The following is a 72,089-nucleotide window of genomic DNA, read 5'->3' as shown; positions in this document are numbered from 1 at the left end:
CACAAGTCTAAGATTAACATATGTAAACCAATATAAAGGTGTAGGTTATTCATGAATATTTTGCTGTCATTTTAGGTAAGGAGTAAAAATATCTCAATATAGGTAGCAAGATAGGATCAATAAGTGCTTTCTTTTTACAAGCTCTTGTATTCGTTTGGCATTTTTTAAATGGTCCATCCTAAAACCAACAATCATAACCATCATCACCGTTGATTGGTGATACTCATTATTACAAAATAGCAGCTGAAAGTATCTGTTCGCCATATAAATTAAAGAACAGTGAAAATTAAAGAATTTATAAAACGTATTGTTCCCAAGTGCAAACTAAAAAAAAAAAAATCTCAATATTGTTTGGGACAGAGCCCCGATTAAAGTTTGGTCAATACTTTTAGAACTTTTACTTTCACCACCAGATCACTGTGACTTGCTAATGCTTTGATTTTCTTAACACATACCCCAGATTCTTTGAATAAGAAAAAAAGTGAACTTCTGCTGAACTCTTTTCTGGAGTATGCAAACCCTTCATTTTTTATGTTGTCATTTATATTCTCAAACAGGGTTAAAATATTGAGAAGAATCTCTCTGTCCCATTCTTTATTAAAGAGGGAAATCAATTCTGGTGGTACTTTACAACTGACCAGCTCTTGTGTCATGGCTGGATTTTCAGTAAAGTTTATAATTAGTTTCATAATCTGAATCTTGGTGAAGTAATTTCCCAGGAATAATAAAGCAAAAAAGTCTGGAAAAGAATAGGAAAGTAAGTGTTGATAATGATTAGTTACAGTCATGTTGGTTAACAGTCTTAGTCCAGCCATCTGCACAGCTGAGTCCAAGCGACAAATCATGGTGTCGTCACACACTTGACTGATATATGCCTTAATCTTGCCCTGATTTTCAGCATTCACACTCAAGTTATTAAGGGCATTGTAAGCCTTTTCTCTAATAATAGGGTCTTTCGTTTTTATCATTTTTGCAATAATTGGGAGACCACCCAATTCACGAATGGCATTTTGGTTAAATGAGTATGCTGCATTGTTACCGAGAGTGACCAAGGCTACTTCTTGAATAAAAGGATCATTTGTTCTTTCCAGGATGTTGAGGACCTTTTGAAGGTCTGTAGCACCTAGAATATCGTCAATTTTATAAGGAAAGTTGAACTTGCCCCTGCGAACAGGCCATGATGTAGCTGGAGTCCTAGTGCTCTTAGTTCGAGCCCTTCCCTTGGACTTTCCACTTACCCTGTTCCCAGACCTAGTCCCACTCCTGGTGGGGTGGCAACTTCCACCCCTGCCTCCTGGGCAGGGTAAACTCGATGCAAGAGTCCTGGTCCCAGAGATGATACCCAACCTAGTCCCTTTGCCTGCCTTTGCACTTGCCTGTTCCTTCAGGGTGCTGAAAAGTGCCTTGGCCTTGGCCTCTAGGCCACCATCTCTCTGAGCCCCTGGGTGAGCTTCCTCCTTTCCCACTGGGCCACTCTTGAGTTCCACATCCACCTCATCCTTGGCCTTTGAGTCACCCTGAAGTCTAGCTCTGGCCTCTACCCCAGTATTAGCTCTTTTCTCAGTCTCCACCTCAATCTCTGTAATATCACTCGATTCCTCATCTTCGTCGTCATCGTCGTAGTCCCAGACTTTCTCGCTGTCATCTCTCCCCCAAGTCAATCTATATACGCAGTAGCAAGCGCCAGCTCCAATCACCACACCAGCAGCCACACAGCCAGCTTCCCGAGTACGACCCATCCTGTGGCGAATGTCAGAGGGGAAATCTGTGAGCTGATATCTTAACCCACACAGCGGGCTTGCTATGGCTCAAAGTACTCCTAAATCGGTGTGGAGTCTTTAGCTAGAGCTGGCAGTCTGTGCAGCAGATGCAGATACAGCAGCACCTAGGAAAGAAGGAAATATTTGAGGCTTCAGTCTCCTCCTTTGTGTCTTTGTATGCATACAGGCTAAACTAAGGGCCAACAAAGGGACAGGGACTTGCCAGGGACTCAGGGCTAGATCACTGATCCTTTTTCCCCATAAGGAAGTAAATTTTGAAAAATTTTCCCACCTCTAGATTCTCCAGCCTCATGTTCAACCACTTCATCCCAGTTTGTTCAATATAAAGTATCTAATCAGTTCCCTACCTCCTTTGCCCCTCCAGATGTCCTTGGGGCAGTGGTACCCTCACTTGTACCTTCACAGGTCCAGCCAGACAGTTTCTTCGTTATCTTGCTTGTCTAGAAGTGCACTGTGTTCTGCAAACTTGCATACAAAAGGGGTGGGAAGGGAACTGCTAAGAGCTCAGAGGACAGATGACGTGACCCGGGACTGCACACAGATCCCTCTCCCCAATCCCTGGCCCTCATCCTCATTCTCAGAGACCAGTATTTCCCACCTAGAGTATACTTCTCTCCTCACAGTGCTGCGGCTTTGAAATTCATTAGCTCCCTCCCCCTCCTCTTTAGATCTCCTGCAATCCTCCACCTCACCCGCACCCCCTGAAAATCACTTTCTGCGAAGGTGGTGCCACACCCTCTTCTCTGTAACGAAATCCTCGGTGGTGGAGGAAGGGTTTCTAGAAGTCAGACGGGTAAAATACACAATGGTTTGAAATTTTATCCTTCCGTTTACCAACCCTACTGCCTCAGAGGTATCGGGACACTCCTCCCCGACCCATTGTATCAACTTGCACTGCTGCCGAGGAATTTCCTTCATCCCTCCTCTCGGTTTCCGCCTCCACCAAACCTAAGGGCTGACAACTGGGACTGAATGCGTGATAAATGGACCGATACCAAGGACTGTATCCAAAGTAGTAATTTGAAGAAAGGTTCCCTACCCCCAACCCAACACTCTTGTGACACCCTCCCCTTCTCAGCCTCTTCTTTTCCCCTTCTTGAACTAGCAGAGAGCTCTCTTTTGCAAGCTCTGAAATGGTGGAGAGAGGAGGGAAGGAGAGGGATGCAGAGAGGGCCCACGGACCCACTCGAGCTTGCAGTCTCCACCATTCTCCATTCCAGGGGCCCCCAAACAGTGCCAAAAACCTCATTCTGACCCACTTGTTTCTGGACAATGTTCTTCTTGCTCTTGGGTCGGACTGGCCTTCAGGTGCAAGATCCACAGACACAGACTGGCGACTGGACAGAGGCGGATGGATGCGCGGACAGAACAGCACTTCAGAGAATCTCAATACCAGCTTTCAGAATTCAAGGTCCTGGTAGTCAAATGGATTTTATCTTTAGTTTTCTTGTCCTACCCCCTACTTCTCAGGACCACGCGGACAGCAGCCCTCTTCTCGCACAGCGTCCATCCATTCACGCCCTCCCCCCAGTCCACCTCTCTGCCCCCGGCGACGAACGGCCATTTTCCCAGCAAAAACCACACCTCTTTGGAACAACTGAGAAGAGGAGAGGCGCGTGGGGTGGGGGTAGATGGGTGGAGGAAGTATGGAAAACGGGCGGAAAGAAACACGAAGAGATCTCTTTAATTCCCCTCCCGACGCATTTACACCACCCTCCCAAAGACAATCATTTTTCTGGTGGGCTCTGTCACAACCTTTTTCCTACATAAAATAACAGGGAGATATAATGGGCTTAAGTGAAGACAAGGACCTTAACCATCCCTGCCCTTCTCGTGGGCCACGGGTAATCCCCCCCCCCTTTATGCTGACATGCGGAGATTCAGAGCAGACTCTTTGTTCCTTTGTTCAGAGTGGTTCAGCGCCTTATTGAGAGACATGCAGAATGACAGATGGTCAGACAGACGCACAGCCCCAAGATCCTGGATTGGTAGGATGGCCCAGGATATAAAACATAAATCCTAATAAACTGCTCTTCCCGGTTCAAGGCTCTGGACGCCAAAGGTTTCTTTCTCCCTTCCTACTCTGAGGTCTTCCCTGTAATACAGCACCCAACACCCACCATTTTCGTTCTTGGAACGGCAGGAGACAGTGCAAGGGTGTTGAGAAAGCAGACCTTGTCCCTTTTCGGTCTCCACCCTCCTCAACCCGCACCACAGGGATCCCCCAGGCAGCGCCCAGCGACACAGACTTGCTGGGATCGGGGCAGTTACCTCCTCCTCCTTCCTTGGCCACAGGCCCGCCCGCCATTGGGGCAATAGGCGGATGGCAACCGGACCAGAGGAAGACCAAGATTAGACGGACGTCTGCAGACGTTGGCTTCTGCTCACGTGAGAGTCACGTCACCCGTGAGCTCAAGACCCCAATTACCACTCCCACCAGCAGTGCGGCAGGAGGTGCCCACCCCTTTCCTTCCCTGACCACATCAAGTTCTGCCACTCATTTTCTTCTGCCAATCCCAGAAACCCGGGATAGCTTCTCCTTGCGGTTGGAATTTGCCTTTCTTTAGTTAACAGGGAGAGACTGCATCTGCTCCCTTATGCAGTGGTCTTTTTTTCCTCTTTGAGGAATATTGTTTTCCCTTGTCCCTGCCTAACCAACCCTCCCTTCACTACTCATCCCCAGTCAGGAAGGTCCAGCATTTCTCCTGCACTCCTATACAAAATGGAAGAAAAATCTGAGAAAAGGAAATGGGGAGTGGGCGTGTCTTACTTCCTTAAACTTTACTGTTCATTTTTTTAAAAATCAGTAAAGCATTACTTTTTTATATTGAGGAAATAAAATGATGCTATTTTCATTTGAGTGGAGAAGAAATTTAGTGGGAGAGGAAAACCCAAAAGGTCTCATTATTTTCATTACATATATTTATAACACAAGGAAACTGTTTCTGTCAGTTATAGCCAAACAGGAACCTTTACAACTTCTTATCCTGTTTTAAAATTTATAACTGGAATTTTCATGTGATTTATTAATTAGTCCACAAAGAGATAAGGAGTCTTCTAATCTTGGCCATTTTATGCAAATGACCTATTACTTTTTCTACTTTTGGATCAACTTACAACTTGATAAAACAAAAGCAACACAATGCTGTCTTGTTTGATTTTAAAAAGACATGTATATATGTCCCAAAGTCTTGGTTGCCCGCTATGTGAACCTCATGTGATATGATGGTTGTTTTGAACACCTGCCCCTGGATTAGATTCAAGTCTACTAAGAATGAGGCAGGTGAGGATAAGAAGGATGCAGAAATGATCCCTCCCTCTCTGCCTTGTCAAGAAGTGAGGGAGGCAAGTGCTATCTCCTGATCCCTTCCCATATTCCTGAGCCTCTCATCCCCTGCAGTCAGGCATCTGACTCCGATAATCAGTCTAAAGGTATACACACACAGGTGACCAAGGTGGTCAATGCCACCTTTATCAAGTGGCCAACCTGGGTAAATGGCTCTGGCTTCTTTCCTCCCTCTCTCCCCTAAACTCCCACAGAACTAACTCATGGATGTATAGAAGGTATTGCTGTTCCCATTTGCTCCTGCAGCTCTGGGTTTCCCTGAAACCTGGAGAAGTGATCTCTGGGGAAAGTACCCAAGCCTGCTGGCTCTGCCCTCATTCATGGTGCCAGAGTTAAGTTGCTCCTAACACTGTCTGTTGCTACAACCTGGCCTGAGAGATGCAGACTGCTGGGCCTCTTACTTCTGGCCTCCTCACTGCAGGGAGAACCTAGTCTTGTCGTAAGGTCATGGCTTGCAGCCTACACCCAATTTGGTACTAGGACCCATATTGATAAACCTAGAGTAGGCATTCTTTATTCATTATTTTTTAGAGAGAAGAAAGAGAGAGAGAGAGAGAGAGAGAGAGAGAAGGGAGGAAGAGCAGGAAGCATCAACTCCCATATGTGCTTTGACCAGTCAAGCACATGGTTTTGAACCAGCAACCTCAGTGCTCCAGGTTGACACTTTATCCTCTGCTCCACCACAGGTCAGGCTAGAGTAGGCATTCTTAACTGACAACCTCTGTGATCATTTTATCAAAATTATACAAGTACATATGTTAATTTTAGTGGGGGAAGGATCATAGGTCTCACAGATTCTCAGAGGCATCTATTACTTAAAAATGAATTAAGAACTACTCTACTAGAGGAAAAAAAACAAGTATATTCCCTCAATAGAAATCTCTCAAATCTCAGTCTCTTTCTCTCTCTTCACACTACTTACTTTTTTAAATGTGCAAACAATGCAGAAATGTATAAAGTAGAATGTGAAAGTGTGTCAAGTTCCAAGTTGAACAATTTGCAGAACAAAATGGTTCATATTTACTGAAAAAGTGCAATGAATATGCACTTTAACTTGAGAACTGACATCTTGAAAAGTTGGGGTTTTCTATCTCTGTTGACATTATGACCTTCAATAAATTTTGTTTCTTCAGGTATGTCATACTTATCACTTGTTAAGCTTATTCTTAGGTATTTTACTGTTTTGTTGCTTTTGGGAATGACATTTAGTTTATGATTGTATTTCCTACCACGTTATTGTTTGTCTCAGAAAAAATATTTATGATATATTTAATTTAGTGACTTTTATTAATTTTTCTAATAGTTTTTCAGATAACTTTGGTTTTCCAAGGTGTGCATACATAATTATATGCAAATGATTATTTTTATTTTTTTCAATATTTATATCTTTTATTCTTTCATATTCTGGATGTAGTCCATTGACCAGAACCTCCAGGATTATTCTGAATAATAATGGCTATTGAGGGCCTCCTGATCTTGTTCTTGAAGTAAATAGAAACACCCTTAATATTTCACCTATTAGTGTGATGTTCGTTTTTTTGTTTCTGACATGTTCATCTTTGTGTAATAGAGGGGCTAAAAGCTGTACTTTTATAACCCTTCACATAATATTGAGAAAAATTCAGTTGTCCACACTATAATATTAGGAGAGGGAGGGGACAAAGGAGAGTTGCCATAAGTGTTACGCTTATTGTGAATATATTGGTGAGTAAAAACAGACACTGACTCTGCTCTCATAGTGGAAACAATACCTTAAAGCAGGGGTCGGGAACCTTTTGGCTGAGAGAGCCATAAACGCCACATATTTTAAAATGTAATCTCGTGAGAGCCATACAACGACCCGTGTACATTACGCATTATCCAATAAAAAATTTGGTGTTGTCCTGGAGGACAGCTGTGATTGGCTCCAGCCACCCGCAACCATGAACATGAGTGGTAGGAAATGAATGAATTGTAATACATGAGAATGTTTTATATTTTTAACGTTATTATTTTTTTTAATTAAAGATTTGTCTGCAAGCCAGATGCAGCCATCAAAAGAGCCACACCTGGCTCTCGAACCATAGGTTCCCAACCCCTGCCTTAAAGGAATAATTATACATACATACAAACCAGGAAGATACTTTGAAGGAAGGGAACATTTAATATATTTAGTAAAAGAAGTGGTTCAGTCTAGAGATCAAGGAAGGCTTCCTTGAGGGGGAACTAGGAGTGAGATTTTGAGGTGAGATGGAAGAAAGCAGATGTAAACCAGAAAAACAAGGGACAAAAAATAAAAATATCTTAAATTCTTTACCCTTCTGATAACCACCATGATAACCCATCTACCTCAATCTTAGGATAAATACTGTGAAAACCAGTACTAATTCTTCAATGGACTCTTTCTAGGTGTTGCTGTTGTTTTATATATACCAACAAAAATACATATGTGTATACATTATATGTACACATATATCTTTTTAAAGTAATTTGGGAGCCTACTATGGGTACCAATCTGCAAACTATTTTTTTAACCTAATATATACTGCTCATAAAAATTAGGGGATATTTCAAAATGAATATGAAGCTATAAAATATCCTCTAATTTTTTAGAGCAGTATATTATGTACATCTTTTTATCAGATACAATACTAGTCTGTAGTGTGGATTTATTATAAAAATTTAACTAATGCTATTAATGACTGATATTTAGCCTCCTTTAATCTTAATCTTTGTCTATTACAAAAATATTGCAGTTAAGACTTTTATACAGATATATTTTAGCAATTATGTCATTATTTCCTTAGGATAAATTCCTACAAGTGAGATTGCTGGACTGAAGTGGATGTTCACTTTATCCATGCTGCAAATTTTACCTCTGAAATTCATTTATTTATGTTGTGCTTCAAAACCTGAAGAATTCTTGAATTATAAGTGATACAAAGCATCATCTTATAGGTTTGTTAATCATTTGTATTTCTGTTTCTATGAATTTCTTTTTCACCAAGTTTTTAAAATATTTTTGTTATTAATATATAAGAACTTTCTCTAAATTAAGGAAATGACCTCTGTGATTATAATAATTGTTATAAATATTTTCTCAGTTTATACTTTTCTTTGGACTTCTGCTATATAGACATTTTTAATTTTGATGATATAAAATTGATCTACTCTTTTTTAAAATTTGTTAAATTATTCATTTTAGAGAGAGAGAAAAGGGGGAGGGGGAGGAAGCATCAACTCCCATATGTGCCTTGACCAGGCAAGCCCAGGGTTTTGAACCAGCGACCTCAGCATTCCAGGTCAGTGTTTTATCCACTGTGCCACCACAGGTTAGGCTACCAATTTTTTTACATGGTTCGGGTTTTGTATACTGCTTAGAAAAGCCTGTATTTTCATCCAATATTTATGAAATATTATTTTTCATAAATAAATTTTGTTTTCAAATAAATTTTTGATCCATATGGAGTGTGTGTGTGTGATTGTCTTTATTATCAGAAAAGCACCAGCAGTTCTACCTACTATTGCTTTTGTACCATATGTATAAATGTCAACATAATGAACATAAGCAAATAACGTCTCAGTGTTATTATGAATATATTTTCCAGCTTTATTGAGCACATAGAATTATTTTTTCTAAATAGTTAGAACATTGTCCTAATGTCAACGATCAAATAATCTCCCCCTTTTTTTACAGAGAGAGAGAGAGAGTCAGAGAGAGGGATAGATAGGGACAGACAGACAGGAACGGAGAGAGAGGAGAAGCATCAATCATCAGATTTTGTTGCGACACCTTAGCTGTTCATTGATTGCTTTCTCGTGTGTGCCTTGACAGGGGGGGGGGACTACAGCCAACTGAGTAACCCATTGCTCTAGTTCCTCCACATCCCAGTCCGACGCTCTATCCACTGTGCCACCGCCTGGTCAGGCTCAAATAATCCCTTTTTAATTAAGTGTTTAAAATGCCAATTTTGCCTGGCCTGTGGTGGCACAGTAGATAGTGTTGACCTTGAACTTGGCACTGGTTTGAAACCCTGGGCTTGCTCGGTCAAGGCACATACGATAAGCAAGCAATGAACAACTAAAGTGAAGCAACTGTGAGTTGATACTACTCACTCTCCCATTCTTCTTCTCTTTGTAGAGTCAAATATTGATAAAAAATCTTTTTATTTTTTAAGATTTTGATTCAGCCCTGGCCGGTTGGCTCAGTGGTAGAGCGTCAGCCTGGCGTGCAGGAGTCCCAGGCTCGATTCCCGGCCAGGGCACACAGGAGAAGTGCCCATCTGCTTCTCCACCCCTCCCCCTCTCCTTCTTCTCTGTCTCTCTCTTCCCCTCCCACAGCCTAGGCTCCATTGGAGCAAAGTTGGCCCGGGCAGGCGCTGAAGATGGCTCTATGGCCTCTGCCTCAGGCGCTAGAGTGGCTCTGGTCGCAACAGAGCAATGCCCCGATGGGCAGAGCATCGCCCCCTGGTGGGCGTGCCGGGTGGATCCCGGTCGGGCGCATGCGGGAGTCTGACTGCCTCCCTGTTTCTGGCTTCGGAAAAATACAAAAAAAAAGATTTTGATTCATTTTAGAAAGGGAAGAGAGAGAATGAGAGAGAAAAGGTCAGAGGGAGGAGCAGAAAGCATCAGCTCTCGTATGTGCCTTGACCAGGCAAGCCCAGGGTTTCGAACCAGCAACCTCAGGGTGCCAGGTTGACATTTTATCAACTGCACCACCACAGGAAATAAAATCTTTTTAAAAATAAGTAAAATGGCAACCTTTATCATTAGCTAAATATCCACACATATTTAAATCTAATTTTTGATTCTTTATTATATTCCATCAATCTGTTTTTTATTTCCTTTTATGTACCAAATTATTCTAATTATAATATCTTCTTAATAGGTTTTAATATCTGGGAGAGAAAGTCTTCTCTACTTACTCCCCTTTTCCATAATTTCACAATATGTGTTTATTTAGAAATAAAAATATTATTTTATTAATTCCCTCTAAAATTCCTGTTTTTATTTCAATTTAGATTACAATTAATTATAAGTTAATTGAGGGGTAGGTAGTATTTTTACGAGAATATCTTACCACCTCACACCCATTAAAATGGTTTTTATCAAAAAGATTGCAGCCTGACCAGGCAGTGGCGCAGTGGATGGAGCATCGGACTGGGATGTGGAGAATGCAGGTTCGAGACCCCGAGGTCGCCAGCTTGAGCACGGGCTCATCTGGTTTGAACAAGGCTTACCAGCTTGAGCCCAAGGTCGCTGGTTCGAGCAAGGGGTCACTCAGTCTGCTGTAGCCCCCCCCCCCCCCCCGGATCAAGGCACATATGAGAAATCAATTGATGAACAACTAGGGAGCCTCAACGAACAATTGATGTTTCTCATCTCTCTCCCTTCCTGTCTGTCTGTCCCTATCTGTTCCTCTCTCTGACTCTCTCTGTCTCTGTGGAAAAAAAAAGACTGCAAATGCCCTGCTGGATAGCTCAGTTGGTTAGACCGTGGTCTTGATGCACAGCAGTTGCTGGTTCGATCCCTGGTTGGGGCACATATAGAAGCAGAACAATGTTTCTGTCTCTCTTTCTCTCCCTAACCTCCTCTCTAAAATCAATAAATTAAAAAGAAAAACTGGAAATAACAAGTGTTAGTGGAAATGTGGAGAAATGGAAATCCTTGTGCACTGTTGGTGGGAATGTGAATTTGTACAGCCATTATGGAAGACATAATGGAGGTCCTCAAAAAAAATTAAAACTAGAACAACTGTATGATACAGCAATCCCACTTCTGGGCACATTTCCCAAAGAAATGAAATTACTATTTCAAAGAGATATTTGCACCTCCATGTTCATTGCAGCATTATTCACAATACCCAAGACATGGAACCAAGTGTCCATTGAGAGATGACTTGATTAAAAATATTATCTATACATATATACATGAACAGAGAGAGAGAGATCGGGCTAAAGGTAAAAACTTCTAGTTATAGGATGAATTAGTAGTTCTGGGGAGCTAATGAACAGCATGATGGCTTTAGTTAGCATGATGGCTATTGTTAACAGTACTGTATCGTATACTTGAAAGTTGCTACGGAAGATCTTAAATGTTCTCACCACTACCACAAGAAAAAATGTTAATTATGTGATATGAAGAATGTGTTAACTAACCTTACTATAATAATCATTTCATAATGTATACGTGTATCAAATCATTACTTGTATACCTTAAACTTACACAATGTTATATATCAATTATATCTTAATAAAAGTGGGAGAAATAGGATATATTTCTATCCAAGAATCCAGTTTTTTTCTAGTTATTTATCTCTATTTTTTCTCAGCAAAATTTCTAAATTCAAAAAGTAACTCTTGGGACATTGCTTGTTATACTGTAGGTTATCAATAGGTGTGTGTTGAATGAATAAATATGTCTTTTAGATTTTTTTAAAATTAATATTTAACTAGCTTATCTTTCCCTATGGTTACTATAAGTTGAATATTTTCTTTATATTACATTGTTTATTGTTTTTACATATGAAGGTGATTGGTTTTTGTATACTGGTTGTATAACTAAGCTCTTTATGGGGTTTCTAAACTTTCAAATACATTTTAGTTTATTTTCTTACATAATATTGTCCCATCCTTTCCAATATTAATATCACATTTCTTTTCCTTGGATGATTTCATTAACTAGTACTTCCAGAACAATGTTAGATAATTATGGAAAAACTGGCATCCTTGTGCTTTTCCTGACTTTTGGGGTGCTCTAGTGTTTGTCCTTCACATAAAGTTATACTTGTTACAAATGTATATATTTTAATCATAATAGAGGACTATCCACCCATTCTAACTCCAGTAAGTTGTATCCAGAAGGTATCTGGTTTTAAGTACAATTTAAGATTAAGATTTTGGTTTCATTTTTTCTAAAATTCTCTCTGCTATGCTCTTTATTATATATAAGCTTCATCATTAGGCTGGCCACTCTGATGGAACCAAAATAACTGCAATATTTCTGGGCCTTACATCAGTGTATCTTTGGCAGTCAGAGTTCCATCAGGAAAAATAACCAAACTCAGTTGGTTCAAGAGTCTTCAATGCAAAGACAACTCAAAGAGGTATATACAAGGTTAAGAGACCAAACAGAGGATTATGAGGCATCCAAATAGCAGGAAGCTGCTACTCCAGGCCTAAAAGGGGCAAAAGGGCCTGACCAGGTGGTGGCACAGTGGATAGAGAGTCGGACTGGGATGTAGAGGACCCAGGTTCAAGACCCCGAGGTCAGCAGCTTGAGCGCGGGCTCATCTGGTTTGAGCAAAAACCCACCAGCTTGAACCCAAAGTTGCTGGCTCCAGCAGGGGGTTACTCGGTCTGCTGAAGGCCCGCGGTCAAGGCACATATGACAAAGCAATCAATGAACAACCAAGGTGTTGCAACTCGCAATGAAAAACTAATGATTGGGCCCCATCTACGACACTGTGGACAAGCCTAGGGTATTTCTTCCAAGAAGCAGGTAAACTGATCTCATTTGCACAAGGGCCACTTAACTATGTCTTTCCTGAATAGTCAGGTTTTTTATTCTTCCTTCGAAGATCTCTGTTGTGGGTGTTGATAGTCCTATTTTCTGCTGCTTTGTTTAATATATAGTGTTTCCTTTATTCCTCCTACCTCAATGCCACACTCATATTTCAGGCTGGGACCTACTCCTAATGTAGAGCTCTCTTTCCCCCTTTTGCCAACTTCTATTATGAATCTACCTTTGCCACCCACCTTAGTGTATCCCAAGGTTCTCTTTACCAAGCCACAGTCGCAGAGCTCCAGGTAAAAGCAACCTGGTCTCATCTCTCCAGGCAGAGGAGAATAGAAGCTCCATCTCCACACATGCTGCAGATGGCTTTTCCAGTCTACCTAAATCACTACCAGCTAGAAGCAGTGGTAATTGGGACTTGGACGTGAGCTGCAAAGTATAGAATTGTGACAACAATTCCAGTGCCATGTGGACTTTTCCTGGAGGTGGACTTGTCCTGGACTCCTGCTCCTAGTGACAGCTCCTAATAGACTGAACTGTGGTTGGGTTGCATTTTTCAGGGATTTGGCATGGTGTTGGGGCCAACTTGGACTTGGTGAACATGTTAAGGACACTACTCTTTTGTGGATTCTTGCTGTATTGGCCAAGAGTTTGCTTAAAGGCTTTAATCACTGTAAAAAAAATAGAAGACTGGATAAAGAAGATATGGCACATATACACCATGGTATACTATTCAGCCATAAGAAATGATGACATCGGGTCACTTACAACAAAAAGGTGGGATCTTGATAACATTATAGGGAGTGAAATAAGTAAATCAGAAAAAAACAAGAACTGCAGGATTCCATACATTGGGGGGACATAAAAACGAGACTAAGAGACATGAACAAGAGTGTGGGGGTTACCAGGGGTGGGGGGAGGGAAAGAGGGAGAGGGGGAGGGGGAAGGGGAGAGGCACAAAGAAAACTAGATAGAAGGTGACGGAGGATAATCTGACTTTGGGTGATGAGTATGCAATAGAATTGAATGACAAGATAACCTGGACATGTTTTCTTTGAATATATGTACCCTGATTTATTGATGTCACCCTATTAAAATTAATAAAAATTTATTTTTAAAAAACTAATGATTGATGCTTCTCATCTCTCTCCATTCCTGTCTGTCTGTCCCTGTCTATCCCTCTCTCTGACTCACTCTCTATCTGTGTAAAAAATAAATAAACAAATAAACAAACAAATAAATAAATAAATAAAAATTAAAAGGGCAAAAGGAAGAAATAGTATTACTGCAACCTAATGGAAGCAAGAGCCAAAGAGAAGGGACCCTCTGTACGAGCTAAAGCCTTGGCCCATCACTGCCAATATATTTATTTATATCTATATTCATAATTATATACATATTTATTGGCAGTGGCTGAAAATAAAATAGCCCAAATCATGGAGGAAGCAGGGAAGAAATACCTTGTCTTTTCTCTTCTACCCTCCAAAGTTCTGTCAGTGTATTCTACTGGCTAAACTAAAAAAGACTCCAACTAAGAATGGAGCCTGGGAGACATAATCCATAAGGGGCAGCCTCCTGGCATAAAACAAGACAGAAGAGGGTAGAAAATTGATGAATAGCTGTAGTAATATAAAGAATAACCAACACGTCCCTGGCTGGTTCACTCAGTGGATAGAGCATCAGCCCAGCGTGTGGATGTCCCAGGTTCAATCCCTGGTCAGAGTACATATGAGAAGTGACCATCTCCTTATCTCCCCTCTTTCTCCTCCTTCTCTCCCTCTTTGCCTGCTGTAGCCAGTGGCTCAACTGATTCAACCATTGGCCCCAGGCACTGAGAATAGTTCACTTGATTCAAGCATCAGCCCCAGACAGGGGTTGCGGGTTGGATCCCAGCCGGGGCCCATGTGGGAATCTATCTCACTATCTCCCTCCTCTCACTTAAAAAAATAACCAACACAGTCCACTCCTTTTGTCACTCAGTAACCATTTTCCCCATTTATTCCAATGTAGAAAATCTTATCTTCAACAAGGAAGCAGAGACAAAAAGTCCCAGCAGCCACTGTACTATCATGGAGTAGTGCTAATTCATACTCTTCAACTGAAACCTAACTTATAACAACCATCTCTAGCATTTTTCATATATCAGAGAAAGGAAAAAAATAATAAATTATCAATAAATATAAACCTAGTTGCTACAGTTCCCTCTATAGCTGATCATGAAGTCAGTCAATAATCATAACTTCATTCTTTCACCACCCATTTCATATTCTCCTTAGCTAGTCAACATTCTTTTTCTGATGAAGTGACCCTAATCTTCTATGCTGAATATATTGGATTTATGCCCTTTCCCATTGACCAGAAATATTGGGCAAGTGATTACTAAGAGGTATCCCAGTGAATAAAGCCATGGTTCCATTAAATTGAAAGTTAAAAGTACACCTTAGCCATTTTGGTCTCCTCATGTTATTGAACTGACAGGCAGATAAAGGGGTTACTGTACAGCTGGAGTAATTGAATCCTATTACTAAGAAAAAGAGAGTTGCTGTTATAAAATAAGAATAAGAAGTATTATGCTTAGAGCCTAGGATACTTGGGGCCCTTAGTAGACATTCAGACAGTGACTAAATTGTATGGCTTTGGAAAGGGGACTGGTCTCTCTCATCTTGAGCACATAGCCAGCAATCCACACCCCACCTATTGAATCACCTGGCGAGCCCTGTCCTAAATTCAGTTGTGCAGGGGGATTAGAGTACTGCACAGAGCTGGAAATTTTAGAGTGTGTCTCCCCAGGAGGCTTTTGACTGGAAATCAGACAGATGGGTTCTGGGTTGTGTAGCTACATCACGGGGGGGGCACTCTTATCTCCCCTGTGAGCTCAGCCCATGTTACCCTAGGAAGAAGAGAAAGTGCCTGTACCCCTCCTACAAACTTGCAGTCACCCACCCCAATGGTAGACTCTTTCAATTTGTCCTTCTAAGTCCCAGATACCTTGCCTTGCTGAGCTCAGGTTTGTAGGGAGGGGAAGAGTGCTGCTGGCAGCTGAGATATTCAGAGTGTATGTCCTCAAGGGCTATTCTCTGGAACCAGGACAAAGTGCTTGGCCCCCTCCTGTGGGCTGGACTAGGATCACCCCCAATGGGAATCTCTTTTGATCTGTCTTCCTGAGCTCACTCCTGCAGAGGGAACAGCTGGATGCACCCAACCTGAACCTGTGCAGCGCCTCTCCTGAGGGAGATAGAGTTGGAGACTCAGGCAGAGTGCCTGATTGCATGATTTTCAAATTAGAGACCCACTAGACCCAGCCTCCTGACCCTGGTCACCCTGTCTTACCAAATTCACAGATAATGGAAGGATATGTGGGTCACGGCCAGCCTGGGTTCTGAAAGAAGACTATGCAACTTCAGGGGGAAGCAGAGTAGCTGACAGGTGGAAGCAAACCTCAGGGAGTCTCAGACCTTTACAGCTTTGCTCCCAGCTCTAAGGTGGAGGAAGCTAACTCTTGTACACAGATTGGCCTTTCCCATGCATACCTATGCCTAGTAGACACAGCCACAAAAAGTGAATAGAATGGCAACTTCAGACAGATAGCCCAAGGCCGGTTCCACACAATGTCTGACATTGACCTGTACCTGAACCCTGACTAAGTAGAACCTACACAACCAGTGGTGGGCTTCAGACCACATCAGAGCTCAGCCCAACTAGCCACACAAGTGACACATCCAAAGTGGGATTCTGGCAGGCAACAGACCCTGTTGGAAACAACTCCACCTAGGGGAGTAGCCCCTGCACAGTGACTTATACATGGTGACTGAAGTTTATCGTTATAGTCAGCCAATTTGAAGGATTATCTCCACTCATGAGAGGGCCAACATTATTCAAGTTCCAACTACAATAGAAGGGTTTACATAACCCACAAGAAACATTCCTGGAGCACAGAGCTCAGGTAATCTGGGAGATTGCGACATTAAGCCCAACAAGACAACTTCATCATAAAGCCATCATAACAACTTTGGGAGTCATAGCAGATCTATTTAATACACAGAGACAAAATGGGAAGACAAATGAAAGAACAAGAGAAATCTCCAGAAAAATAATTAAATGAAATGAAAGCTACTAAAATACCAAATGCAGAGTTTAAAACAAATGGCTATAGGATGCTCAAGGACCTTAAAGGAAGAATTAATGATCTTAATGAGAACAATGAGATAGGAAGTATCAAAAAGAACATAGAAACTGTAACAGGAACCAGTCAGAAATGAAGAATACAGTATCTGAAATGAAGAATACACTAGAAGGAATCAATAGCAGGTTATATAAAGCAGAGGTCTGAATCAGTGACTTAGAGGATAAGATAACAGTAAGAACCAAAGTAAAGCATCAAAAAGAAAAGATAATTAAAAAATAATGAAGAAAGTCTAAAGGACCTATGGGACAACAAGTATAACAACATTCACTTAATAGGGGAACCAGAAGGAAAAGACAGTAAGCAAGGTATAGAGAACCTGTTTGGAGAAATACTGGTTAAAAACTTTTTTAACCTGGTGAAGGAAAATTTACACAAGTTCAGGAAGCACAGAGAGTCCTAATCAAGATGAATGCAAAGAAGCTCACACAAAGACATATCATAATTAAAATAACAAAGGTTAAAGACAAAGAGAGAATCTTAAAATCAGCAAAAGAAGCAATTAGTTACCTACAAAGGAGCTCCCATAAGGCTGTCGGTTGATTTCTCAACAAAAACCCTTTAGGCCAGTAGGGCTTGGCATGAAATATTTAAAGTGATGAAAAGCAAAGACTTATGCTATGACCTATAAACAAGACTACTCTATCCAGCAAGGCTATCACTTAAATTTAAAGGTAAAATAAAGAGCTTCTCAGACAAAAACTAAGAGTTCATTACCACCAAATCATTATTGGAAGAAATGTTAAAAGGCCTGCTCTTTAAAACTTTTTATTTAGAAAATTAAATTTAATGAGGTTACATTGATCAATAAGAGTACACAGGTTCCAGATAAACATCTCAATAACATTTGAAAAGTTAATTGTGTTCTGTGCTCATCACCTAAAGTCAAATCATTTTTTGTCACCATATATTTGTCCCTCTTTACTCCCCTTTCCCCCAATCCCTTGCCCCTGGTAACCATTTCACTTTTATCTATGTTCATGAGTCTCAGTTTTATACACCACCTCTGTGTGAAATCATATAGTTCTTAGCTTTTTCTGATTTACTTGTTTCACTTAGTATAATGTTCTCAAGGTCCATCCATGTTGACGTAAATGGTAATATGTCATCATTTCTTATGGCTGAGTGGTATTCTATTGTATATATGTACCACATCTTCTTCATCCAATTCTCTATCAAAGGACACTTTGGTTGTTTCCATGTATTGGCCACTGTTAATAATGCTGCAATGAGCCCTGGCCGGTTGGCTCAGTGGTAGAGCATCAGCCTGGTGTGCAGAAGTCCCGGGTTCAATTCCCGGCCAGGGCACACAGGAGAAGCGCCCATCTGCTTCTCCATCCCTCCCCCTCTCCTTCTCTGTCTCTCTCTTCCCCTCCCGAAGCGAGGCTCCATTGGAGCAAAGATGGCCTGGGCGCTGGGGATGGCTCCTTGGCCTCTGCCCCAGGCGCTAGAGTGGCTCTGGTCGCAACAGAGTGACGCCCCGGGAGGGGCAGAGCATCGCCCCCTGGTAGGCAGAGCGTCGCCCCCTGGTGGGTGTGCCGGGTGGATCCCCGTCGGGCGCATAGGAGAGTCTGTCTGACTGTCTCTCCCCATTTCTAGCTTCAGAAAAATACAAAAAAAAAATGCTGCAATGAATGTGGGGGTGCATGTGCCTTTGCATAGCAATGTTTTTGAGTAAAAGATCTGTTTTAAGAAGAAGAAGAAATATAGAGAAGAACATAGGTATAAAGAATAAAATGTAAAAAATGAGTACCTATCAGTAATAACCTTAAGTGTAAGTGAATTAAACACTCCAATCAAAAAACATAGAGTAGCCTGACCAGGCAGTGGTGCAGTGGATAGAGCGTCGAACTGGGATGTGGAAGGACCCAGGTTCAAGACTCTGAGGTCACCAGCTTGAGCGCGGGCTCATCTGGTTTGAGCAAAAGCTCACCAGCTTGGACCCAAGGTCGCTGGCTTGAGCAAGGGGTTACTCGGTCTGCTGAAGGCCTGCGGTCAAAGCACATATGAGAAAGCAATCAATGAACAACTAAAGTGTCGCAACGTGCAATGAAAAACTAATGATTGATGCTTCTCATCTCTCCATTCCTGTCTGTCTGTCCCTGTCTATCCCTCTCTCTGACTCTCTCTCTGTCTCTGTAAAAAACAAACAAACAAACAAAACAACACATAGGGTAGCTGAATGAATAAGAAAACATTACCCATATACATACTGTTTATAAAAGACAGTAACAAAACATACACAGACTGAAAGTAAAGGGATGGAAAAATATTCCATGAAAATTGAAACCCCTCAAAATCCTAGTGTAACAATAGTTATATCAGACAAAATAGACTTCAAAACAAAGGCCATAACAACAAACAAAGGACATTACAAGATAGGGATTGATCTAACAAGAAAATAAAGCCCTTTTAAACATATGCACCCAACATATAAAGCACCTAAATATATAAAGAAAATCTTGATGAACATTAAAGGAGAGATCAACAGCAATACAGTCATAATATGAGATTTTAAGAGTCCACTGACATCAGTGGGTAGACCTTCCAAACAAACAAGAAATCAACAAGGCAACAGCAACATTAAACAACACACTGGATCGGATGAATTTAATTGATATTTGCAGAACATTCCACCCCAAGGCAGCAGAATATACATTCTTCTCAAGTTCACATAGAACATTTTCAAAGCCAGATCACATATTAATATACAAAATAAGTCTTAATAAATTCAAGAAAATTGAAATTATATTGAGCAACTTCTCTGACCACAAAAGTATGAAACTAGAAATCAACCATAATAAAAAAAACCTGAAAAATATTCAAACACATGGAGGCTAAATAGCATGTTATTAAACAAAGAATGGGTTAACAATAAGATCAAGAAAGAAATCAAAAGTTACCTGGAAACAAATGAAAATAAATACACAACCCAAATCTATGGGGCACAGCAAAAACATTACTGAGAGAAGTTCATAACATCACAGGCCTACCTCAAGAAGCAAAAAAAAAAAAAAAAATTCAAATAAACAAGCTAACACTCCACCTAAAAAAAAATAGAAAGAGAAAAACAAACAAAGACTAAAAGTAAGTAGAAGGAAGGAAATAACAAAAGTCAGAGTAGAAATGAATGACAAGAGAATGATAAATAATAATAATACAAAAGGATCAATGAAACCAAGAGCTGGTTCTTTGGAAAGGTAAACAAGATTGATGAACTTTTAACCAGATTCATGAAGAAAAAATTAAAGAGAATCCAAATAAATAAAATCAGAGCCTGCCTGACCAGATGGTGGCGCAGTGGATAGAGTGTCGGACTGGGATGCAGAGGACCCAAGTTCGAGACCCCGAGGTCACCAGCTTGAGTGCAGGCTCATCTGGTTTGAGCAAAAGTCCACCAGCTTGAGCCCAAAGTCACTGGCTCCAGCAAGGGGCTACTCGGTCTGCTGAAGGCCCGCGGTCAAGGCACATATGAGAGAGCAATCGATGAACTAAGGTGTTGCAACGAAAAACTGATGATTGATGCTTCTCATTTCTCCATTCCTGTCTGTCTGTCCCTGTCTATCCCTCTCTCTGACTCACTCTCTGTCTCTGTAAAAAAAAAAAAAATCAGAGCCTGACCAGGCAGTGGAGCAGTGGATAGAGTGCCAGACTGGGACGCAGAGGGCCTAGGTTCGAAACCCTGAGGTCACTTGATTGAGAGCAGGTTCATCTGGTTTCAGCATAGCTCACTAGATTGAACCCAAGGTTGCTGGCTTGAGCAAGGGGTCACTTGGCCTGCTGTAATCCCCTGGTCAAGGCACATACAAGAAAGCAGTAAATGAACAAGTAAAGTGCCACAACGAAGAATTGATGCTTTTCATCACTCTCTCTTCCTGTCTGTCTCTTCCTATCTGTCCCTCTCTCTGTCTCTCTCTCTGTCTCTCTCTGTCTCTATCACACACACCAAAAAAATTGGAAATGAAAGAGAAGTAACAACTGACACCACAGAAATACAAAGGATTGTAAAAAACTACTATGAACAACTATACATCAACAAATTGAACAACCTGGGTAAAAATGAATAAATTCCTAGAAACATACAGACTTCCAAAACTGAATCAGGCAGAACCAGAAAACCTGAATAGAACACTTCCAATTAATTAATTTGAAGCAATTAAAAAAATAAAACTCCCAACAAACAAAACTCATGGACTACTTGGTTTCACAGGTGAATTTTACCAAACAGTCAATGAAGAATTAACACTTATCTTTCTCAAATTATCCCCAAAAATTTAAGAGGAGGAAAACTTCCAAACTTTTTTTTAATGAGGCCAGTATTATTCTAATTTAAGAACCAGAAACCAGATAAAGACACTACAAAGAAAAAAATTGTAAGCCAATATCCTCGATAAACACAAATGCTAACATCCTCAACAAAATATTAGTAAAGTGCCTTGGTCAGTTTGCTCAGTCATAGAGCATTGGCCTGGTGTGTGGATGTCCCAGGTTCAATTCCCAGTCAGGGCAAATAGGAGAAGTGACCATCCGCTTCTCTACCCCTTTCCCTCCCTATTTTCTCTCTCTTTCTCTCTCCTTCTCTTCCTCTCCCTCAGCCATGGTTCTATTAGTTCAAGTGCATCAGCCCAGATGCTGAGGATAGCTCCATGGAGCCTCCACCTCAGGTACTAAAAATAGTTCAGTTGTGCGCATGGCCCCAGATGGGCAGAACATCGGCCCCAGATGGGGCTTGCTGGGTGGATCTCGGTCAGGGAGCATGTGGGAGTCTGTTTCTCTATCTCCCCTCCTCTCCCTTGGAAAAAAAGAGAAAAAACATATGTTAGGAAATTGGGTCTAGCAATACATTAAAAAGATCATATACCAACTGACCAGGCAGTGGCGCAGTGGATAAAGCATCAGACTAAGACTCAGAGGATCCAGATTTGAAACCCTGAGGTCGCCAGCTTGCACACGGGCTCATCTGGTTTGAGCAAGGCTAACCAGCTTCAGCTCAAGGTCAAGGTCGCTGGCTTGAGCAAGGGGTCACTTGGTCTTCTATAGCCCCTCCCCAGTCAAGGCACATATGAGAAAGCAATCAATGAATAAGCAATCAACAAACAACTAAGATGTAACAACGAAAAATTGATGCTTCTCATCTCTCTCCCTTCCTGTCTGTCTGTCCCTATCTGTCCCTCTGATTCTCTCTGTCTCTCTGTCTCTGTCACACACACACACACACACACACACACAAAAGATCATACACCTTGATCAAATGGGATTTATTCTGGGGAACCAAGGTTGGAACAATATTAAAAAAATCAATAAATGTGATACATCAAAATAAATGATAAATAAATAAATGATAAAAATCACACAATCATATCAATACAGATAATAATTTGAAAAAATCCAGTGCCCATTTATGATAAAAACTCAGCAAAAGTGGGAAAAGAGGGATCATTTCTCAACATAACCAAGTTCATATATGACAAATCCATAGCCAACAACATACTCAATGGGCAAAAACTACAAACATTTCCCTTAATATCAGGAAGACAGTGATTTTTATCTTATTTTTATTAATTTTAATGCAGTGACATTGATAAATCAGGGTACATATGTTCTGAGAAAACATCTCCAGATTATTTTGACATTTGATTATGTTGCATACCCCTCACCCAAAGTCAAATTGTCTTCCGTCAACTTCCATCTGGTTTTCTTTGTGCCCCTCCCCTCTCCCCACCCCCCTCTCTCCTTACTTGCCCCCTCCCCACCCCCAAACCCAACCACCATTATCATCACATTCTTGTCCATGTCTCTGAGTCTCATTTTTATGTCTCATCTATGTATGGATTCGTATAGTTCTTAGTTTTTTCTGATTTACTTATTTCACTCCGTATAATGTTATCAAGGTCCATTCATGTTATTGTAAATGATCTGATGTCATCATTATATGGAAAAAAATCATACACCATGATCAAGTGGGATTTATTCTGGGGAGGCAAGGCTGGAACAATATTCACAAATCAATCAATGTGATTCATCACATAAACAAAAGGAAGGAGAAAAACCACATGATAATTTCAATAACTGCAGAGAAAGCATTTGATAAAATCCAGCAACCATTCAAGATCAAAACTCTCAACAAAGTGGGAATACAGGGAACATACCTCATCATGATAAAAAGCCGTCTATGACAAACCCACAGCCAACATCATACTCAATGGGCAAAAATTAAAAGCAATCCCCTTAAGATCAGGAACAAGGCAGGGGTGCCCCCTTTCACCACCCTTATTCAACATAGTCCTGGAAGTCCTAGCCACAACAATCAGACAAGAAGAAGAAATAAAAGGCATTCAAGTTGGAAAAGAAGAAGTAAAACTATCATTATTTTCAGATGATATGATATTTTATATAGAAAACCCTAAAGTCTCAGTCAAAAAAACTACTGGATCTGATAAACGAATTCAGCAAAGTGGTAGGATATAAAATTAATACTCAGAAATCAGAGGCATTTTTATACACCAGCAATGAACAGTCAGAAAGAGAAATTAAGGAAACAATCTCCTTCACTATTACAACCAAAAAAAAATAAGGTACCTAGGAGTAAATTTAACCAAGGAAACTAAAGACTTGTACTTGGAAAATTATAAAACATTGATAAAAGAAATCAAGAAAGATACAAACAAGAGGAAGCATACACCGTGCTCATGGTTAGGAAAAATAAACATCATTAAAATGTCTATACCCAAAGCAATTTATAAATTCAATGCAATACCAATTAAAATACCAATGACATACTTTAAAGACATATTCCAAAAATTTACATGGAACCAGAAAAGAACATGAATAGCCTCAGCAATCTTAAAAAAGAAGAATAAAGTGGGAGGTATCACACTTCCTGATATCAAGTTATACTACAAGGCCATTGTACTCAACACAGCCTGGTACTGGCATAAGAACAGGCATATAGCCCTGGCCGGTTGGCTCAGCGGTAGAGCGTTGGCCTGGAGTGCGGGGGACCCGGGTTTGATTCCTGGCCAGGGCACATAGGAGAAGCGCCCATTTGCTTCTGCACCCCCACCCCCTGCTTCCTCTCTGTCTCTCTCTTCCCCTCCCGCAGCCAAGGCTCCATTGGAGCAAAGATGGCCCGGGCGCTGGGGATGGCCCCTTGGCCTCTGCCCCAGGCGCTAAAGTAGCTCTGGTCACGGCAGAGCATCAGTCCCTCGTGGGCAGAGTGTTGCCCCTGGTGGGCATGCCGGGTGGATCCCGGTCGGGCGCATGCGGGAGTCTGTCTGACTGTCTCTCCCATTTCCAGCTTCAGAAAAATACAAAAAAAAAAAAAAAGAACAGGCATATAGATCAATGGAACAGAACAGAGAACCCAGAAGACAGTGATGTTCACTTTCACCAGTCTTATTCATCATAGTACTGGAAATACTAGCCACAACAATCAGACAAGGAGAAGAAATAAAAGGCATCCAAATTAGAAAGGAGGAAACAGAATTGTCATTATTTACAGATAACATAATATTGTACATAGAAAAACCTGAAGACTCCATCAAAAAACTACTAGATTTAATATCAATGGAACAGAACGGAGAACCCAGAAATAAACCCACAGCTCTATGGACAACTGATATTTGACAAAGGAGGTAAGGGCATACAATGGACTAAAGACAGCCTCTTTAACAAATGGTGTTGGGAAAATTAGACAGCTACCTACAAAAAAATGAAACTAGACCACCAACTTACACCATTCATAAAAATAAACTCAAAATGGATAAAGGACTTAAATGTAAGCCATGAAACCATAAGCATCTTAGAAGAAAACATAGGCAGTAAGCTCTCCGACATCTCTCACAGTGACATATTTGCTGATTTATCTCCACGGGCAAGTGAAATAAAAGACAGAATAAACAAATGGGACTATATCAAACTAAAAAGCTTTTGCATAACCAAAGACAATAAGAACAGAATAAAAAGACAAACTACACAATGGGAGAACATATTTGACAGTAAGTTTGATAAGGGGTTAATAACCAAAATTTATAAAGAACTTGTAAATCTCAACACCAGAAAGACAAACAATCCAGTCAAAAAATGGGAAAAAGAAATGAATAGACACTTCTCCAAAAAGGACATACAGATGGCCAATAGGCATATGAAAATATGCTCAACATCACTAATCATTAGAGAAATGCAAATTAAAACCACAATGAGATATCACCTCACACTGGTCAGAATGTCACTCATCAACAAAACAACACAGAATAAGTGCTGGCGAGGATGTGGAGAAAAGGGAACCCTCCTGCACTGCTGGTGGGAATGCAGACTGGTACAACCTCTGTGGAAAACAGTATGGAGATTCCTCAAAAAATTGAAAATCGAACTGCCTTTTGACCCAGCTATCCCACTTTTAGGAATATACCCCAAGAACACCATAGAACTGTTCCAGAAGGAGAAATGCACCCCCATGTTTATGGCAGCATTGTTCACAATAGCGAAGATCTGGAAACAGTCCTAGTGTCCGTCAGAGGACTAGTGGATTAAAAACCTTTGTTACATATATACTATGGAATACTACTCAACCATAAGAAATGATGACATTGGATCATTTGCAATAACATGGATGGACCTTGATAATATTATACGGAGTGAAATAAGTAAACCAGAAAAACCTAAGAACTTTATGAACCCATACATAGATGGGACATAAAAATGAGACTCAGAGACATGGACAAGAATGTGATGGTAATGGGGGGGTGAGGAAGCAGAGAGAGGGAGTGGGGGATGGGAGGGGCACAAAGAAAACCAAATAGAAGGTGACGGAAGACAATTTGACTTTGCGTGAGGGGTATGCAGCATAATCAAATGACAAAATAATCTGGAGATGTTTTCTTGGAACATATGTACCCTGATTTATCAATGTCACTGCATTAAAATTAATAAAAATAAGATAAAAAACTATTAGATCTAATAAATAAATCTGAAACAGTAGCAGGTTACAAAATTAATATTCTGAAATCAGTGGCATTTTTATGCACCAATAGTGAACAATCAGAAAAATAAATTAAGAAAAGAATCTCACTTACTAATGCAACAAAAATTTTTACAGAACCAAAAACAAACAAACAAAAACCCTGAATAACCTCAGCAAACTTGAGAATGAACAAAGTTGCAGGTACCACAGTACCAAATTTCAAACTATACTACAAGGCCATTGTAATCAAAACAGCTTGGAAGTGACATCAGAGAAATGTCGCCATGAGGAGCACTACCTATAAATCTCCCCAAAATTTCAACAAGTTCTTCAACCAGAGACAGAAAAATCTATCCTTGGACTGTCTGGAAGTCCCACACACTGAAAACGAAGTGCTATCAACAAAACCTCCATCACATGACAATAAGAAAAAGAAAACAAATAAAGAACAAAAGAAAAAAGAAATCAAATATCATGGATACAAAAGATAGAGAAGTAGCACAGATAGATGTGGAAAATCTATGGAGAACAAAATTTAATATATTGGAAACCTTGGAGCTAAATGACAGAGAATTTAAAATAGAAATCCTAAAAATACTCAGAGATATACAAGAAAACACAGAAAGGCAATTTAGGGAACTCAGAAAAAAAACTCAATGAACACAAAGAATATATTACCAAAGAAATTGAAACTATAAAAACAAATTAAACAGAGATGAAAAACTCAATTCATGAACTGAAAAACGAGGTAACAAGCTTAGCTAATAGAACAGGCCAGATAGATATCAGGTAGGATTAGTGACAGAGAAGACAAGCAACTTGAGGGTCAACAGAGACAAGAAGAGAGAGAAACTCAAAAATTTTTAAAAATAAGAAAGCACTACAGGAATTGTCTGACTCCATCAAAAAGACTAACATAAGAATAATAGGTATATCAGAGGGAGAAGAGAGAGAAAATGGAATGGACAGCATATTCAAACAAATAATAGAAGAGAACTTCCCAAGCCTCTGGAAAGAATTAAAGCCTCAAATTCAAGAAGCAAACAGAACACTGAGTTTTCTTAACCACAACAAACCTACTCCAAGGCACACCATAATGAAATTGGCACAAACCAACGACAAAGAAAAAATTCTCAAGGCAGCCAGGGAAAAGAAGAATACAACATATAAAGGAAGGCCTATTAGATTATCATTGGATTTCTCAGCAGAAATTCTACAAGCTAGAAGAGAGTGGACCTCAATATTTAAAGTCCTGAAAGAAAGGAACTTTCAGCCAAGAATACTATACCCATCAAAGCTATCCTTCAAATACAAAGGAGAAATAAAAACATTCACAGATACAGAAAAGATGAGGGAATTTATCATCAGAAAACCCCCACTCCAGGAAATACTAAAGGGGGTTTTCCAACCAGATTCAAATAACAAAACAAAACAAAACCACAAGTAAAAGCTCCACCAAGAACACAACAAAACCAAACTTAAACTGACAACAAAAAGAATAAAAAAGGGGGGGAGAGGACGGAGATTAACAGCAACAAAGGACTATGGAGTGCAGAAACACTCATAAGATAGTGTACTGCAATAACATGATACGCACCCTTTTCATTACTTAATGGTAACCCCCCTTGAAAACACCACCACAGAAGCACATGACTTAAAAAAAGTAGCAACAGAGGAAAGAAGTATGGAATACAACCAAACAAAAACAAACGATAAAAAAACAAAAGAGAAGAATAAAACAAGATACAAAACTAACAGAAAACAATTTATAAAATGGTAATAGGGAACCCACAAGTGTCAATAATTACACTAAATATAAATGGGTTAAACTCACCAATAAAAAGACACAGAGTAGCAAAATGGATTAAAAAAGAAAATCCAACTGTATGCTGCCTACAATAAACACATCTAAGCAACAAGGATAAAAACAAATTCAAAGTGAAAGGCTGGAAAACAATACTCCAAGCAAATAACATCCAAAAAAAAAGCAGGTGTAGCAATACTCATATCTAGTAATGCTGACTACAAGACAGCAAAAGCACTCAGAGACAAAAATGGTCATTTCATAATGATTAAGGGGACACTAAATCAAGAAGACATAACAATTCTTAATATATATGCACCAAACCAAGGATCACCAAAATATATAAGACAGCTACATATTGACCTAAAAACAAAAACTGACAAAAATACAATCATACTTGGAGAATGGTTGTACTTCTTTACATTCCCACCAACAGTGAATGAGGGTTCCTTTTTCTCCACAACCTCTCCAACATTTGCTATTACCTGTCTTGTTAAGAATAGCTAACCTAACAGGTGTGAGGTGATATCTTATTGTAGGTTTGATTTCATTTCTCTAATAACTAATGAAGATGAGCATCTTTTTATAGTCCATATAAATCTGATAAGTTTTTGTTCCATTTCTTTAAAAAATGTCATCGGAATTTTGATGGGAATTGCATGAAATTTATAAATTGCTTTGCGTAATATGGCCAGCAATCCCTCTACTGGGTATATACCCCCAAAACTCAGAAACATTGATACGTAAAGATACATGTAGCCCCATGTTCATTGCAGCATTGTTCACAGTGGCCAAGACATGGAAACAACCAAAAAGCCCTTCGATAGAAGACTGGATAAAGAAGATGTGGCACATATACACTATGGAATACTACTCAGCCATAAGAAATGATGACATTGGATAATTTACCACAAAATGGTGGGATCTTGATAACATTATATGGAGTGAAATAAGTAAATCAGAAAAAACCAAGAACTGCATGATTCCATACATTGGTGAGACATAAAAACAAGACTAAGAGACATGGACAAGAACGTGGTCATTATGGGGGGGGGAGGGAAGGAGGGAGGGGAAGGCGGAGGGGGAAGGGCACAAAGAAAATTAGATAGAAGGTGACAGAGGACAATCTGACTTTGGGTGATGTGTATGCAACATAATTGAATGACAGGATAACATGGACATGTTTTCTTTGAATATATGGACCCTGATTTATTGATGTCACCCTATTAAAATTAATAAAAATGTATTTAAAAAAAGAAAAAGATACAAAGAGATGGAAAAAATATTCCTTGTTCTTGGATAGGAAAAATAAATATAATCAAAATGGCCATATTACCCAAAGCAATATGCAAATTTAATGCAATTCCCATCAAAATTTCAATGACATTTTTTAAAGAAATGGAACAAAAAATCATCAGATTTATATGGAACTATAAAAACCCTGAATAGACAAAGCAATCCTAAGGAAAAAGAATGAAGCTGGGGGCATTACAATACCTGACTTTAAACTATATTATAGAGCCATGACAATCAAAACAGCATGATATTGACAGAAAAATAGACACTCAGACCAATGGAACAGAATAGAAAATACAGAAATAAAACCACGTATATATGGTCAAATAATTTTCGATAAAGGGGCCAACAACACACAATGGAGAAAAAAACCTCTTCAACAAATGGTGCTGGAAAAACTGGAAAGCCACATTCAAAAGAATGAAACTCGACTACAGTTTGTCTTCTGTACAAAAATTAATTCAAAATGGATCAAAGACCTAAATATAAGACCTGAAACAATAAAGTACATAGAAGAAGACATAGGTACTAAACTCATGGACCTGGGTTTTAAAGAGCATTTTATGAATTTGACTACAAAGGCAAGAGAAGTGAAGGCAAAGATAAATGAATAGGACTACATCAGACTAAGAAGTTTTTGCTCAGCAAGAGAAACTGACAACAAAATAAACAGACAGCCAACTAAATGGGAAATGATATTTTTGAACAACAGCTCAGATAAGGGCCTAATATCCAAAATATACAAAGAACTCATAAAACTCAACAACAAACAAACAATCCAATAAAATAATGGGAAGAAGACATGAACAGACACTTCTCCCAGGAAGAAATACAAATGGCCAACAGATATATGAAAAGATGCTCATCTTCATTAATTAGTAGAAAAATGCAAATCAAAACTACAATGAGATACCACCTCACACCTGTTAGATTAGCTATTATTAACAAGACAGGTAATAGCAAATGTTGGAGAGGCTGTGGAGAAAAAGGAACCCTCATTCACTGTTGGTGGGAATGTAAAGTAGTACAACCATTATGGAAGAAAGTATGGTGGTTCCTCAAAAAACTGAAAATAGAACTACCTTATGACCCAGCAATCCCTCTACTGGATATATACCCCAAAAACTCAGAAACATTGATACGTAAAGACACATGTAGCCCCATGTTCATTGCAGCATTGTTCACAGTGGTCAAGACATGGAAACAACCAAAAAGCCCTTCAATAGATGACTGGATAAAGAAGGTGTGGCACATAAACACTATGGAATACTACTCAGCCATAAGAAATGATGACATCAGATCATTTACAACAAAATAGTTGGATCTTGATAACATTATATGGGGTGAAATAAGTAAATCAGAAAAAACCAAGAACTGCATTATTCCATACATAGGTGAGACATAAAAACGAGACTAAGAGACATGGACAAGAGTGTGGTGGTTACTTGGGGGGGGAGGGAGAGGGGAAGAGGAAGGAGGAGGGGCACAAAAAAAACTAGAAAGAAAAAAAGAAAACTAGATAGAAGGTGACGGAGAACAATCTGACTTTGGCTGATGGGTATGCAACATAATTGAATGACAAGATAACTTGGACATGTTTTCTTTGAACATATGTACCCTGATTTATTGATGCCACCCCATTAAAATTAATAAAAATTTATTTAAAAAAACAAAAATAACCAGCTTGATACTGGCAAAAGAACCGTAGATCAATGCAACAAAACAGAGAACCCAGAAATAAACCCATGCCTTTATGGTCAATTAAATTTTAAGGGACACAAGAGTATACAATGTGGTAAGGACAGTCTATTCTTTTCAGTATATGGTATTGGGAAAATTGGACAGGTAGTTGTAAAAAAATGAAACTAGATCACCAACTTACACCATACAAAAGAATAAACTCAGAATGAATTAAAGACTTAAATGTAAGTCATAAAACCATAAAAATCTTAGAAGAAAACACAGGCAGTAACTTCTCAGAAATCTCTCATAGCAATATTTTTGCCAGTATTTCACCCTGGGCATGGGAAATAAAGGAAAAATTAAAAATGGGACTACATCAAACTAAAATTTTTGCACAGCAAAAGAAACCATCAACAAAATGAAAAGAGAACCCACTGAATGGTAGAACATATTTGCCAATGATTCATCTGATAAAGGGTTAATTTCCAAAATCTATAAACAATTTTTACAATTCAACACCAGGAAGACAATCCAATTCAGAAATTGGTAAAGGACCTGAATAGACACTTCTTCAAAAAGGACATACAGATGGCCAATAGACATATGAAAAAATTCTCAATGTCAGTAATTATCAGAGAGATCCAAACTAAAACCCCACTGAGATACCACCTCACATCTGAGAATGACTACCATCAATAAGTCAACAAACAATTGTTGGAAAGTATGTGGCAAAAGGGAATACTCATGCACTGTTGGTGAGAATGCAGACTGGTACAGCATTGTGGAAAATAGTTTGGAGTTTCCTCAAAAAAATTCAAAATGGAACTGCTTTTTGACCCAGCAATCCCACTTCTGAGAATACATCTGAAGAAACTGAAAACAGTAATTCAAAAGAGTGTATGCACCCCTACACTAACTCCCATGTTATTCACAATAGCCAAGATCTGAAAACAGCCCAAGTGCCCAGCAATAGATGAGTGGATAAAAAAAGTTGTGGTCCATTTACACAATGGAATACTACTCAGTCATAAAAAAGGACATTGTACCCTTTGTGACAGCATGGATGGATCTGGAGATTATTATGCTAAGTAAAATAAGCCAGTCAGAGAAAGACAAGTACCGTATGGTCTCACTTATGTGGAAATCTAATTAACAAAATAAACTAAACAAAACAGAAACAGAAGCATGGACACATGGAATAGACAGCTGTCAGAGGGAAGGGAAGTTGGGGAACTGGATAAAAGAAGGTGAAGGGATTAACCTAAGAAACATATATACCATAACGTTTGATACAGACAACAGTGTGGTGATAGCCAGATGGGAAATGGGGTAGGGGTAGGTGAAGGTGGGCAAAGAGGCGGGGGAGGAGACAGAAAGAGACTTTGCTTGGGGTGATGGGCACATGATGCAGCATGTAGATGAGGTTGTATTGAGTTATACACTTGAAACCTGTATGGTATTGTAAACCAATGTTACCCCAATAAACTCAATAAATAAAATTTTAATTTTTTTTTTTAAAAATGGTCCATCAATTTGTCATTCACCTTATAAGTAATATGTTGTTTTCCTCTAGTTACTTTCAAGGTTTTTCCCTTTACATTTGGTTTCAGCAGTTTGATAACATGTACCTAGGCATGGTTTTCTTTGAGTTTATACTGCTTGATATTCATTGAGCTTCTTTAGTCTGTAAATTTATGACTTTCAAAAAATCTGGGAAATCTTTGATAATTATTTTCTCAAATATTTTGCTATCCCAGGAGGTGCAAGCCAAGATCAGGAGCTGCCACCCTTTCCAAGCACCATCTCATCTCATCTCATCTCATCGCATCGCATCTCATCTCATCTCATGGAGCAGGAGTGCCACTCAGGTAAAAGCAGACCCCTGCCTTCAGCTCTGGTGCAGTGGTTCATGTGTTTTTTTCAATGAGAAAAAAGGCATGACATAAGGATAAAAAACTCTGCAGCTCTGCCTGAGAGGACTAACTTACTTTGGAAAAAGTAGAAAATTCCATGCTTACAGGCATTGTTGAAAACAATGGTGATTTTGATGGAGAATAATTAAGAGGGGGCTGGTAGCACTAATACAAGAAAAATGTCAGAACAGTCACAAATTTATTAGCTATAACCAGAAAAAGAGAAAACCAGTAAGAGCCCTCCTAGGATCATTTGCAATTGTGGCAGTCAAGGAAACTGTGTGCATATGTTATGATGCATCCACTTCAGAGGGAGGCAATAGAATAAGTTTGAAATTCCCCAAGCCACACAGACCCATAAGCACAGGGTAAAAGTCTCACGAGCACAAGGAGCTTAAACACAATGTCTGACCAAGAACCGACTGAATCATAAGTTATTCTGCCCCAGGGGTGAATCCTAGAAAGCCATGATCAAAAATAAAATCACAGTCACTCTTGGCAATCTTGTAAGAATATGCAAATGCCCAAGGCTGTGCCCTTTCAAGAGCAAGTAGAAAAGGAACGTCCAAGCTACTAGTTCCTGGCTGAATGGGGAAGGAGTGAAATATGTAAACTTACTGAAGTGTAAGAGCAGCTTCCAAGCTACATACATATCCAATGGTAAAGGGTAATTATGCAATTGGCCAAGGGGGCTTGAGCATAGCCTTTGAACAATACAGTAAATACTTTATGCTAACCCAAGGGTAAAACCTAGGTAGCTAGGCTAAAAGGTAGAAACAAGGGGAAAATATCTGAGCTGGGACACAAGGGGTATACTCTATGGGGGGAAATTAGGATTCAGAGAATTAGTTCTACGAAGTCAACAAACAAACAAATGACCAGGAAAATAACAACAATGACACTAGAAAGAGGATCACTATCCTGGGTTGCTATATTATCTAAAATGTCTAGCTTTAACAAAAAATTAAAATACATAAAACAAACTACACAGGTAAACATAAAAGTATAGTATAAATGTATTTTGTCATAACTATATTTTTCCTTCTGATTTAAAAGATTTCATAAAGCAATATAAATAAATCTATATTGATGCATATACAATGTATAAAGATGTGATTTGTGTGGTAATGCAAAGGAGTGGGGAGGAAAGAAGATATTAAGAACCAGATTTGAAATTAAGTTGGTACTAACTGCAACTTGATTTTTGTAAGTTATGTTGTTAATTGTAATCCCCAGTGTAACCACTAAGAAAATACATTTTTTAATTAGTAAAAGAAATGACAAGGAAATGAAAATGGTACACTATCTATTTAACATAAAAAAGCAATAATGGAGTAATACAGGAACAAAAAAGATATAAGACATAAAGAAAACAAATAGAAAAATAGCAGATATAAATCTTACCTTATCAGTGATTGCATTAAATATATATGAATTAAACATACGAATTTTCAGACAGAGATTGGCAGAATGGATTCATAAATATGATTCAATCATATGCTCTCTATAAAAGACAGATTCAAAGACACAAATAGCTTTAAAATAAAAGGATAGAAAAGTATATTTCATGCAAGCAGTAAACAAAAGGGATCTGGAATGGTAATACTAATACCAGAAAAATTAAGCCTTAAGACAAGCATTGTTATCAGAGAGAAAGAAGGGCCATTAATAATGATGAAAGTGCCTATCCATCAAGAAGATATAATGATTATAAACATACATGCAGCTAATGATAAAGTCCTAAAACACATGAAGTAAAAACAGAATTAAAGGGAAAGCAATATGTATGCAAAGAATAATATATAATATATGCCAATTATTATGTGCTAAATACTACTCTGAGTGTTTAATTTTTTAATCACACAGAAATCCTATAAAATAGATATTATTGTTATTCCCATTCTAAATAGGGGGAGAGTGAGACACAGAGAAATGAAGAGATTTGCTCAAGATCACACAGCTGTTAAGTGACAAAATAAAAATTTAAAGTCAAACTGTACTGTGGCAGAATCTGTACTCCTAACTTCTTTTCATGGCTCACCTATGAATACTTACATAGACATGATATAAACAATGAATATTGATTTAATACAATACTGTAATAATAACAACAACATATTGGGAGAATGTGGGAAAAGTATGGTTGGATATGGGTTGGGAGGCAACTGAATCTTTCCATTGTAGGAAGTTATAACTGATTCATAAAAATTAAAATCAGCCTGACAGGTTGAGACACACTGAATAGAGCAATGACCTGGGACACTGAGGCGTCAAGTTCAAAACCCCAAGGTCACTGGCTTGAGAATAGGCACATCTGGCTTGAGCAGAGTTTCGACAAATTGAAAGCGGGGTCATTGGTTTGAGTGTGGTGCTGGCTTGAAGCTCAAGTTGCTGGCTTGAACCCAAGGTCACTGGCTCGGCTGGAACCCCTCGGGTCAAGGTACATATGAGAAAGCAACCAATGAACAACTAAAGTGATACAACTATGAGTTGATACTTCTCATCTCTCTCCCTTCCTTTCTGTCTGTTTCTGTCTTTCTCTCTAAAAAAAATTGTTTTAATCCAAAAATAAAAGTAAAAGCAGCTCATTTAGAAATATGGAGGTGGTACCATACAGACTACAGGGTAGCGAGTCCCAGAAGGAAAGGGGGGTGTAGGGGGAGGGGAACACAGATGGTAAAATGGAATGGAAAAAGACTTTGCATGGGGCATGGGAGGCACGATGCAGGGGGCTAAGGGTGTTATATTGAGTGGGACACTTAAAACCATGTCAACATAATAAATTAAAAAATAAAATCAAATAAAAATAAAAGGGTTAAAAGGTTTGAAAGTGACTGTCTCTGAGGAGTGGAAGTCTAAGGTAGGGAAAAATGAATTAAAGTTCTGTTGGATGTTTGTTTTGCTGTTGTAAGCCTTATAGTACCTTATAACTATGGAAGTATTTTAAAACCATTTTTTCTTTTTTTATTGATTTTAATTTATTGTGTTCACATAGATTCTAGCATCCCCTCAAATGCATCCCCCCATGTTACCCCTCAACATCCCCCTTGGCCCCCCCAACACCCTTCCTTCTTCCCTCCAAGATATGCTTTTTTTAAAAAAGCAGGTGCTGGCCTGACCAGGCGGTGGCGCAGTGGATAGAGCGTCAGACTGGGATGCCTAAGACCCAGGTTCGAGACCTCGAGGTAGCCAGCTTGAGCGGGAGCTCATCTGGTTTGAGCAAAAGCTCACCAGCTTGAGCCCAAGGTCGCTGGCTCAAGCAAGGGGTTACTCGGTCTGCTGAAGGCCTGCAATCAAGGAACATATGAGAAAGCAGTCAATGAACAACTAAGGTGTTGCAACAAAGAATTGGTGCTTCTCATTCCTCTCCCTTCCTGTCTGTCTGTCCCTGTCTATCCCTCTCTCTGACTCTCTCTGTCCCTGTAAAATAAATAAATAAATAGATAGATAAATAAATAAATAGATAGATAAATAAATAAATAAATAAATTAGAAGGTAATGAGACTCATGGGCATAGATAAAAGTGAAGTGGTTGCCAGGAGGAAGAGATTGTGGGGGAGGGAGGTGAGGAGAGGGAAACAAGACAACTGATGCAATCCTGAAGGGGGCTAACAGCCAAGGCCTCTCTGATGGCACAATTCCTAAAAACTGAAGTAATAAGGCCCATATTGCTAAAGGGAGCTCTGGAAAGGGAATTGCAGTATGTACCACAGTATACCCCTCATGCCTCCAAGATTCACTGCATATAAGTTCTGGGATCAGCTCTTCCAGAGGTCTGGTGGGCCTTTGTTCCAAGAGAAACTTAGGACAAACTAGAGCCCCCAACACTGCAGCTGGTCTCAATGCTGCAAGTGACCATCTCTTTGTTCCATTATCAATTATAGATCTTCATCACTCTTAGTGTCTTGGTGGTTTGTTTGGTAGTATGATCTAGACCAGGGTTAGTCAACCTTTCTAAACCTACCATACACTTTTGTATCTCTGTTAGTAGTAAAATTTTCTACCTTTTTTTTATTTAATAATTTTATTTTTTTAATGGGGCGACATCAATAATTCAGGATACATATATTCAAAGGTAACATGTCCAGGTTATCTTGTCGTTCAATTATGTTGCATACCCATCACCCAAAGTCAGATTGTCCTCTGTCACCTTCTATCTAGTTTTCTTTGTGCCCCTCCCCCTACCCCTTTCCCCCCTCCCCCCATAACCACCACACTCTTATCAATGTCTCTTAGTCTCACTTTTATGTCTACCTTTTTATACCTACCGCCCACTGGTTCCACAGTTGTAGGTAGAGTGCAGCGCGCATTCTTAGCAGCTTTGGTTGATGCAATGCTGTGAGAACACTCCAGTGCTGGAAACCCTCCTAGGCACACCCAGAAGGGAGCTCGCCCGCTGTAAGGAAGTAACTCAGCACCAACCAGGCAGCTCCCTGACCTTTCCAGCAATTGGCTTTGAAGAACAGGCTGTAACACCCTATAGGTTGAACCTGTGTATATAAGCTAGCTTACTTCCTGAATAAAGCAGATCTGTGTCATTGAACCTGGTCTCCAGAGTCGGGTCTCTGCATCTCCATCATCTTCACCCCCAGTGGGCCTTGTCCACACACAGTAATGGTGATTTATAAAGTAGGGAAGTAGCTTTACTTTATAAAATTTATAAAGCAGAGTTACAGGAAAATAAAGCATATAATAATAATTACTTACCAAGTACTTTATGTCAGATTTTCGCTAAGTTTGGCAGAATAAATCTTTATAAAACAACTTACTATAGTTAAGTCTATCTTTTTATTTACACTTTGGTTGCTCCGCTACTGCCCACCATGAAAGCTGGAATGCCCACTAGTGGGCAGTAGGGACCAGGTTGGCTACCACTGATCTAGACCCTCATTTCTGATCACTATGGCTTTCTTAGGCTGGAGTTGTTACACTTGCTAATATCCACATACCAAACTCACCAAAATATGAACAATGATTTGGTTTTCTTTCTCAATTGCCTTGTCAAAAGATATCCTCCATGAGACCAGCAGTGTAAGGTAAGTGAAAAGCGCTAGTGCTACAATGGAGGATCTGTTCTAGCTGTTTGTGCAGGTGCTTGTACTCTCAAGTCCTGCTTGTACCTGATTCCAGGTGTAAAACTTCCATCTTGTTGTTGAGCCTGCCCACCCTTATACCTTGGTGTAGCTAACAGAACTCAGCTCACAATGGGCAATTCTAGATGCACAGTCACTTGCATGGTCATTTAATGTCCTCTGGCCAGGCATTCCATCTCCACCAGAGTACAGTGGCATGTCAGGAGTGGCTTTTTAAAGGTATGTAAGTCTCCAACGCATGTCACATGGCTTTGTTCCACAACCTAAGTTCTGGACTAAGTTGTGACTTTCCCAGTGAGGCTTACTAAAAATTCCACTTGGCATCTTTTGCCAACACAGATAACTCTAATACCTTAGGATGCATCTATTGCATGGGCCAAACGGCAGGCCTGCTTGAAACTGCAGCCTGGACTTGTTATAGGGCCTTCTCTTGCTCTAGGCATCACTCAAAGCTGGCAGCTTTTTGTGTTACCCAACATATGGGTAGAAATGGTAATTCCAGGTATGGAATATGATGCTTCCAGAACCCAGTGATGCCTATCAAATGCTGAGCTTCCTTCTTAGTGAGGAAGGTAAAAATGCAGTAATTTGTTCTTTACTTTGAAGGGAATCTCCTGGCATGCCCCGATCACTTGACCCCTACAATCTAAACAATGTAGCCAGTTCCTGGATCTTTGTAGGGTTTATCTCCCATACCCTGGAATGCATGTGTCTTACCAAAGCCTTTAATGTACTATCACTTCTTACTAATTTTGGTCGAATTAGCAGGATATCATCACCACAGTAGATTAGTATTTTATTCAGATGGTACAGAGCTCTTCAAACTATACTATGACAGAGGACAGGAGAGTTAGTAGACCTTGAGAAAAAAAAACTATAAATGTATACTGTTGTGCATTCTATGTGAATGTAAAATTCTCTGGAGTTCTATTATGATAAGGATAGGAAAAAATACATTTTTCAAGTTAGTAGCTAATTACTTGGTACCGACAACCATGCCATTCCACTCTATAAAAGATACCATATCTGACATAGCAGCTGAACTTATATATTATTTGGTTGCATTTGCAATAGTCTACTGTCATCCACCAGGCTGTGGTCACATTTTGCAGCGACCCAAACTGGTGCATGAAATGGAAATAAGATGTGGACTTCATCCCAGCATTTCTTAGGTACTAAATTCTGCCATCTTTCCCAAGATGCTGTATGTTTTCATTTTCTATCTTGGCTAAAGAAAGGGAGAGCGGTTTCAAAAGATTTCACTTGGCTTTCCCATTTAAAATAGTTCCACAAGCCAAGGAACCAATATGGGGATTGTATCGCAAGCCAAGGAACCAGAATGACGATTATACCAAAATGTCTATCCGCTTTATATGTTCAGAGACCAGGAAAATAACTACTGGGTAGGTCTGTGGACCCAGTGGTGCCACTGTGAACACAACGTAGTTCAGGAGCCCATGTAATACTGGGTTTCCAACCCAACTGCCACTACTCTAACAGAAAACATGATGACATTTTAGGTCTCTGGGTATCAATATCAACTCAAAACCACTTTGTCCATCAGTCCTCCAGATTCTGGGAAGTCCTCATTTTCCAACACACAGTTTCTATGCGTGTGCTATGGGGTTCTTCCTCCTGGATACCCAGCCTCTTCTTCAAACAGTGTCTCTGGATCAAAAATTGACTTAGGGCCAGAAGGTGAGCAAAAAATTATGACTTTATTGGGGCACCTTCCCTCAGACTGCTGATCATTTTTTATTTCTTTTGATTGTACAGATTGGGTATAGATGATTCGGTGCCAATTTTCCCTACGGTGCCATGTTATACTTACCACCCACACTGTATTAACTACCTCTTAACCATCTATTCACCAGAGGCACTGTTTTCTATTAACCATCTCCACAGATTTCTGTGGGTCAGGCATTTCTGTGGTGCATTATGGTATTTGCATCCACCTGACTTCCAATAGTTAAGTGCAGTAATCCTGCCTCTATTATTTCAAACCATTACTATTTCTGTCAGTGATCCTTCTATGGTAACATCCTCTACTCTGAGCCATAGCCTGCAAAAGCTAACCACCACTAAACTTCTTAGTGATGCCGGTACTCCTTTCACCAGTGCACTACTTATAGCTTTAACAAATAGTATGTCCTTTGGGTCCTCCTGAAGAACATAGTTGTCTAGAGGGATGATTTTCTGGCCTTTCCATAATATATTTATTCTATTATTTCCACTTTCCTGAGCTTTTAATCCTTTCTCCCACCATCTGCTATGGCAGCTCGAGTATTTATACCTCACTTAATGTGTGTCTTTGTTGTTTTTTTCCCCCATACTTTGCATGCCATCCTAGTAGTGAGTTCACATTAACTCCTGGGGTCTTTTGCAGGACGCTAAATCCAGTATCTTGGGAGAAAACTCTGAAATCAATGAGTTAGCCTTTGTTCAATTTCATATTCTAGCTCCCTTGATTAAGGCCTTCATGATTCACTCCCATGCGTGCTCCCTCAGCTGCTAGTACATGCTCGTCAGATCCTCCAGCTCTTTCTTAGGGTATTTCCCCTTCCTTCTGTATCAGGCCTGACACATCCCCAGCAAGGTGGTGCTGGAACCTAACTCTAGAATGGGAAATGGGAACAGATTCTGAGAGAAACCCATGTTATCTTACAAAGGAAAGGACCCTGCATATTCAAGCAAGGTGAGGTGCTAGTCATTAATAGGAAGGAGTGGACCACTCCTGAGAAATCTGAGAACACTAGATTTTTAGGGACATCCATCAAGATGTCCCTATCCCATGTGTCAGGGTTCCATTTCTTCCTAACCAGGGCCCTGATCTTGGCATAGCAGACTTATCTTAGTTGGAATTTTAACTTTCATTGGATCTTGCTTCCAGTAAGTCCTTGAACTGGCCCTCAAATTTTTCTACCCTCTACCTGGAAAAGATGAGGCCTTCTTTATATGCAATGAATGAAGCCCTCTGGCTTTCTCACGTAACTTTTTAATTGTTGACTAATTTATTTCTGCTTTTCACTATTTTTTTTAATTTAATTTAATTTTATTTATTTATTTTTTTTACAGAGACAGAGAGAGAGTCAGAGAGAGGGATAGACAGGGACAGACAGACAGGAACAGAGAGATGAGAAGCATCAATCATTAGTTTTTCATTGAACTTTGCGACACCTTAGTTGTTCATTGATTGCTTTCTCATATGTGCCTTGACCGCGGGCCTTCAGCAGACCGAGTAACCCTTTGCTGGAGCCAGCGACCTTGGGTTCAAGCTGGTGGGCTTTTTGCTCAAACCAGATGAGCCGGCGCTCAAGCTGGTGACCTCGGGGTCTCGAACCTGGGTCCTCTGCATCCCAGTCGGACGCTCTATCCACTGTGCCACCGCCTGGTCAGGCTTTTCACTATTTTTTTTTAGAGGTTAATCAAGCTTAGCGATAGCCATCCAATTTTCTGGCCTTCCTTATATTGAATATTTCTCACATATCTCTCAAAGTTCAGCTACATGGCACCAATTAATGCATTCCCTTCTACCAGCACCATCCAAATTCATCACCAGCAGAAGCTGTAACAATTCCTCTGCCACCTGTTTCACGTGCCTATCTACATCACCTACCACCAATGAAGGGATCCTCATTGCCAGATGGGCAGCAGGAGATTCATCTCCAAATTGTCATCGCAATGTTTGCTTTCCTGAACTGCTTCTTATACCAATTGCTGTAGGCTGGCTTCCTGGAGAGTAGACTCAGAGACAGAGTTCAGCATGAAGGGCTTTTATTAGGTAATACACTTGGAATCAACACCTGTGGAAGGGAAAAGAAGGAAGCAGGATTGGACAGAGGGAGAAATGAAGCTATCCTATGTGGAGCAAGGTCATGTCAATCAGCCATTGCTTGCAAAATACCCCAGGAAGGAGGTATGTCCTTGGGGGAGGTGGCTCTCTAGCCGAGGCAATTCCTGAACAGGGCTGACAGCTGAGGGCTGTCTGCTGGCAGCACTCCTAGCAACTGAAATAATAAGCTCTTTATCCCTGAAAGAGGATTAAGGTAGCAGATTGCAAAATCCACAAGTATGATATCATTTTTTCCATTAGAAAGTTGGTGGCTATTGGATGCTAGAATTAAGATTAGTTTCACTTTGAAAACAACAAGATGTAAAATTTCAAACATTTACAGCTTTTTAAAAACATATGTATTTAAATTTTTAATTTATACCTTCCAAATATTTAGACATAAATATGTGGACCTACAGTTATACTTTTTCTCTATGTCTCTAAAATGTTATTTACAAGCCTGCTTAGCTTGAATCCATCAGTTTCCTTTTGGTAAAGTATGCAAAAATTTCTTATTTATTATATAAAAATCAGAAAATTCAGATGAGTTAAAAACAGATAAATATCACCCATTAATTTAACATCCATATGGAAGTATTAGCATCTTCAATGTATACATGAGAGAGTTTTTACATACAGATAATTTAAATATATAATTTTCTTCATTAAGAAATATAATTTGGCGCCTGACCAGGCAGTGGCCCAGTGGATAGCACGTCGGACTGGGATGCCAAGGACGCAGGTTCGAGACCCGAGGTCGCCAGCTTGAGTGCGGAGCTCATCTGGTTTGAGCAAAAGCTCACCAGCTTGGACCCAAGGTCGCTGGCTCGAGCAAGGGGTTACTCGGTCTGCTGAAGGCCCACGGTCAAGGCACATATGAGAAAGCAATCAATGAACAACTAAGGTGTCGCAATGCACAATGAAAAACTAATGATTGATGCTTCTCATCTCTCCATTCTTGTCTGTCTCCTATCCCTCTCTCTGACTCTCTCTCTGTCTCTGTAAGAAAAAAAAAAAAGAAATAGCATGATGCTATTTCCAATGTAGTGATAAGGTAAACAGTAAAATATATATATTTTCACACTTCAAAATGGTATATATATATATATATATATATATACACATACATACATATACATATATATAAATATATAAATAAATAATTTGGCCCGACCAGGTGGTGGCACAGTGGATAGAGCATCAAACTGGGATGTGGAAGACCCAGGTTCGGGACCCCGAGGTTGCCAGTTTGAGCACGAACTCATCTGGTTTGAGCAAGGCTCACCAGCTTGAGCCCAAGGTTGCTGTCTTGGGCAAAGGGTCACTCAATTTGCTGAGCCTCCCAGTCAAGGTACATATGAGAAAGCAATCAATGAACAACTAAGGAGCTGCAAAGAATTGATGCTTCTCATCTCTCTCCCTTCTTGCCTGTCCCTCTCTCTGTCTCTCTGTCTCTTTCTCTCTCTCTCTCTCTCTCTCCCTCTCTCTCTCTCTCTCTCTCTCACACACACACACACACACAAAGTATAATTTGTCCTTTTGCAGCCTATTCCCCCCTCCTTAAGATTATATGCTGAATTTTTTCAAAGTTAAATATGTGTAGATGCCCATCAACATTTTCAAGAGCTGCAGAGTGTTTTAATGTGTAGACATATCCTAATTTGTTTAGACAAGTGCTTATTTTGAGACACGTGATCATTTAAAGATTTTCACACTTCAAAATGGTACAAAGCCTTATACAAGCCAATTATTTGATTATTTCCTAAGCATAAATTTCTACCAGTGGAATTTCTGGGTCAAAGAGCATGAACATCTTGAGGGCTTTTGAAATACATGTCCAAACGGGCCTTGACCCAATGCATGTATGCTCCCACCAGCACACTGAGAGCGCCCCCGACACCCTTTCACCACACTCTGGGTTGGAAGAGGGGTGGATCTTCTCTGGTGTGGATGCCAACAGCTCCCTCGATTATTCCACAAAGGCCCTGCCTCAACCAACTTGATAAAAGAAATCTGATAGAAGCACTAGAAATTGTTCTTTCTTCTATTATATTTTCTTACTTCAAAATAGTAACCAACTGACTGACTAGGTGGTGGCGCAGTGGATAGAGCGTCGACCTGGAGTGCTGAAGTTGCTGGTTCGAAACCCCAAGCTTTCCCCAAGGCACATATGAGAAGCAGCTACTACTAGTTGATGCTTCCTGCCCCTCCCACCTCCTTTTCTCTCCCTCTTCTCTCTAAAATAAAAAAATATATTTTTTTAAATAAATAGTAACTGGCCCTGGCCGGTTGGCTCAGTGGTAGAGCATCGGCCTGGCGTGCAGAAGTCCTGGGTTCCATTCCCGGCCAGGGCACACAGGAAAAGCGCCCATCTGCTTCTCCACCCCTCCCCCTCTCCTTCCTCTCTGTCTCTCTCTTCCCCTCCCGCAGCCAAGGCTCCACTGGAGCAAAGATGGCCCGGGCGCTGGGGATGGCTCCTCGGCCTCTGCCCCAGGCGCTAGAGTGGCTCTGGTCGCAACAGAGCAACGCCCTGGAGGGGCAGAGCATCGCCCCCTGGTGGGCAGAGTGTCGCCCCCTGGTGGGCGTGCCGGGTGGATCACGGTCAGGCGCATGAGGGAGTCTGTCTGACTGTCTCTCCCCGTTTCTGGCTTCAGAAAAAATAATAATAATAAAAAAATAAAAATAAATTTTAAAAATAAAAATAGCCCTGGCCGGTTGGCTCAGCGGTAGAGCGTCGGCCTAGCGTGCGGAGGACCCGGGTTCGATTCCCAGCCAGGGCACACAGGAGAAGCGCCCATTTGCTTCTCCACCCCTCCGCCGCGCTTTCCTCTCTGTCTCTCTCTTCCCCTCCCGCAGCCAAGGCTCCATTGGAGCAAAGATGGCCCGGGCGCTGGGGATGGCTCTGTGGCCTCTGCCTCAGGCGCTAGAGTGGCTCTGGTCGCAACAGAGCGACGCCCAGGATGGGCAGAGCATCGCCCCCTGGTGGGCAGAGCATTGCCCCTGGTGGGCGTGCCGGGTGGATCCCGGTCGGGCGCATGCGGGAGTCTGTCTGACTGTCTCTCCCCGTTTCCAGCTTCAGAAAAATGAAAAATGAAAAAAAAATAAAATAAAAAAAAAATAAAAATAAAAATAAAAAAAATAAATAGTAACTAACATATTCACTTATATAGGTACAAGACTGGCCAAGAAAGAAGATGTTTTCCTATCAAATGTCCCCAGGACTCTAAAATAAAATTGTCCCTCCCTGAAGGCCCCCAGAATAGGTCCCAGCACAGCTTCGTCCAGGGGTCTCTCATTTCCTTCATCCCTTTACCATCCCCATGACCAGCAGTGACATTTCACACCTTCATCATCTTGTACTTAGACTATGGTGCTAACTCCCTAACTGGTATTGCAATCTTCAGCGGCCCCTTCTGTCCTCTCCCCAGCTCACATCCACCCTTCATGCAAATCAGCCACATTGTTTTCCTTTCATCCTGCCCTTCCCGTGGTCATGAAAGACTCTGGTGTCTCTCAGGGTTGGATGGAGTAATACACAGACACCTCAGTTTAGCAATCAGGGACCCCCACCAACGAGACTCACCCTAACTGCTGAACTGTATTTCTCATCACTCCCTTCCTCACACTCTGCACTTAGGCAAGCCAGCTTCCTCTCTGGGGCAGGGTTCCCAACTCCATGCTTTCTTCCCACCACTCCTCCTCCCTCCAATGCCCTTCTGCCCTGTTTCTATCTTATCTTTCAAGCCCAGCTTACTAAAGCATCCCATCTTCTGTAAACTTTCTCTGTGCATTTTTGCCCTCAGACCTTTCTGCCACTTCTATGCATTAATAAGAAGCAGCTAGCTATGAGTGGCTCCTGGTTTTGTTATTGTTTCCATACATCTTGCTTTCCCAAATAGATCATAAAGTCAAAGACAAAGACGTGTCTTATTTTCTGCTTAAAACACACAGCTTTATTGATGACAAAAATAAAATTTCAAATGTATAAACATAAGTCCACACAAAGGACCAAAGATGACCTTACTTATAATCAGTTTCATTTCTGCTCATGAAGCATACTAAAAACATCTCAGACAAGGTAAAAAATCAACACATGCATTTTCAGTACAAGTTTGAATTAATCTGGTGTTCAAATGGTCCAGCTGTAGACCATTATCAGTAACATCAGTCTCAAAGTTTTAATGCAATTTACAAAGTGCATTGCCCCCAGGCTGCAAAACCAAAATATTACTCATATTTGTTTGAAAATATACAACTAATCAGAGCTTACTTAATAATATCTCAATTCTTTCTTTCACCTCAGGGTCACTGTACTCTGCTGCTAAAACTCGAAGTTTCTTGGCATATGCTTTAGGTCGTTGGAATACAAAATAAAGGGAATTTTTACTGAACTTGTCCTGGCTAAATACTCGTGCTCTTCTTTTAAAATGATAATTTATATTTTCAAATAGTGAAAGAGCATTAAGAATGTTCTCTTTTGTCTCTTTCTTGCTAAATATATTAATCAGTGATGTTGGTGCATTGGCTATAAGCAAATCTTTTGTCATAGATGGATTTTTAGAGAAATTCAAAAGCATTCCCAAAATATAGTCTTTAGTTTCTCCACTTCCCACAGTTAATAAACGAAGGAATTCTGAAATATAATTTGTAACCATATGCTGATACTCACTAATAATAGTCAGGTGCTTTATCAGTCTTAGTCCTGCCAGCTGCACATTTGAATTCAATGGATAGGTGACAGTATCTTCACATACTTGGTTTAAGTATGTTTTAACCTTCCTGTGATTTTCAGCAGCCACTGAGATGTTATTTAGGGCATTTAAAGCCCTCTGCCTAACACTGGGGTGGGGATTATTGAGCAAGCTTTCAATAATTGAGATTCTACCTGCATTACGAATGACTTCATGGGAAAATGGATAATCAGGACTGTAATATAGAGCATTATTGGCTATTTCATGAATAGAAGGATCTTCAGTCATCTCAATCATGCAAATGAGTTTTTCAAGCTCTTGTGGATCCATATTAGCTTTGTGTTTACAGCGGCAGGCCCAGGGCTGTGCTTTTCCCCCGGATTTGATCTGCTTTCTGAGCTCATCTTCAGGTGGTAAGCGGGGCTCATTTTGATATGGAAATTTCATTTCCGCCCAGATCATGGTTCCTGTCCATGACTCCATTCCTGCCCCAGGGACCATGGATGGATATATGCCTGTAGGTTCAGATGATGTTTTGGCTTTAGTCTTAGGTGCAGATTTGTCTTCACTTCTGTTTTCTTTCCCATCCTTGAACCAAGACCTTACATTCGCTCCACCAGTAGCCTCAAGCTTGTCCTTGTAGCTGGCCTTATTTCCAGCCCCACACTCAAAACTGACATTTTTCTCACTCCTGGATCTGTACTCATTCTTGTTCTCACTGTCAGCCCAAAACAAGGACCGTAAACTGATCTCCTCAATATCAGGGCTGGATGATCTGCTCAGCTCATCTTCATCTATATCTTCAGCCAAAATCCAGGACCTCGAGCCAGGTTCTTCCCCAGAGCCAAGCTTAGCCCCTGTAGTACTTGCATCTTCATCCCAGAGCCAAGACTCTTTACTGGCCTCAGCTCCAGCCTCAGCCCCAAGACAGCAATCCATAAAGGCCTCCTCTTCAGATCTGATCCAGGACTCAGTACTGGCCTTGTCCTCAATCTCAAACCTGCCCTCTTCCCCAGCCCCTGATCTGGATTCAACACTGGGTTCATTTTTACCTCCAGGTCTAGATACAATATCAGCCTTTTCCACTCTCCAGAGCCAGGATTCTTTGCTAGCCTCATCTCCCGCCCCAAACCAGTATCCTTCATTGTCCTCCACCCCAGCACAGACTTGGGACCTTCCACTCGCCTGGTGTCCAGCCCTGGCCCAGGACCCTCCACTTGTCTGATTCACAGGCCCCAGCCTAGACCCAGACCAGGAGTTTTCACCCACTTGATCCCCAGTGCCAGCCCAGGAGCTTCCTCCACTGGCCTGATCCTCTAATCCAAGTTTGGAACAGCTACGTGCCTGCTCCCCAGCCCCAACCCAGGACCTTCCACTGGCCTGGTTCCCAGTGCCAGCCCAGGATCGAACATTAGACTGGTCCATAAACTCTGGCCTAGACCCTCCATCAGCCTGTTCCCCAGCCCTAGCCCAGGACCTACAAGTGGACTGGTCCACAGGTCCAAGCCTGGACGCTCCACTGGCTTGATCTGGAATGTCAGCCCAGGACCTTCCACTGGACTGGTCTTTAGACACCAACCTAGACCTTCCACTGTGCTGGTCACCAGCGTCAGCCCAGGATACATTTTCACTGGCCTGGTGATCAAATCTAGGCTTGGCCCCACTACCAGGTAGATTTTCAGTCCCAACCCAGCACCCTCCACTAGACTGGTTCACAGCCCCAACCCAGTACCCAATACTAGTCACATTCCCAGCCCTAGCCTCAGTCCAGGAACCCCCATTTGCCTGAATTCCATCTCCATCCCAGGACCTTCCACTGGCCTGCTCCTGAGTCCCAGGCCAGGATCCTCCAGTGGCCTGGTTCTCAGCCACTGCCCAGAACCCTCCAATTGCCTCTTCCCCAGCCCAGGATACCGTACTGGCCTGGACCCCATCCCAGGAACCCTCACTGATCTGACCTCCAGTCCAGGGTTCCCCAGTAGCCTGGTTCCCAGTGCCAACCCAAGACCCCTCTCTTATCTGATTCTCAGCCCCAGTCCAGGACCCTCCAATAGCCTTGTTCCCAGTCCAGAGATCCCCACTGGCCTGGTCCCCAGGTCCATCCCAGGGACCAATACCAACCTCATTCTCAGCCCTAGCCCCAGACCAGGACTTAACATCAGCTTCATCACAAGCCCCAGCACAGGATCTAATACCAAGCTTATCACTAGCCCTATTCCAAGACTCAATACTGGCTTCATTCTCATCGTCAGCCCAGGACATGCTATTCTCCCAGTATTCATCCCTGGCCTGAAACCTAAATTTGATCCATCGCTCAGAAGCAATCCAATCTTCAATACCAATTCCATTCCAGTAATAGTCATGGACCTTAGGTTGCATCTTTTCACAGGCCTGAGTACCTGTCTCACCCTCACTTTCAGAAGTAGGCATGGCCTTAGGCTTGAGATTTGGATAGATAGCACTGTCCTCTGTGGCTTCTGCCTTAGACTTGGGCATAGCTTTGTCTTTTGCACCAAGAAAGGTCTTGCTCTGGGGAAGCACCATGGACTGAGGCTGGCCAGAGCTTGTTGTAGTTGTCCTGGCCTTTACCTTAGACTGAGCATGGACATTGCCCTTGATCTTACTCCTGGCACCAAGCAAGGCCTCACTGTGGGAAATGTCTACAGCCTGGGGCTGAGCAGAGCCTACTGTATCTGCTCCAGCCTCTAACTTAGACACAGTACTGGACTTGGCCTTGATCTTATTCCTGGCATCAGACAAGGCCTCATCCTGAGAATTGGCCACAGCTCGATGCTGGGCAGAGCTCATCGCATCTACCCTTGCCTCTGCCTTAGACACAGCATTGAGATTGTCCCTGGCTTTATTCTTGGCACCAAGTAAGACCTCACCCTGAGAATTGGCCATAGCCTGGAGCTGAACAGAGCCCATTGCATCTGGCCCAGTCCCTGCTTTAGATATACCATTGGAATTGCCCTTGACTTCATTTTTAGTACCAAACAAGGCTTCACCCTGTGAATTGGCCACAGCTTGGGGCTGGGCAGAGCTCATTATATCTGGCTCAGCTCCTGACTTAGATACAGCATTGGTATTGCACCTGACCTTATTCCTGGTACCAGGTAAGACTTCACCTTGGGAATTTGACACAGCCTGGGGCTGGGCAGAGTCTGTTGCATCCGGCCCAGCCCCTGCTTTAGACATGGCATTGGCATTGCCCTTGACCTTATTCTTGGCACTCGGCAAGAATTCACCTTGGGTATTAGATACAACTTGGGGATGGACAGAGCCTGTTGCATCTGGCCCAGCCCCCGCCTTAGACACAGCAGTGACATTGCCCTTGACCTTATTCCTAATACTAGGCAAGACTTCACCTTTGGAATTAAACATCACTTGGGGCTGGGCAGAACCTGTAGCATCTGCTCTGGCCTGTGCCTTAGACACAGTGTTGGGATTATCCCTGATCTTATTCTTAGTACCACACGAGGCCTCACCCTGAGAGTTAGTCATAGCCTGGAGGTAGTCAGAGACAGTTGCATCTGGCCCAACTCCTGCCTTAGACAAAGCATTGGGATTACCCTTGGCCTTATTCCTGGCACGAGGCAAGCCCTCACTCTGAGAATTGGCTACAGCCTGAGACTGAGCAGAGCCTGTTTTATCTAGCCCAGTCCCTGCCTTAGACATAGCATTGGTATTGCCCTTGACTTTATTCCTGGCACCAGGCAAGGCCTCAGCCTGAGAACTGGCCATAGCCTGGGGCAGAGTGGGGCCCACTGCATCTGGCCCAGCCCCTGTTTTAAACACAGCATTGGAATTGCCCTTGACCTTATTCTTAGTACCAGCTAAGGCCTCACCCAGAAAACTAGCTATGGCTTGGGGTTGAACAGAGCCTGTTTTATCTGGCCCAGCCCCCGCCTTAGACACAACATTGGGTTTGCCCCTGACCTTATTCCTGGCACCAAGCAAGGCTTCACTTTGGGAATTTGACACAGCCTTTGACTGGAGAGAGCCCATTGCTTCTGCTCCAGTCTCTGCCTTAGATAAAGCATTGGGATTGCCCTGGAGCTTAATCATGGTACCAGGCAAGGTCTCCTCCTGGGAAATGGCCACAGCCTGGGGCTGGGCAGACCCTACTGTATCTGGCCCAGCCCCTGACTTAGACACAACATTGGGCTTTCCCCTGATTTTATTTCTGGCACCAAGCAAGGCTTCCCCTTGGAAATTGGCCACTGCCTGAGGCTGAGCAGAGCCCACTGTATCTGGCCCAGACTCCGACTTAGACACAACATTGGGTTTGCCCCTGATACTATTTCTGGCTCCAAGCAAGGCATCACCTTGGGAATTTGACACAGCCTGGGGCATGGCAGAACCTGTTGACTCTGCTCCATTTCCTCTCTTAAACACAGCATTGGGATTGCCCCTGACCTTATTACTGGTAGCACATAAGGCCTCACTCTGGGAACTGGCCACTGCCTGGGGCTGAGCAGAGCCTCCTGTATATGTTTGAGACTGGGCAGAGCCCAATGTGTCTGGCTTAGCCTCCACCTTAGACACAGCATTGAGATTGCTACAGGCCTTATTCTGCATACAAGATGAGGCTTCATCCTGGACATTGACCATTGCCTGAGGCTGACCACAGACCCTTAGCTCTGCCTTAGCTTCTGCCCTAGAAATGGCATTAGGATTTCCCTTGTCATCAACCTGGCAGTCAGACAAAGCATGAGTATGAGTCTTGGCCCCACTTAGAGGCTGCACACCGGCTTTCATGTCTATCCCAACCCCTACCTTACACTTGCCTTTGGCTTTGCCTCTAGCCTTAGCTTTAGTACTAGGTAAGGCCTCAACCTGGCTCATGGCAGACATCTGAGACTGTAACTTTGTGTCTGTCCCAGCCCCTTCCTTAGACATAATATTGGCATTGCCCTTATCCTTAATCCTGCAATCAGGCGTGGCATCACCCTGGACACCAGCCATAGGTTGAGGCTGTGTATCACCCTGGACACTGGCCATAGGTTGAGGCTGTGTATAGGACATGTCTTTCCCAGCTCCTACCTTAAAATTGGCATTGTGATTACCTCTGGTCTTAACATTGGAATCAGGCAAGGCCTCAACCTGCGAATTGACCCCAAAGTTTGCCTTGGCCCCTGTTTTAGACATGGCATTAGAATTGCCTCTACCCTTAACCCTGGCATCAGGGATAGTCTCAGGCCGAGCAACAGCTTTCATATCAGCTTCAGTCATTGCCCTAGATGTGACATTGGTATTTTCCCTGTCATCAACCCTGGCATCAGACATTGCCTCATCCTTTTTCTTGGCCACTGTTTGAGGTTGTATAAAAGCTCTCATATCTGCCCCTGACCCTACCTTATACATGGCATTGGTGTTATTCTTAGCATCAATCCTTGTCCCAGTCAGGGTCTCAGCCTGAGCATTGGTTACAATCTGAGGCTGGGAAAAAGCCCTCATGTCTGACCCAGACCCTTCCCAAGATATAATTTTGTGATTTCCCTTGGCTTCAACCCCAGCACAAGGCATATCATCATCCTGGATCTTGTCCACAGCCTGAGACGGTGCATAAGACCTTATATCCACTCCAGATTTTGCCCTGGACATGGTATTAAGAATTCTCTTAGCATCAAATGTGGTACCAGGCCTGGCCTCAGACTGATTCTCGGCCACTTTCACAATTTCTTCCAGGGCTCTAGCTTTGGTCTCAGCCATAATTCCAGTCTTGTTTATAGCATTCATCTTGGCCACTTCCCTGGTCATTGCCAAGGCCTCATTCTGTGTCGCCAGTACTCTGTTGTTCAGTTCTGTCTCTTTTTCAGCAAATATATGAGTTTCCACTTTGGTCTGGGTCATTGCTTCTTTCTTGGCCTCTGCCCTGGCCTCCAGTTCCCATGCTTTAGCCTTGGTCTGAGTCACTGCCTCTTTCTTGACTACTCTCTCAGCCACAGAGTCAGTTTGGGTCACTGCCTCTTTCATGGCCACTTCCTTGGCTTTTTCTTTGGCCTCATCCAGAGTTACTGCCTCTGTCATGACTACTCTTTTGACCTCAGATTGGGTCTCTGCCTCTACCCCAGCCATTGCCTTGGCCTGAGAGTTGGCTTGGGCTTGGGCTTTAGCAGTGATCTGAGTCTCTACTTCAGTCCCTATCCCATCTCCTGTTCCAGTTTCTGCTCCAGCCTTAGCCTCAATCTCTGTCCCATCCAAGGCTTCACTCACGGCCAAGGTCTGGTTCTTTAACCCAGCCACAGTCTCCATCTTGACTCTAGACCCATTGCTGGCAAGTCTCCTCACACTCTGGGCTCTTCCCTTGGTTAATTTGTAAATGTAGTAGCAAGTACCAGCCCAGATCACCAGTCCTGCAGTCACCCAACCCACTTCCTGAACGCGAGCCATTTAATGAGCCCTGATGAAGGCACAAACAAGGTACAGGGGAGCTCAGATGGGCTGGGGAAAGAGGGTGGTAGGTCGGGGTGTAGACCTGTAAGGATGCTGGTCTTCAGCTCACAGGCCACTACAGCTGTCACTGGAGGTGGACCTAGAAGTGGAGGAAGGAAATGGTCTAAAATTTCACTTCTAATTCTGTGCATCATACAGATAGATACAGAGAAGGACAAGGAAGTGTAGAAATAATGTGCTTGGTGAGAGAAGAGGATGATTAGCAAACTCTCTCTCCATCCCTTTTATATTATCCCCTCCCTAATTTCCCCAGTCACAACAATTTTCCCCCAAAGTATTTTCATAGACATTTCTTTACACCAAATAAATAATGAAAAAGATGGTAGGAGGGCTAAAAATGGAAGAGACTGAGAAGCCCTCAGACCTTGATTTTTATTGGACTTTAGTCTGGTCATTACTCCCACAGGTCCCTACCCCCATACCAACCTGTATTGATCCGAAGCCATTCCCTCCTCTTTCCTTCTCTTGATTGGTGATATACCCTAAAGTAGATCTATATACTCATGAGATCTATAGACCTAGAGACAGATAGACAAACAAATGGAAGGAGAGATAGGAGTGGAGATTTTTTTGTTCTTTATGTCACTGGTATATTATTAGCAAACTCTCTCTCTTACCACCTCAGTTCACCCACTCCCTATACCAAAATAAAAGTGAAGGTGTATGGTAAGTAACAGGAATAGTGGGAAAGGTGGATGGGAAAGGGAGAGGCTGAGGATGCTCCAGATGAACAGTGTGGACCTACTGGATACATGCTGACCTCCAACAACCCACCCTAGAGGTCTACCCAAGCAGTCCCCATCCTCTTACCATTCTCTACTAGTCAGGGGTAATTTCCTCTTTGTTTCTTTGCTTCCAATCATTTCAAGAAGACCTGCAGTCAGATCTATGGACAAATAAACAAATAGGAGGTAATAGAAACTTAATCCTTTAAAGAACAGAAAATCACCCTGATTCCTAACCCCAGGACCTGCCATGCCAGAGAGCCTGGGTCCAGTTTGCTAACATGTTGCATTTCATGGTCCCCCCTGTAGTCTTCTTTCAGTCACACCCCAGCCCACTCTTACCCCAATATCCTGAAATGTTTCCTGCACTGAAGTCAGTACAGTTGTGGACTGGCAGATTTTAAGAGAGGCAGGAGTATCATCTACTGGGACCTTCTCAAGTCTCAGCCACCTTCTGTTCCCACCCTCTCAGACACTGCCCACCTTGCCCACCTTCACACCAACCTCCATGGTTCTAGGCCAGTCTCCCCCTTTCCCTTGCTTTCAGTGGTAAACAGCCCTACGGTAGGTATATGGGAAGATCTAGGAACAAACACACAGAAAAAAAGGAAAGTGAATGTTGAGTGTTTGTGATGTCCCAGCATTTAAAACATAGGTCTCGCCTGACCTGTGGTGGCGCAGTGGATAAAGCGTCGACCTGGAAATGCTGAGGTCGCCTGTTCGAAACCCTGGGCTTGCCTGGTCAAGGCACATATGGGAGTTGATGCTTCCAGCTCCTCCCCCTTCTCTCTCACTGTCTCTCTCTCCTCTCTCTCTCTCTTTCTCCTCTCTAAAAATGAATAAATAAATAAAAAATAATAATAATAAAACATAGGTCTCAGTACCTGCCTTATTGGATTTAAAGAGTCATTCCCCGGAAGGCCGAACCTTAGGTTTACCCAGCACTGAAGTGGGCAGAGTCAAAAAGGGAGTCAAGGATAATATAATGGGAGTGACACAAGCAAAATCTTTTAAAACCAACTGTAGGATTCTAGGGCCTCTCCCAACACCATCATTTCTTTTACCAAGATGTTCAGACAGGTGGAGTATCTGAAAACTGGAGAATGGAGAGAGAGATGGAGGCCCCTGGATCCCTTACTCTAGAATCATCATATTCTACTGCCATCTACTTTCCCTTAAACCCATCTCTAGGAGTCTACAGCAGAAGACACAATGTGTGGGAGAAGGCTTTTGCTTTTGAATAATCACTGTCTCAAAATAACAACAACAACAATAATAATAATCCTTAATACAGCAATGTGTATCTTCTCAATATTCTTAAGTGCAAATTAAATCATCCATGGAAAAGTTTGTTATCTTTACTAGTCTTCAATATACAATTTAAGTTTAAAATTCTAAGTTTGGTGAGTAAACACAGTTTAGGAAAAATACCCTAGCTAGCCCCCACCCTATATCCTAACTAGATTGTGGCGACTAAATTCCTGTCATAAAATTCACATCGAAATTGGGCGGTTCAGACAGTGTCCATGCTCACATCAACCTCCACAGTCCCTGTGCAGCTGTCTTTCTGCACTCTTTCTTCCCTCGCCTCGTCACAAACTGTGCCACACTGAGCCATACTGTCATCCGGTGTAAAGGCACTGGGCGCTTGGACAAGCACCCAGGACAGAAATCCCAATACTCGCCAGTTTGGGTTCAAGAATCCGGTTATCAAAAGTCCCTCCCAACATTCTAGTAAGCCACCCCCATCAACCCTGCCATCCAGTCACTAAAGCCCACCATTTTCTCTGCGGACGCCACCGTGGCGTGTCCCTTCCAGTGAAATGAGTAGGAAGCTGAGCGGACATGTGTGGTCAATGATTAGAGTCAGGAGGGAAGGTGCATCTCAACCTCTGTATCCCCCCCCCGTTAGACACTCCCCCCACCGGCCTCCCAGTTCAAGCCACGGCTCCCTTTAAAGCACTCGGCAGGGGTGGGGGGCTCTGTGGAGAATCAGCAGGAAGGTTCTTGAAATTTGAGCCCGCATTGTCTCTCATCCCTGGACCGGCTACCAGGGTTGAAGGGCGGCTGCCGCCCTGGCCTCCGCGCGGGCCCCGGGCCCTTACCTGCTCCGCTTTCCCGGGCCCGATGCCAGCCCGCCCTGCGCAGGGCAGCGGGAAGCTGGTACCCAAGCCGAAGTGACGACTGCACCGAAGGCTGCGTCGCCCTGCAGCTCCCGGTCACGTGAGGGTCTCGCGTCACCAACAAGCTCGCCCCCCAACCCCCACCGGCTGCGGAGAGTTCGGCAGGACCCTCCCCCCACTCCGCACGCGGAACTACGGTTCCAAATCTCTGCTGGGCCCAGCGCGCACCTCAGTCATTCATCTGGGTCCTCTCCAATCTCCCAGCGTTCTCTGGTTACTTAGGAGGGTCTGCATTCTCCAACCACCCCCAGGCCTTGACTCGGTCCTTTCCTGAAGCTTCTTTGAGGAATCTTCTCTTTATCTCTTAGGCTACAAGACCAATGCTCCCCATCGGGTACAAAGCTGCACCAAATTCGGCTAAGGAAGGAATGTCAGAAAAAGAAGCAGAGAGCGGAAGGGGAGGCTTAACTGTCTTTGTACGCTTTTTTTTCCTTTTAACGTTACATTCATTGTTTTTGTAATCCGGAAATGCAGCCAAGCCATTTTTCATTTGACATTTAAAAATGAAGTCGTAAAAATAACAGAAGACTCATTTTTTACATTACTTTTTCACCTCATTAAAAAATGTTTTCTAGCTGCTATGAATGATTTCGCAGCTTTCAAAACAGACTAGTAATTATTGGCATTTTAAATACAAAATCTTCCTAAACAAAACCAACATGTTTTCAATGTGATCTATAAATTTATCTTTGGAAAGACATTCTGTTTTCCAATCTTGGCAGTTTTCCACAGGTGATTTAATGCCTTTTGAAATTCTGGCAGAACTCATGATCTTGTGTCAGGTATCTGGGAATTTCTAGATCATCCTAGGTAACTCCTGGATGATTGAATGTAGGTCCAGCTCCAGATGAACCCAGTGCCTGAAAACTAGTGACTTCCCAGATGAACCTGTTTTCCATTCAAGGGATTTTATTTGGATTTTACATAAGCAGGTGGGGTCAAAGCAGTCTGTCTCATCACACCCCGGAAAGGACCAACTGCTACCCTACTGATGGAAATGAGGCTAAGCAGGTGGTTTTCATTTCATCATAACGCTGGTGAGATAGCTCTGGTACATGCCATTCATGTAGTATATCACCCTAGCAATAGTCAGTGTTCAGCATGTTCCAGTGGAGATAGCTGTGAGGGTCTGTGGGTATCTGGAAATTACTGTAATCCCCTGACATCCATGTCATTTTTCCCTCACAAAAAGCAGAGTTTACAAGAGCCCAAGCAGTTGCCAGGGAAAAGAAGCTTTTTGTTACATTTTTACTGCACCACCCATACAAGCTCCTCAAAATAATCCCAGAACTCAAGGACAAATTATGCAGAATTTAGTCTCTGGACCTCCAACTTTCCCCACTGGGGAGTCATACTTTAAATATAAACCCTTCAGGCAGCCCCTTTCTTTGAATGTTGAAATATATTTTTTCAGGAAGCTCCCCATGTGAGAGGCCCCTGGGTGTGGGGAGACCCCTCTAGGAGGTGAACCAGAGAGCCCAGAATGACATAGAAACTTACTAATAATTTTTCAGAACTCAGTCGCCCATGACCAATTTATGTTCTCCACCCAAGGGAAGGATTCAGATATTGATCACATAAACATTTAAAACTTTTGTAAAGTAAAAAACAAACCCATAAGCATAGGATGTCAAATGGCTAATTAGGAATAATCTGAAAATGCTTACCAATCGTTAATAAAACAACCCAATAGAAAAATGTGTTCACAACATAAATGGATTTGTTCACAGAAAAGAAATACAAATTATTGATAAATATGAAAAGATGCTCAATTTCAAAGAAATGCAAGTTGAAACAACTATGTATTACGATGTTTCAGCTAGGAGTTTGTCAAAATTTAGAAATGTGATATTGTTTACTGGTTTGTGGGGAAGTGAGTACTCCCACACTCTGTTGGAGGGAGATACTCTGATGCAACCTTTTACCAGAGAGCAATTTGCCAAAATCTATTAAACGATATATACAAGGTGGAGCAAAAGTAGGTTACAGTTGTTCATATGTGTTGGTCAAGTAAGTTTGTAAACATGATATATATGTTTGCTCGCTTATAGTTTGCATTGAGTGTGGGGGACAGGCTGTAAGCAGGCAGGGTCCTTATAACCTAAGGCTTAGTTTCAAAACTAAACTTTTCCCCACATCCTTGACTGTTGCATGTTGTGTGGTGGTGCACTTTCATGAGGAATTCCATTATGCCTTTGATAAATGACTTTGTATTAGAGACTTTCTTGTTTGTATATTGGATTAAAGATTTTGATTTCTAGACTATAAAATGGGGCAGAGGAGCCCATGCTGGAGGAGAGCAGAGAACGCCACATGGAGGAGAGGAGAAGCAGCCAAGATGGCGGAGGGCTGAAAGAGAAGTCAGTTTGTGCAGAGTCTGAGCAGAGAGAAGGAGATGAGGAACAGAGGTGAATAAGGCTGGTGAGGTAGAAACCTTTGATTCTAGGAAACTCGGATAAGTCAGTGGATTTGGGAGCCCTGAATGGAAAGGAAAGTGTTTTCCCACTGTGTGTATTTCTGTCCCGCTGGGTGCGAACTAGGATTAAAGATGATGGCCCACCAGTTCTCGGCTCCATTGTTTCACTATGTCTGTCCAAATCAAATGCGAACCTGCCCAGGCCAGGCAGCTGTGATGGTGGCCGTGGCTACTGGCTTTACAATATGGAAAATAATATAATAATTAATAAATAATAATATAAGAATAAACTGTTTCTTGTACTCACAACTGTAAATCTACTTTTACCCCAATCTTCTGTATAATGGCCCACAAAGTCTTTGACCCAGCAATTCTATTATATATATATATAATGGATATCTATCACAGTGATTGTAAAGGTTAAAAAATTGAATCAACATAAAATGCCCGTTAATAAGAGAAAGATTAAATACATTTTATTTTTTTAATAATTATTTTATTTTATTTTATTTTATTTTTACAGAGACAGAGAGAGAGTCAGAGAGAGGGATAAATAGGGACAGACAGACAAGAACGGAGAGAGATGAGAAGCATCAATCATCAGTTTTTCCTTCTGACTCCTTAGTTGTTCATTGATTGCTTTCTCATACGTGCCTTGACGGTGGGCCTTCAGCAGACCGAGTAACCCCTTGCTCATGCCAGCAACCTTGAGTCCAAGCTGGTGAGCTTTTTGCTCAAGCCAGATGAGCCCTTGCTCAAGCTGGCGACCTCAGGGTCTCGAACCTGGGATAGTTCGATGCTCTATCCACTGCGCCACTGCCTGGTCAGGCAGATTAAATACATTTTAAATACATTATGTTAAGTGTATAGAATATGGTTGATTTAAAAAGATGTAGCTCTGTATGCTGATTAAAAGGTACTTAGGGCATTTTATTATATCTGTTTATTTTCTGTAACTACACACACATTTCACAAAAATGCACTCTAGTATAAGATTCAAACACAGAAAAAGCACAAGTACAGTAGCCCCCCTTCACAATGGAGGGTATGTTCCAAGACCTCCAGTGCATGCCTTTAAAACCTCAGATAGCCTGACCAGGCGGTGGCGCAGTGGATAGAGCAACGGACTGGGATGCTGAGGATCCAGGTTCGAGACCCCGAGGTTGCCAGCTTGAGTGCGAGCTCATCTGGTGTGAGCAAAAACTCACCAGCTTTGACCCAAGGTCGCTGGCTGGAGCAAGGGGTTACTCGGTCTGCTGAAGGCCTGCAGTCAAGGCACATATGAGAAAGCAATCAATGAACAACTAAAGTGTCACAATGCACAACAAAAAACTAATGATTGATGCTTCTCATCTCTTTCTGTCCCTGTCTATTCCTCTCTCTGACTCTCTCTCTGTCTCTGTAAAAAAAAAAAAAAAAAAAAAAAAAAAAAAAAAAAAAAAAAAACCACCGCAGAACGCTATAAAGACTGTTTTTTCTTATATGTAGATACCTATGATAAAATTTAATTTATGAATTAGGCACAGTAAGAGATGATCAACAACAATAATAAATAGGGCAATTATAACAATGCATTATAATAAAAGTTTATGTGGCTGTGGCCATTATTAAGTAAAATAAGGGTTACTATAACACAAGCATCTGATAACCTAAGTGACTAACAGTTGAAAAGCATACACAGGCCCTGGCCGGTTGGCTCAGTGGTAGAGCGTCGGCCTGGCGTGTGGAAGTCCCAGGTTCGATTCCCGGCCAGGGCACACAGGAGAAGCGCCCATCTGCTTCTCCACCCTCCCCCTCTCCTTCCTCTCTGTCTCTCTCTTCCCCTCCCGCAGCCAAGGCTCCATTGGAGCAAAGATGGCCCGGTCGCTGAGGATGGCTCCATGGCCTCTGCCTCAGGTGCTAGAATGGCTCTGGTCACAACAGAGCGACTCCCTGGATGGGCAGAGCATCGCCCCTTGGTGGGCATGCTGGGTGGATCCCGGTCAGGCGCATGTGGGATTCTGTCTGAGTGCCTCCCCGTTTCCAGCTTCAGAAAAATACAAAAAAAAAAAAAAATAGAAAAAAAAATTAGAAAAGCATACACAGCTTGGATACGCTGGGCAGAGGGATGATTTATATCCTAGGCTGGACGGAACAGGAAGCCTGAAGATTTTATCACACTACTCAGAACAGCACGCAATTTAAAACCTATAAATTTTTTAACTCCTGGAATTTTCTATATTTTTAGACCATGGTTCACTGGAGGTAACTGAAACCATGGAAAGTGAAACCCAAGAAACTACTCTTATGTATATATAGGGCTTGGTGCTATCTATGGTTTTAGGCATCCACTGGGGACCTTGGGACTTTATCTACCCCAGATAAGGGGGAAGTACTGTATATTACTGCCTCAATAGCACACTTTTAATTGGTATAGTTGGTTAGCAAGTTTTGGTGCCTGAGAGGACAAATCCTTCATTACATTGACTTTTCAAACTGTTTTTGGATTTGCTTGAGCATTTCATGTGAAGTTCCAAGCTTCATTTTTTTTAAATATCTTGTTGAACTTTTATTAAGATTGCATTGAATTTATAGATTAACTTGGGGAATAATTATAGTCATAGTAATAAATTATTTTCATCCAGGGTCATGTAGTATTTTTTAAGTTTATTCATATCTTCTTTTGTGCCCTTCAGTAAAATTGTATACTTTTCATGCAGATTTTACATATTTCTTATTAGTTATATTTTCAGAGATTTCATAATTCTGTTAACATTTTGATTGGTGGATTTTTGTACATGATATTCTTTCCTCTTTTTTTATGAAAATAATTTGTTTTTATTAAATCATGCATATTCATTATAACAAAGCAATGCAGCAAATTACAAAAAAGAAAGGTAAAATATCACACAGATTCCAGCACCATCAAACTTTCAAACAACAATCAAACTTCCTGGAACATTATATATTCTTTAGATCTGAACACTTCACCTGACCGGGCGGTGGCGCAGTGGATAGAGCGTCAGACTGAGATGTGGAGGACCCAGGTTTGAGATTCCAAGGTTGCTGGCTCAAGCAGGGGGTGACTCAGTCTACTGTAGCCCCTGCCCTGGGTCAAGGCACATAAGAGAAAGCAATCAATATAATATCGCCTTACTTTCCTTTAATTTCTTCTTTTTCATCTTCAGTCAATGTGATTGTCTCAAGCCCTTCCTCTGTCTATAACTCCAGTTTTAGCCACATTTTTATTTTAGCTGTTTATAATTTATTATTTCTATAATAATGTTTTGGGGCCTAATTGGTTTCTTAGTTTACAATCTTTTAAATCTATTTCTGCTGTTTATCATCTCATCTTTGAGCCCTTGTTTTGTTAAGCACATACTCTTATTAAGTTATCTTATAGCTTAAAGTACTTAAAGATTTCTTTCTGTGCCTTAGGGTATGTTTTCTTCTTATTTCGGTTCTTCCGTCTTTCACATACTGTTTCTTATATAGCTTCCTAGGGACTAGGCAAGGTTAAGAAACCAGCCACACTGCACCATGATACATGATACTCCACTCTGGAATTTCCTGTTTTGTTTTGTTTTTCACTTACTTGTGTATTTTTGAAGTTTTGGTATTTGGTATGTGTCACATTCCTTGTTTGGTTGCTACTCATAACCCCCACTCCACCCACAGTGTTGTTTAAGTGCATTTTGTTTTTCATGAGAACAGATTCTCTGAGGCGGTGTCTTTTCTTTTCTAACACAGAAACTTCTTCTAATTCATTTTCTAGTCAGTTGCTCGTTACTGCTGCAGGATAAGGCTACAAATTTTGTATGTTGCTCTTATATCAGAGCTCCCTAATGAATCTTTATTATTAGTTCTAAAAGTTTGTCATATGATTTTCTAGAGAGACAATTACATTGTTAATGACAGTTTAGTATTTTCCTCTACATTTTATACTGCCCATTCCTTCTTTGTAGCTAATGCATCAAACAAGAACTTCAGAATAATGTTGACTAACTAGTAAAGGTGATAACAGAGTCTGGCTCCTGACTGTAATGGGAATGCTTAGTGTTTCACCATAAGTACAATGTTTCTATACATCTCTGGCATAAGCCCTTTGCCAAGTTAGGTAATTTTCCTCTGTTGGGCAGATAGAGTATATTATGCTCACTTTGTTAAATATGACGCTGCCCACAAAGAGGCCGTTGCCCAGGTGATATTAATGTGTGTTGAGAATCCTTGTAGCCTGGGGCTTGGTTTTGGGATTAAGCCTTTCCCACTCCATTTTGATGTGGGGTGGTACAATCCAATCATGCTTCAGAAGTGACTTTGTATTAGAAACTTCCCTAATTTGTATATTGGATTAGAGGTTGTGAAGCTACAGTATAAAGTGGGGGCGGAACGGGAGTTTGCTCTCTTGGTTCCTGAGATTATCATTAGAAGAGAGAGCAGAGGAGAGCAGAGAAAAGGCCACGTGGAGGAGGCCAGGAGAAGCAGCTAAGATGGCGGAGTGCTGAGTGAGATGCCAGTTTGTGTGCAGTTTGTATCTGGGATAAGGAAGGAAATGGGGAACTGAGGAGAATAAGGCTGGTGAGCTAGAAACCTTTGATTCTAGGAAACTCGGATAAGTCAGTGGCTTTGTGAGCACTGAATGTGACTGGGTTTTGGAGCCCAGTGTGTATTTTTACTTGCCCGCCGGGTGCAAGCTAGAATTAAAGACTATGGCCCACCAGTTTGTGGCTCCATTGTTTCTTTACCGACTGTCCGAATCCAATGCGAACCTGCATGGGCCAGGCTGCTTTGATAGTGGCCCTGGCCATGCCTCCTGGCTTTACATCCTCTATTCCTAGAATACTAAGAGTTATTATCAGAAATGGGTGTTTTATTTCAACAGATATTTTGTGGTACTTATTAATATTTTGTTGGGCAGATAAAATATATTATGCTCACTTTGTTGAAGATGGCGCTGCCCACGTGGAGGCCGTTGCCCAGGTGATATTAATGTGTGTCTCTGTGGGCTGTGGGCAGGCAGAATCCTTGGAGCCTGGGGCTTGGTTTTGGGATTAAGCCTTTCCCACCCTTTTTGATGTGGGGTGGTACAATTCCATCATGCCCCAGATAAGTGATTTTGGATTAGAGACTTCTCTATTTTGTATATTGGATTAAAAGGTTTTGATTTCTACAATATAAAATGGGGGCAGAACGGGAGCTTGCTCTTTCGGTTCCTGAGATTATCATTAGAGGAGAGAGCAGAGAGGAGAGGAGAAAAAGGCCACGTGGAGGAGGCCAGGAGAAGCAGCCAAGATGGCAGAGTGTTGAGTGAGAAGCCAGTTTGTGCAGAGTTTGTGCAGGGAGAAGGAAGGAGACGGGGAACAGAGGCGAATAAGTCTGGTGAGCTAGAAACCTTTGATTCTAGGAAACTCGGATAAGTCAGTAGCTTTGTGAGCCCTGAATGTGAGTGGGTTTTGGAGCCCAGTTTGTGTTTTTACTTGCCCGCAGGTGCAAGCTAGGATTAAACATAATGGCCCATCAGTGTTGGGCAGATAAAATGTATTATGCTCACTTTGTTAAAGAGGCCGTTGCCCAGGTGATATTAATGTGTGTTGAGAATCCTTGTAGCCTGGGGCTTGGTTTTGGGATTAAGCCTTTCCCACCCATTTTGATGTGGGGTGGTACAATCCAATCATGCCTCAGAGAAGTGACTGTATTAGAGACTTCCCTATTTTGTATATTGGATTAAGGGTTTGGATTTCTACACTATAAAATAGGGACGGAGCGGAACCTTGCTCTCTTGGTTCCTGAGATTATCATTAGAAGAGAGAGCAGAGGAGAGCAGAGAAAGGCCACGTGGAGGAGGCCAGGAGAAGCAGCCAAGATGGTGGAGTGCTGAGTGAGATGCCAGTTTGTGTAGAGTTTGTATTTGGGATAAGGAAGGAGATGGGGAACAGAGGTGAATAAGTCTGGTGAGCTAGAAACCTTTGATTCTAGGAAACTCGGATAAGTCAGTAGCTTTGTGAGCACTGAATATGAGTGGGTTTTGGAGCCCAGTGTGTATTTTTACTTGCCCGCCGGGTGCAAGCTAGAATTAAAGACTATGGCTCATCAATTTTTGGCTCCGCTGTTTCTTTACCGACTGTCCGAATCCAATGCGAACCTGCATGGGCCAGGCTGCTGTGATAGTGGCCCTGGCCCTGCCTGCTGGCTTTACAATCAGTTTTTGGCTCCATTGTTTTTTTACTGACTGTCCGAATCCAATGCGAACCTGCATGGGCCGGGCTGCTGTGATCATGGTGGTCCTGGCTACTGGCTTTACATATTTTAAATATGATTTTAATGTATTTTAATATAGGGGACAGCATTGAAACTATTTAAATATTGAACCATACTTGAATTCTTGAAAAAAATCTCACATGGTAATGAGTATTTTTTTAGTACACTGCTGGATTTCAGTTTGCTAATATTTGATTTCCCATTTTTGCTCAGGTGCAATGATGAGATTAGTTTATAGTTTCCTTTTTTTGTGTGCTATCCTTTACAATTTTTGGTATTAGGATTATACTAGCTATGTAAAATAAATGGTGAAGTTTTCTATGTTCTGGAAATAGTTTATATAACAAGAGAATTTCCTACTCTTTGAAGGCTGGAAGAACTTTGCTAGAAAACCAGCTGAAAATGGTCATTGTCTTCCCCCCCCCCTTTATTTGTTTTTTAAGAAGATCTTTATCTTCCAAAATACTTTATTTTTATTGGTTTATTCAGGTTTTTACTACATCTTCTTGAGCCAATTTTGACAACTATGTGTTCTTAAAATATTTTCCTATGTCTTATTTGTAATTATGATTTCTAATGTTTATTTTCTCTTATTAGATTTGCAATTTTTTCTCAAAGGACAAGTTCGGCTTTTATTTATTAATTGTACTATGATTTTTTTATTTCTTATCTTTTAAATTATTTTTTATTTTTATTATTTTTTCTTCTTTTTAGATTCATGTCATTTTTTATATTTTTAAAAAATTAATTTATTTTCCAATTATAGTTGACATACAATATTATATTCTTGATTTGAGTGCTTAGGTCATTTATCTTAAATCTTTCTCTTTTTTTCTATCTTAAATCATTGTTTTCTAATATGTATTTGAGTTTAAATATTTTTTTTTAATTTTTATTTATTTATTCATTTTAGAGGAGGGAGAGAGAGAGATTGAGAGAGAGAGAGAGAAGGGGGGAGAGCAGGAAGCCTCAACTCCCATAAGTGCCTTGACCGGGCAAGCCCAGGGTTTCGAACCGGCAACCTCAGCATTCCAGGTCAACGCTTTATCCACTGCGCCACCACAGGTCAGGCTATGTATTTGAGTTTATAAATTATCCTCTTGTAATTTCTCTAACCACATTCCTCAGGTTTTACCTCTGGTGTTGTCATTATCATTCTCATCTACATAATATAAAATGATTCCCCACCCCACCCCTTTTTTTTAGAAATAGAGGGAGAGAGAGAGAGAGAGAGAGAGAGAGAGAGAGAGAGAGAGGAACATAGAGCTGTTCCTGTATGTGCCCTGACTGGGAATGGAACCAGCAACCTCTGCTTCAGGAGAACACTCCAACCAAGCTAACCAGCCAGGGCTTATTTATTTATTTATTTATTCATTCATTCATTCATTCATTCATTCATTCATTTTTTAAGAGAGAGAGAGACAGAGAGAGGAGGGAGAAAGAGGGGAGAGAGAAGGGAAACATTCATTTGTTGTTCCATTCAGTCATGTATTCATTGGTTGCTTTTGTATATGCTCTGACTGGGGATCGAACCCACAACCTTGTCATTTCAGGAAGATGCTCTAACCAAGTGAGCTAATCAGCTAGAGCTGATGATTTTTATTTAAGCTTTAATCCAACACTCATTTAGAAAAGTCGTTTTTCATTTTGGATTTGGTGGGAATTCTTTGTATTAATGTTGAATTTTATTTCATCACATCATGTTGCCTCCACTTCAAGCCGTTCTTTAATCATGCAATTTAAAATATTTTTTCCAGCTCTGGCTGGGTAACTCTGTTCGTTCTACCCTTGTCCCCTATGTCAATGTTGAGGTTTCAATCTCTAGTCAGGGCACATACAAGAATCAACCAATAAATGCATAAATGGGTTGTAAAGCCAGAAGCCACGGCCACTATCACAGCAGCCCGGCCCATGCAGGTTCGCATTGGATTCGGACAGTCGGTAAAGAAACAATGGAGCCACAAACTGAAGGGCCATCATTTTTAATCCTAGCTTTCACCTGGCGAGCAAGTAAAAACACACACTGGGCTCCAAAACCCACTCACATTCAGTGCTCACAAAGCTACTGACTTACCCGAGTTTCCTAGAATCAAAGGTTTCTAGCTCACCAGACTTATTCACCTCTGTTCCCCATCTCCTTCCTTCTCCCTGCACAAACTCTGCACTAACTAACTGGCTTCTCACTCAACACTCCACCATATTGGCTGCTTCTCCTGGCCTCCTCCACGTGGCCTTTCTCTGCTCTCTCATGCTAATCTCAGGAACCAAGAGAGAAAGCTCCCATTCTGCCCCCACTTTACAGTGCAGAAATCCAAACCCTCAATCCAACACACACAATAGGGAAGTCTCCAACACAAAGTCACTTCTCTGAGGCATGATGGGACTGCACCACCCCACATCAAAAAGGGTGGGAAAGACCCAATCCCAAAACCAAGCCCCAGGCTACAACGATCCTGCCTGCCCCCAACACACATCAATATCACCTGGGCAACGGCCTCCACGTGGACAGCGCCATCCTCAACAAAGTGAGCATAATACATTTTATCTGCCCAACATGGGTGCAGCAGTAAATTGATGTTTCTCTCTGCCTTCTTCTTTCTCTCTCTAAAAAAAAAAAAAAAATCAATAAAACACAATAAATATTTGCTAAATAAATAAATAATTTGGCTCAGAGGTAGATTGTTGGCCCAGTGTGTAGATGTCCAGGACTTGATTCTCGGTTAGGGCACACAGGAGAAACAACCATCTGCTTCTTCATCCCTCCTCCTCTCCTTTCTTTCTCTTTCTCTCTCTCTCTCTCTCTCTCTCCCCACCTCCCCTGCTCAACTGGCAAGTTGGCCTCAGGAGCTGAGGATATCTCTGTGGCCTTGCCTCAGGCACTAAAAAACGTCTTGGTTGCTGAGCAAAGGAGCAAGAGCCCCAGATGGGCAGAGCACTGCCCCCTAGTGGGCATGTTTGGTGGATTCCAGTTGGGGCATATGTGGGAGTCTGTCTCTCTGTTTCCCTACCTCTCACTAAAAATAATAAAAATAAAATAAATAAATATTAATAAATATAAACCCTATGGTGATTATTTCTATTTTTTTTTAGAAATTGGGATTTAGCCCTGGCCGGTTGGCTCAGTGGTAGAGCGTCAGCCTGACATGCGGGGGACCTGGGTTCAATTCCCGGCCAGGGCACATAGGAGAAGCGCCCATTTGCTTCACACCCCCCTCCTTCCTCTCTGTCTCTCTCTTCCCCTCCCACAGCCAAGGCTCCATTGGAGCAAAGATGGCCCGGGCGCTGGGGATGGCTACTTGGCTGCTGCCCCAGGCGCTAGAGTGGCTCTGGTCGCGGCAGAGCGAAGCCCCCGAGGGGCAGGGCATCGCCCCCTGGTGGGCAGAGCATCGCCCCTGGTGGGCGTGCCGGGTGGATCCCGGTCGGGCGCTTGCGGGAGTCTGTCTGGCTGTCTCTCCCCATTTCCAGCTTCAGAAAAATACAAAAAAAAAAAAAAAAAAGAAAGAAATTGGGATTTAACTGTTGAATGAGCATTTTCTAATATGTACATAAATTCTGTAAATTAAGTGCATTTGAAAAACTATTTTGTTGTGTGCAAAGTTGTTCATATTACAGAGATTAGTTAAAGCTTATTGATTGTTCCAGTCTACCTGAATCATTACCAGCTAGAAGCAGCGGTCATTGGGACTTGGACGTGAGCTGCAAAGTATAGAATTGTGACAACAATTCCAGTGCCATGTGGACTTTTCCTGGATGTGGACTTTTCCTGGACTCCTGCTCCTTGTGACAGCTCCTAACAGATTGAACTGGAGTTGGGTTGCATTTTTCAGGGATTTGGCATGGTGTTGGGGCCAACTTGGACTTGGTGAACATGTTAAGGACACTACTCTTTTATGGATTCTTGCTATATTGGCCAAGAGTTTGCTTAAAGGCTTTAATCATTGTAAAAAAAAATGGAAGACTAGATAAAGAAGATGTGGCGCATATACACCATGGTATACTATTCAGCCATAAGAAATGATGACATCGGATCACTTACAACAAAATGGTGAGATCTTGATAACATTATACGGAGTGAAATAAGTAAATAAAAAAAAAACAAAAAACAAGAACTGCAGGATTCCATACTTTGGTGGGACATAAAAACGAGACTAAGAGACATGGACAAGAGTGTGGTGGTTACGGGGGGTGGGGGGAGGGAAGGAAGGAGAGGGGGAGGGGGAGGGGTGGGGTACAAAGAAAACTAGATAGAAGGTGACGCGGAGGACAATCTCTCTTTGGGTGATGGGTATGCAACAGAATTGAATGACAAGATAACCTGGACATGTTTTCTTTGAATATATGTAACCTGATTTATTGATGTCACCCCATTAAAATAAAAATTTATTTATAAAAAAATAATAATAATAATAAAGGCTGTTACTCTGGTCAAAAAAAAAAAAAGCTTGTTGATTGCATAACCCAAATCTTCTATATACTTTCTAATCTGTGGATTACTGAAAGAGATATGATAAATCTTTCACTATTATTGTGAATTTACCCACTTATCCTTATATATATAGCATATTTTTAATTTATTCATTTTAGAGAGGAGGGAGGGAGAGAGAGAGAGAGAAAGAGAGAAAGGGAGGAGGAGCAGGAAGCATCAACTCCCATATATGCCTTGACCAGACATGTGCAGGGTTTTGAACCGGCAACCTCAGTGTTCCCAGGTCGATGCTTTATCCACTGTGCCACCAGAGGTCAGGCCTATTTATAGCATATTTTGCATTGCACATTTTGAAACTATATCATTAATTACACAAACATCATAACTTCTCTGTTTTCTATGTAACATAACCATACCTCTTTGATTTTCTTCTTTGTCCCTTTTAGTACTTTCTGTCTGAAATTTTATTCTGCTTCACATTAATAATGCTACATTTGCTTTGTTTTCATTTTCATTAGTTTGTCCTGGTTTATCACTTCATTTAATACAATATAGAGGTGAGTTTTTATTTTTATGTTTAGCACAATCTGAAAATCTCAATCTCCTTTAAAGTGAATTTAACCTGTTCACATTGTGATTATCATGTGTGGATTTATTCCTGTTACCTGTTTTTACATTTTCTATTTACCATGTTTTTTGTTCTCCTCCTCCCATGCTGTATGTTGGATCAATTTATTTTACCTACCGTGGTCTGGAGGTTATTACATTCTATTTTTATTCCACCAACTTTGTCAATCCTGATAACTTTTTCTTTTGCAAATACTAAGAAGGCTTGATTTCCACTATATGTTCTCTCTAAATCTGATAGCCTATTTCATATCACCTCTTTCAGAGGGACCACCGCCCAAAGGCGCATTAAGGTCGGTTGAGGCCCCAGGCACAGAAGAAAAAATTAGGCCCCTTAAAAAAAAGAGAGAGGCAGGGAAAATAAAAATACATGTTAACCATATTTTTTAAATAAATAAAAAATATTATGTACTATTCATGTTAAAATAGCACATATGAAACCAAACTTGGTGTCATTAGAAAAAAGTTTAAAGATGGGGTTTTGCGGGGCCCTTCAGAAGTCGGGGCCCAGGGTGCACACCCGCCATTAAATCCGCCTCTGCTACTGCCCCTGATATGTTTTTCACTTAACAACATATCTTGGCTAAAGGTAATACCTTTACCTTTTACTTTTCCACTAAAAATAAAAACCAAAGCCATAAGGCTTCTAGCATAAAACATAGAGGACTTCTTGATCTGGGTTCTGGCCACACAAATTATGTTCATTTTTAAAAAATTTATCAAGGTGTACACTTATGCGTTTTTCACCTTTCTGTCATATTTCCAAAGGCTTTTAAAAAGTCAGCCTCACTAGTGACCGAGAATCTGCAAATTCAAATGGTAGAGAAATATATTTTTTCATCAGAATTACAATTCTCAGTATTTGTGTAGAGGCAGAAATAAGACAGATCATTGCATGATTATCAGGAATATAAACTAGTATAAATTTATGAATAGTAGTATGAAAGCATGTATTATGGTGTTTTAAAAATGTGTACGTCTTTGAACCCAAGAATTTAATTTCTGAGAAAGCCTCCTAAGGAAATGATAAGACAAATGCACAAAGATGTAGCTACAAGTATTTTCATTGCAGTGTTGTTTATAATTCTTGGATTCTAAACTATTTGAATAGCCAGTAGAGAATGAGTTAAAGAAATCTTGATACTTTTATATAATAGACTACAGTGAGCCTTTAAAAACTAAAACAAAACCAGCCTGAACTGTGGTGGTGCAGTGGATGAAGCATAGACCTGAAACACTGAGGTTGCCAGTTCGGAGCCCCGGGCTTTCCCAGTCAAGGCACATATATGGGAGTTGATGCTTCCTGCTATCTATCTATCTATCTATCTATCTATCTATCTATCTATCTATCTATCATCTATCTATTTCTCTCCTCTCTAAAAATGAATGAACAAATAAAATCTTTAAAAAAACTAAAACAAAACCAATTATTTTATTTGAAAATGTGTTTATGATGTGCATTTTAAAAATAGGTAACAAATATGTTACCTATTTTTATAAATATGTATGTTTATAAATATAAAAATAAATATAAATATGATTTATTTCTTATTTAAATACATATAAACATATATACAAATATATCAGGAAAACCTCTAGATGAATATGTATATAAGAAAATGTCAACAAGGGTCTTCTCTGAGTAGTAAAGATTTAAATTGTGGGATTGTTTTATCCTATTTCCTTTTAATTTCCAGTTTTATTCTGTGCATGCTTGCATCATAGTTTTTAAAACTCTTCCACTATAGCAGTGGATTTTTAAATTTCTCTTTAAATGTAATCACATTTTTCTTATATTTTGAAACTATATTATTAGATGCATACAAATTTGGAATTATTGTATCTTCCTGGTGAATTGACCCTTTTATCATTATTCAATGTCCCTTTCTTTCTTTGCTAGTATTCCTTGCTTTAAAATCTATTTTATAAAAAGAAAAGCTATTTTAACTGATACTGTTATAGCTATATCAGATTTCTTTTGTAATATGTGCATGGTATCTGTTTTTCCATACTTTTATTTTCAGCCTTATGTGGTTTTATATTGAAAGTAGATCTCTTCTAAGCAGCACATAGCTTTTTTTTTTTTTTTTTTTTTTTTTTTTTTTTTTTTTTTTAAATCCAGTCTGACAAGTTCTGTCTTTTAACTGGGATGTTTAGGCTGTTTATCTATAATGTAATTACTGACATATTTGCAATTAAATCAACCATCTTACTACTGTATTTGCTTTCTATTTGCTCTGCCTATCCTGTATTACTATTTTCTCATTTCTTTTGCCCTCTTTTTGGTTGCTTGATGATTTTTTTTCAGTTTCATTATCCTCTCTATTAACTTGTTAATTATATATTCCATTACTATTCTTATACTGGTTACCTTTGAGGTTGTAAAATCCATACTAGACATTATTAAAGTAGATTTTAATATAAATAATTTTATCACATTACCCAACATAGAGTGCTCCTAAATAAATATTTGACCTCTTGCCTGTGTTCCCCACTTCCATCTAATTCCAAAGCCCTTCTTCCATAATATAGCATTACTTTGGAAGCCTAGTGGTATTGGTCCTATACCTCAGCCTTTTAACACAGATAAGGATTTTTTTTTTTTTTGTATTTTTCTGAAGCTAGAAACCGGGAGAGACAGTCAGACAGACTCCCTCATGCGCCCGACCAGGATCCACCCGGCACGCCCACCAGGGGGCGACGCTCTGCCCACCAGGGGGCGATGCTCTGCCCCTCTGGGGCATCGCTCTGCAGCAACCAGAGCCACTCTAGCGCCTGGGGCAGAGGCCAAGGAGCCATCCCCAGTGCCCGGGCCATCTTTGCTCCAATGGAGCCTCGCTGCGGGAGGGGAAGAGAGAGAGACAGAGAGGAAGGAGAGGGGGAGGGGTGGAGAAGCAAATGGGCGCTTCTCCTGTGTGCCCTGGCCGGAAATCGAACC

At 41.3% G+C, this 72,089-nt stretch overlaps 2 protein-coding genes across 6 annotated transcripts in view; both read right to left on the bottom strand.

The window, feature by feature from the left end:
- The window catches only part of ARMCX1 (armadillo repeat containing X-linked 1), a 4,202-nt gene extending 26 nt beyond the window's left edge, over positions 1–4,176 (bottom strand). Inside the window, exons 1-4 of the mRNA XM_066248696.1 lie at positions 4,053–4,176; positions 3,041–3,195; positions 2,129–2,246; positions 1–1,885 (exon numbers count right to left, since the gene is read on the bottom strand). The exon at positions 1–1,885 is cut by the window's left edge and continues 26 nt beyond it. Of these exons, the coding sequence (XP_066104793.1) occupies positions 369–1,739 (1,371 nt within the window). The 5' untranslated portion in view covers positions 1,740–1,885; positions 2,129–2,246; positions 3,041–3,195; positions 4,053–4,176 and the 3' untranslated portion in view covers positions 1–368. The remainder of the gene's footprint in view (positions 1,886–2,128; positions 2,247–3,040; positions 3,196–4,052) is intronic.
- A 41,180-nt stretch (positions 4,177–45,356) lies between these two features.
- ARMCX4 (armadillo repeat containing X-linked 4) lies at positions 45,357–55,763 on the bottom strand. 5 transcript variants are annotated; one of them, XM_066248692.1, is made up of 5 exons: positions 55,614–55,763; positions 53,767–53,844; positions 53,348–53,423; positions 52,964–53,055; positions 45,357–52,616 (listed from the first exon to the last, which is right to left on the bottom strand). In XM_066248692.1, exon 5 carries the CDS (start codon positions 52,472–52,474, stop codon positions 45,647–45,649), a length of 6,828 nt encoding a protein of 2,275 aa, XP_066104789.1. In that variant the 5' UTR covers positions 52,475–52,616; positions 52,964–53,055; positions 53,348–53,423; positions 53,767–53,844; positions 55,614–55,763; the 3' UTR covers positions 45,357–45,646. The 5 variants fall into 5 exon arrangements, with proteins under 5 accessions (XP_066104789.1, XP_066104790.1, XP_066104788.1 ...); XM_066248693.1 differs by lacking the exon at positions 55,614–55,763 and adding an exon at positions 55,368–55,463 and having other exon boundaries at positions 53,755–53,844; XM_066248691.1 differs by lacking the exon at positions 55,614–55,763 and adding an exon at positions 55,368–55,463.
- Positions 55,764–72,089: the final 16,326 nt, after the last annotated feature.

This window comes from Saccopteryx bilineata, chromosome X (assembly GCF_036850765.1).
Source record: "Saccopteryx bilineata isolate mSacBil1 chromosome X, mSacBil1_pri_phased_curated, whole genome shotgun sequence".
In the NCBI taxonomy this organism is placed as follows: Eukaryota; Metazoa; Chordata; class Mammalia; order Chiroptera; family Emballonuridae; genus Saccopteryx; species Saccopteryx bilineata.
This window is presented reverse-complemented; position numbering and strand designations above follow the sequence as displayed.

Bases quoted from the DNA above. Each gene is read 5' to 3' on its own strand.
- ARMCX4 (XM_066248692.1), bottom strand. From the start codon at position 52,474: ATGGCTCGCGTTCAGGAAGTGGGTTGGGTGACTGCAGGACTGGTGATC.